Source organism: Staurois parvus, unplaced genomic scaffold, assembly GCF_062004578.1.
Source record: "Staurois parvus isolate SC_StPar_1 unplaced genomic scaffold, SC_StPar_1.0 ptg000299l, whole genome shotgun sequence".
Taxonomy (NCBI): domain Eukaryota; kingdom Metazoa; phylum Chordata; class Amphibia; order Anura; family Ranidae; genus Staurois; species Staurois parvus.
Window position 1 is genome coordinate 21,866,663 of NW_028318095.1, and position 72,089 is coordinate 21,938,751.

Sequence of the window (72,089 nt, forward strand, 5' to 3'; positions counted from 1 at the left end):
CCATTCCACCCTTGATACTACATATTTAGCAATAGGGCAGCACAGTGACTAAGTGGTCAGTTCTTCCACCTAGCAGCACTGGTAGGGACACTACCTATGTGGAGTTTGCATGCTCTCCCTGTGTCTGGGTGAGTTTCCTCCCACACTCAAGGTATGCTGGTACGTTAATTGGCTCCTTTCTAAATCTGCCTCGATATGTTTAGGTAGGTACCTTAGATTGTAAGCTCCTTGATGGAAGGGATTTATGTGACTGTAAAATACAGTATAAGCACTGCATAAATTGTTGGTGCTATATAAATACCTGTATTAAGCAAATATTTGACCAGTGCTATATCTGGTGCAATTATTAAAAAATTGTATCCTGTTAACACACAAAGTCTCATTGGCAAATACAATACATACGAGAATAGATATAAGATATAAGAGCATGATTTACCAAACCCCACAACTACTACATAAAATATATCCTCTGGTATCCTCTGTTGGCGAAGTCAAGCAACCAAGGGCATGTTTCTACACATTTTTTGGACTGCCCTAGACTATGGGAGTGGTTTGTGGTTAAAACCTCCATTAAAACCTTGACAGATGTGTCTCTTGCAAATAAACCTGCTGTGTACTTTATACCATGATACTCTGTTATCATTTAAACATTATAAGAACTCCCCTCTCAAACACCTTTTGAACTCAGCAAAGGCCTGCTTATCTCTCATTTGGAAAAAAAGAACCACACAGTATAGAACAATGGTAAGTCAGAATAACTCATTTACAACAAATAGAAAAACTCACCACTGAATTAAAAGAACAATCTGAAAAGCACTTTTAAATTTGGACACCTTGGTTCTTCTATAAGGACTCTCTACTCTAAGGTCACACTTTTTATTTCTTTCTCTCATTTATTATGTTGGTCTTGTTTTTATAAATAAGTTGCATTTTTTGTGGCTTTCAATACTAAAATGAGGGTCTGATTAATAGAAGAGTGGATGTTAAAGGTACTGGTGTTTGTGTCTAACCTATATTAACCACTTGATCTCCTGAGGATTTACCCCCCTTAATGACCAGGCTACTCGGCGCTGCACTAATTCAACTGATAATTGCGCGGTCATGCAATGCTGCACCCAAACGAAATTTACGTCCTTTTTTCACACAAATAGAGCTTTCTTTTGGTGGTATTTGATCATCTGTGTGCTTTTTATTTTTCATGCTATAAACATAAAAATGCCAAAAATTTTGAAGAAAAACAATATTTTTTACTTTCAGCTATAAAAAATATATAGTAAACTCAAAGTTGGTTATAAATTTAGGCCAAAATGTATTCTGCTACATGTGTTTGGTAAAAAAAAATCCCAATGAGTGTATATTGATTGCTTTGTGTGGACGTTATAGCGTTTACAAACTATGGTATAAATACTGCAACTTACGCCATTTTTCTGCTATACAGCGCTGCGCTAGTTTAACGGACAATTGCGCGGTCATGCAATATGGTACATAAATGAAATTTACATCCTTTTTTTCCCCACAAATTGAGCTTTCTTTTGGTGGTATTTGATCACCTGTGCGGTTTTTATTTTTTGCGCTATAAAAAAAAAGCTGACAATTTTGAGGAAAAAAAACAATATTTTGGACTTTTTGCTATAAAACGTGTCCAGTAAAAAAAAATGCAAAAATCAAATTTAGTCATAAATTTCTGCCAAAATGCAGACATGTCTTTGCTAAAAAAAAAACCCAATACGTGTAAATTAATTGGTTTACATGAAAGTTATAGCATTTACAAATGGCGGGAAAGATACTGGGATTTTTAGGTTTTTTTTATACTAATAATGGCGGCGATCAGCGAATTATGGCGGCGATCAGGGACTTATGGCAGCGACCAGCGACTTATGGTGAGACCTGCGGGACTGTGGCGGACATTCTGACATTGGGGGGTACTGACTTGGGGTCACTGACATCCCCAAAAACACTAATACAGTGATCAGTGCAAAAAAAAAAAAACTGACGCTGTACTAATGGCAATGGGGAGGAAGGGGTTAACTTTATTTTGCAGGGAAGGGTTATAGGAGTGAGGGGAGTGTTTTACTAGGGGGCGGGGGTGTGTACTGGGTGGGACAAGGCTGATTGAGAAAGAGAAACTCTTCTTTCTCGATCAGCTTATCCTCGAGCTGACAGGGAAGTGACAGACAGCACAGCTACTGCAGCTGTGCTGTCTGTCACTGTTTGCCGCCAATCGCCGGAACATAGCCACTAACGAGCGGCTGTGACCCGGCGACTGACATCTGCGGCGGTGATCCGCAGGACAGATAGGGCGGCGGCGCGCCTCGCGCGCACCCCCTATTTGTTTACAAAACACACGTCTTAAAACGTGGTTTTGCCTGTGAGTGCCGCCCTGCCGCCGTATATGTACAGTGGCTGGGCGGCATGTGGTTAAAGTGAAAAGAGTCTAATTTTTTAAATTTCCCTGCACATGACTGGATGTATCAAGTGAAAGTTTGCATCTTTTCAGCTCACTTCATATATTCCTTAGTTCGTCCCATTTTAGTTTACTCATTTGGATACTGGGGATTCTGACATTCTAAAAAAAATTATCCTAACTTCTGACAGATCTCTTATTTTAGTTTTGTGAGATTACTGGCAAGATTGCTGGTTTTTAAATTGCTCTGTTTTGTGAGGTATCCCTAGCAGAATTCACCACTCTCTGCAATGGCAGTTAAAGAGCTAAATGGCAGTGTCACGCTCCCCAAAACAATTTCCTTATATTTCTCAAAGATCCCAACAGCAAGGTAACTCCATTAAATGTCTCAGTACCATGCAATTGCTGTAGTGATTTCCGAATAATATCTTCCTTGATACCTTCTCCACAATAAAAAGATAAATAATTGTGTCAGGAAACTAGTGCAGCTAATGCTAATTCTTCTAATGCTAATTCCCATGAAGCTAATGCTCGTTCACATGTACCAGCACACAGACAAGCCCAGGTTAATATCCAGTGTGCACTGACATGCAGGTGCATTTCTATGCGCATCGGCGTGCACATCTTCCCACATTAATACCAAGCTGCCTATTTAAAGGAGACTGCTGTGTACTAATCTCTGGATATTCTTCAGCTTCCTGTGACCCGTGTTCCTGTGTTCCTGCTTGTACTGACTGATTTTCCGTTGCTGACCTGGCTTGCTCCTGACCTTGCTCTATGGATTCCGGATTCTGACCTCGGTTTGCCTTAGTCTACTCTCTGCCTGATCTCCTGGTGCTGACTTTGGCTTGCTACTGGACTTAGCTCTGCTTGCTAACCTAGTACTGACCCCAGCCTGCCTCCTGACTACGCTGATGTCTCACTGTGTATGACCCTGGCTCACCTTGACTACATCCCTGACTGTGGCAATCACCTGCTATCAAGCTATCGGCCTCTGTGCTTCATTGAGCCTTGTACATCTGTCACCACATTCAGACCAGAGCCACAAGGGAAGCCCTCTCATCAACTCGGCCTTCAGCCAAGGTACGTGAGAGTTAGGCTACCAAGACTAAAACCTTCATCGTGGCTTTGTAGGACAGGGTGGGAAAGTTCTTCACTGGCATCTTAGAAAGTTAAAAGAGGCCAGAAGGTGGTCCAGTCCATTAGTGCTCACAACAAAGTGGTGTGGGTCTGAAATTGTATCCAAAGTATTTGCAAAATGCTAATACTTTCTGAATGAAAGATTATTTACTCCAGTCTACAGTGCTCTTGGGGCCTGTAGCAGCTCCATTGTTAAAAGCATATGTTAAGGCAAACATTAAAAAAAAAACATATTTAGTTTATCTCTGGAATACCTGCAAATTTCCCCATGGTTTATCCATTTAAACATTCTGAAAGTACAGAAAAATAAAATGTGTCAGAAATATAGTGTGCTCCTACCTTCCTCTTTGGCATGACATCACAGCTTTGAAATCCTAAATGTGATGTCACCCCTGCCTATTTCATTTCTGATGGATTAACGAGAACACAGACCTCTCCTTGTCTCCTTCCCCCTCTTCACCTCCATGTGCCCAGATAAAGGGTACAGGATGTTATCAGCTCATAAGATTTCTGGCATAATCAACAGGTATTTTTTGCACCTACAGAACTGATAAGACAAACACTTTCAATGGTATTTTTAGCAGACCAAAAGAAAGCAAATAAGAGAAGTTCATTGTTAGAGATTACATATACTTTAAGATGTTCTAAGGTTTTATAAAACCTGTGCAAGCAAAAGCCAACAGACAGTATGTTTAATGACATTGTTTTTATTGCCTTTATCTGTAAAGGGTTTGACACACGTATTTGTGGTTCGGCAGAGCTGTAACTAGATGGACAATGCTTTGGAAAGGAACAGTGAACACTTTCATGCTGTGCATTCATTGGCTGAGGTTTAAGTGTAATAAAACAAGACTTGTTTCTCCCTGAGAAAGCTGACAGTGCCCATGTGTTCCCACCCTCAACAGAAGCATGTATATCTGAATTTCCTAACATTACTGGAAGGAGAGAGGGCTTTCCTGCTTAACAAGTGCCCTTGTTTGAGGTTTTCGATATAGACAGCATGAAACAGAATTCAGACTGAGCTTCATATTTAAATGCCTCCTCTTCTTCTTCCCCAAAAGTTTTATGGTTTTCTTATTGATATTCTTGCTATTGCTGGCACATTTTTCTTGTCACAAGCTGTGCCCGCAATAGCAAGACTACCCCTAGAGGTCCTTCCCACAGACAGAGTCTGATTACTATACATATTGCTGACACAATATTATAAAACTCTACTATTGCCCCACATGGGTTGTGATGGGCCAAGGTTTGGCAGAATAGTACTAGAATCATACAGTATTATTCTGCCTGTCTTGGGCCCATCACAACCCATGCGGGGCAATAGAATAGGTTTAAATTATAGTGACAAACAGTTTTTGAAAGACAATTCTAGACGGGGAGCCCTCTTTTAACTACATGAACTCATTGGAGCCAGCAAAATGGCTGAGTGTCCTTGTCTAAAAACTTGCAGTCCATGTTGTTTCCTAACCATGCCGTCTCAAATCATTCCTGCCTTTAACCTTCTAACCTGACTGCATATGGCTGGATCAGAGAGTTTAGTTACTTGCAAATAATTGCCTGTAGTAATTCCACTGGATAGGCTGTAGGTTCAACATGTACACATTTCCCTTTACAGATACAGCAAGGCTTAGCGGAGACACTGGACAAGCCTTCTGAGTGCCTGAGTTACTCCATAATAAATAACACCAGCAGCAAAGGAGCACTTGGGTAAATGTGATGTGAGTTGTAAACATTCTTATCCATTGACCATCTGGAAGCACCTAAACTCTTGCAAAGAAAAAGACCTCAATAAATAAATAATCTAGGACGCAAACAAGTAAAGCAGGGATTTTTCCAGTCATCTCTCCCACCAATAAACGCACAATGGTTTCAAGATTAAAAAGAAACAAGTCCCTTTATTTTGCCAGTAAAGTTCGGTGTCTTGTCCTTAATGCCTTTTTTAGTTCCCAACTTCAAAGTTTCCTCTCTTGTACCACTGCATGTCCTTCACTCTTCGGATAGACTGAATCTGGGGCTGGTTGGCTCCCCAGTTGTTCCAGTGCTTGTATGGTCCATACTCCATCAGGTATTGGTATCCTCTGTATCCAGGATATTGATATCCAACCCATCTGGAAGAAGAAATTCAACACGTCTACCATTAGTCTAATATACATTTTGGTAACATTTCAAATGTGTTAAATCTGTGTATTTTATTGAAAGGTTTGTAGCTACTAAGAAGTATACTTGTAATATTATATCTGCCTGCAAAAGTATGGATTTCCCTTACTTTTCTAATTCCCTTGCAAGGCTCAGCAGCACTAATATCCAATGACCCTTTTAGTGAACCTCCATCCAAATATGAAATCTGCTGTACAACAAACATGGTACTCGCTCCTATCTTCACAGCACTGCCTGTCACCCGATACTGGTGGAGCCTCTGAAAAATCCTATGTATCATTTGCTGCAGTTGACTAAACTACCTTTTCTCTGAGTGACATCATGGTTAGGCAAAACAGAAAAAGCCAATGGGCAAGGCAAGTTGCATTGGGTAAGTTTGAAATACATTTCCCACAGACAGATTCCCAGATCACTAGGGATAAAGACTGGTGCAACCCCTGAAAACTGTAAATATCATATATTGTTTTTTTATCATGTAGATACTTACTGTATATGATAACATATTGCAGACAGAAATAGTTTGATTCAAATTCATTACAATTCTTTTCACATTATGTTATGAAATAAGTAGTTTGTGAGTTTTAGTGCTATCCATTCACATAACCACAATAAGCAATCTTCCCTGTAGATGCATTAAAGAGTGTAGTAGCAACAGAAATACACTAATTAATAATAAATGTTTATTGTCCTCCTGCAATTCAGCAGATTCTCAACATTGCAGCATCAGCTTCTCATATAAAGCAACATTTTTCTTATTTCAATAAGTGCCTGACTTGCACATCGGGCAGCAACTATTTGTACAGCCAAAACTTTTTTTTTTTTTAGATAGAAAAGAAAAAGGGTTACAACCCATGCTGGTTTATTTTTTCAATGGTCTGTTTTGGACAGTTTGGTCTTGTTGTGGATATTTACTTTCCCTTCCCGTCTCGGGGATGCAACAGGAAATGTAACAGCAGAAATCTATATAAAGTGAAGGGAATCATCTCTTCTACATTTGTCACCTGAACAGGTGTCCCAGTCAGAAGGTTTCCTCTCACCTCTGGTGACAGCTGAAATTTTGGGTTTCCCATCACTTACTATTTTGGCTACTGTGGTCACCAGGACAATAGGGGAACAAGAGGGAAAATTGACCTCAAAAGGACACAGACAGCATGCAAAAAAAAAAAAAAATTGTGGGGGTCCTAATTTTTTCACACTATATCCAAAACTAAAAAAAAAATTAAAGGTTTGGCTATACATACACTTTAATAAACAAATGTTAAAATGAATGGCTGAGTAAAGTTTGCTTTTGTAGACATTAAAATGTTGTTAAAACTCAAGACCCTGCATTCCCTATATCTGGTCTCCCACAGTACACAGAACAGGGAAATGCAATTATTTTAGTAAATATAAACTGCTAAATACCTTTTCTCATCAGCAGTTAGAGTAGTCTTGTGACTTTCAGCAGAGCACTGGTTAAAGCTTGTAGGAGTTTTCTTTCTGCTCTAGGAGGATGCTGGACCCCTGACCCTCTGAACAGTGCTGATTAGCCCTGTGCTGATCACATGCACTCTCCCAAGAAAAGAAAAACCTCTCTAGCAATACACACTAAACCGAGCAAGTGCAAGGTTTGGTCTGTCTTAGCAGGTGGACATTTGAAGAAGAGGAGGGGCAGAGAAAACAGGATTGAACAACCTTTTTACACAATGCAGAGGATTAACCCCTTAGGTTCCACAGTGAGTATAACAAGCATGCTTTACTGCATATACAGACTGATTTTACTGTTGTGGGTTTAGTAACACTTTAGTAAATAATAATTTAAACTATGCGTAGTTCATGTAATTTTATGATCATTGCATTTGTGCTGTTTTTCTTTGTGTATTTGATTGTTATTTGTGTACTTTTGCTTTAAATAATTTAGTCCCGCCTCACTTCAGCTCACTTCACACTTTAGTGAACTAGATCCTACCTGTTTCTGGGTTTCCATGGCTTTAACAGTCACATGTATGTGAAAAAAATGAAACAAATAAGCCCCTTTGTGTTGATTTAGAACAGGGGTCTCCAAACTTGCTAAACAATGGGCAAGTATACTGTTCTGCAGACTGTGAGGGGTTGGGCTGAGGCCAGTGGGAATAGAAAATGACCTGGTGTCAGTAGGAGTCAGTAAGAGTAAACAATGCCCCATCATTGGTGTCAATGGTTGGAATAGTGCCCCATTGTTGGTGTCATTAGGAAGATTTTTTTTCTCATCATTGGTGTCAATGGGAGGGCATATGCCCAATTGTTGGTGTCAGTGGGAGGACTATTGTCCCATCATTGGTGTCAGGGGGAAGAATTGTACCCCTTTACTGGTGTCATTGGGAGGAATTGTGCCTCATCATTGGTGTCAGTGGGAAGAATTGTGCCCCATTGTTGGTGTCATTAGGAGGAATTGTGCCCCTTCATTAGTATCAGCGGCATATGCCAATTGTTGGTGTCAGTGTGAGGACTATTGCCCCATCGTTGGTGTCAGTGGTAAGAATTGTGCCCCATTGTTGGTGTCAATGGGAGTATACATGCCCAATTGTTGGTGTCAGTGGATGGAATAGGTCTCCAAGGGCCAGATAAAATCAAATAGATGGCCGCATCCAGCCCCTGGCCACAGTTTGGGGACCACTGATTTAGATGATTAACAAAAATTGCACACTAACCACACTTAACATTAAACACACAAAACTAAATTAAATTTGTAACAACAATCTTATTCTACCATTACATGATATCGAAGTAATTAGGTAGAAGTACTTCTTTTGAGTTGTGTCACTTGAGAAAACCCTGTAGCAACTAGAATAGTACATGTCAGAAAAATACAGCAATGTACTGTACATATTAAAAAAATACTTTGCTGTTCCAAATTGAGTACTTACGTTCCTCCAAGAACCTGAACACTAGCAACTCTATCCTGGAATCCATAGGACCATAAGCTGGGAATATCTTCATCACAGACCTCCATCTTCCTGCCCTCGAAGTTGGTACATTCATACAAGGAGATTTTGTAATCCTGAGTGTCCTGTAATTAGATGCACCATCAAACCACATTGGCTAAACTCTAACCTGATATGTAGAAACAATGGAAAGTTTGTGCTTTACAAAATATAATTTTAATCCTTTAGCTTCGTGGAATGTCAATGTGTCTTTGCTGATTGAACAGTAACTACTCTGAATACTCTCACTGTCTGAATGAAGGCAAAAATCAAATGATTCCCTACCATATGCTTTAATTCACATGTGCTAACTTAATTTCAAGCTCCTTATAACTAATATTTGATGTTGCTCTGTTCAAACATTTTCTTGCCACTGAGAACACTGAGAATAAAATTTTATTGCATGTGGTAAAATGGGTCACTGTTGTACCTGAAAACAAAGGCACAACACCATAAAGCACTCCTAGATGTCAGTAAAATTATATAAAGGATCAGTTTATAAAAAAAAGAGTAATAATATTGACCAAAAAAAGTAAAGTTTCCTTGTAAAGCGTAGGAATATCTCAAACCATTTATTTGTTTTGGATAGAAGGGTGGAAGGGTGGAAACTGCTGTCAGCTTATATTTGCTGTCTCTGTCCCACTGGGGAGACAACCTTTACCTTTATGTTGAAACCGCTGTCAGTTTGTATTTTGCTGTATTTTTCCCAGTGGGGAGATTAACCATTACTTTCCCCTTCTGGAGATGCCACAGGAAGTGAGAGTGAAATTCCCCTCTTAGTTATTTGTCACCAGAACAGGTTTCGCCATCGGAACACAAAATGCAATAAAAACTGGACAGTGGTTCTGATTTTCTCCCATCCTATCCAAAACTGTACAAATAAAAGGTTTGGCTATACATTCACTTGGACTATAAGCTGCTAGATGTAAATGTGTGTGAAATGTGGTCTGGCCCTTACCATACGGACTGGTCTCAGGGACATGATCCTGTCAGCACGGAAGCAGTTGGACCAGGCGTCCCAGCGAGGATATTCTCCTTTCTCCAGAATGAACATCTCACCAGTAAAGTCTTTCTGCTCAAAGGCGACCCAACTGTGAAATCAAACCATCTTACATCAGAATCAACTGTACTGTTTTTTTCCAATGATGAAACATGTTACATCAATTAATATGAACACCAGAAGACTATTAATGTGTATGTTCACTTAAAGTTGATATTTCAGGTTTTTGTTTTGCCTTTTGTAGAGCATACTTTGGCAACTTATATATTTTTCTGGAACACCAGTGCCAAAATTACTTATTACAGTTTTAAGCAAATGAGTTACATTCCTACTGAGGTCTCCATAATGTAAGACCAAAGGATAATCCAGAAAGACACACTCTTAAAAGCATAGAGAATGTTGGGAATTCAAAAGCAAAGCTGCTGGAGTCACTGAGAGATATTATGAGCCAGTGGGTGTTTCAATCCATCAATATCAACCTTGAAAGCAAATCCTGGTGCTGGGTAGTTTTACACTTCAAACATCCAGGGTCAGCATTTTGCTAGGCTTTCAATGTGACTAACAAAATAAGTTTTATCATGTCACAGGGTGAAACAAATGTACCTTTCTGGTCTGGATTACTGTGAAGCTCACTGTCAGCCATCAATCTGGAGCAGCAGAAGTGAGTGCTGGAAAGTTCGACTGAAAATCTTTAATAGCCAAAACTATTTATTATTACAATGTAGATGGTATTATAGTAATTCCAAAGTAGATTGGCTTTTCCTATCCAGCAACAAAATCTGAATTGCAACAGCTTAGGCCACTCATAGAGATGGTCAAGTATAACAGATAAGGATATCTGAGCTGAAGCTAATTGCTGATATCATTTGTAAAACAACTGGAGTGATCATTAGAGCCACATGCAAAAACAGATGTAGTTCTCTCATGATCACAAAAACAGATGTAGTTCTCTCATGATCACAAAAACAGATGTAGTTCTCTCATGATCACATCTTCTATTCTAGGTTTACTATATCTATATGGATATTTCTCACCTTTCAAAGCCTGGAGTCTCATACACAAGCAGAAAGAGAGAAGATCTATATATATATATTAAGACGTACATGCATGTGCAGATTACCTGCAAGGGAAAATTGTTTGAGATATACTCTCTCAATATTCTGCTTATATATATCTCACATTTCTGGTGGGTATTATCATTTGGTTCACAAAAAAAGTTGAAAAGGTTTTATTTGAAAATTGCAGAGAATAAATTAGCAGTCTATTACATATACGATTTTTTGAGGCTCACTTACGGGCCACATTCCACTCGAATGGACTTAACGTGGTCAAATCCCCGGTCACACAAGTTCCTGCATTCAGAGCTGAATTCTACCTTTCGACCTTGGAAATTTTCATACTCATAGCAAATCAACTGCAAGATAGATAAACCTGATCAGTACAGAGGCATGGTGTTTCAAAAAATCTTACATGAATATCATTTATTCATTCTACTCCTTCTGTAGCTTTAAGAGAGTGCATAGTACTTTCCATGGTATTATCTAACCCAGAGGTCTATATCTATCCAAAGGCATACATAAACAAACATCTAGATGTCAGGTAGCATAAAACATAATAATTTTTTTGGGGGGGGGGGGGTCAGTTACTGAAAGGTCCGCTGGGCTAATGAACTGTAAGCAGCCAATTTAAGTTAAAAGCAACCTATCAGGGTGTCCGTTATATATCTCACCCAAGGCAACTGCAGGACCTTAAAGGCTGTCGACTTCCTAACGCTGTACTAGTTTTCAGACAGAGCAGATCTATGCAGCATCATTCCCAAAGATCTGCCTGCTCTCTGGATCACCCACAAACTAATTTAGGCATGAGCTTGTTGGATGTCCTAAAGGCCCAAAACAAACTTCATGTTCTTGCAGTAAACCAGATAAACCAGTATCTAGTTAAAGCTGTGCCCAGCCTGTCACTTTACAAAGGTGGATGCACATGTAGGCTGTTGGTGACTTATGCCAGATAATACAAATGGGGAGGCTTCTGTTTCTTTTATAGTCCTTATCAAAGTCAATCGAAAAGATAGGGGTGGGAGACAAAACACCTACCTTGGCTAGGGGCCCAACTTGCCTTCCTCGGTCTCTGGAACAAGCACTGCTTACAGGAGCTGGGTACTGCCAGCTAAAGCATTATGTTGAAAGCTATGACAGGTCACAAGCGTCCTGATATTGTTTTTTAAATATGAATGTCATTTTACTTTGAATGGCTGAAGGATGCTCACGTTAGCTAACACTGGGAACCATTATGAGTCTATGGGATCGATTTATTATTATACAGGATAACATTTGCTTAATATTTATTTCTGAACACACTTTTTGCAGTCTCATAAAAAAACAACAAATGTAGCCAGTGGCTCAGAGACAATCTTGCCATTAAAATATATGGATTTATTTACTAGTGGGCAGCAGAGTGGCTAAATGGATAGCACTTCCACCTGGCAGTACTAGGGTTGTTGGTTCAAATCCCAACCATAGCACCACCTGCCTGGAGTTTGCATGCTCTCCCTGTGCCTGCGTGTGTTTCCTCCAGGTACTCCAGTTTCCTCATACAATCCAAACACATGCTGGTAGGTTAATTGGATCCTGCCTAAATTGGCCCTAGTATGTGTATGTATGAATGTAACTTAGGGACCTTAGATTGTACACTCCCTGAGGGTTAGGGACTGATGTGAATGTACAATATATATGTAAAGCACTGCATAAATTGACAGCGCTATATAAGTACCTGAAATAAATAAGGCAAACAGGCTGTTCACATTGCAAGGGAATTTGCCCCAGAGCTTACGAACAAGGTGAAATTCTGCTGATTTCCATCATCCTTTCACGTACAAACAAAAATGTTGATTTTTTTCTATTTTCCATTTATATGATTAAGTATTCTTTACCAAGTAAAACTCCACCACATTTACTAAGCTCTGGTCAAACTCCCTTGCAAAGTGCAACTTCCCCTGCAAAGTGATCAGCCTTTTTGCCTTTATTAAATCAATATCTATATTTTAATGGCAAGCCAATCTCTGAGCCACTGGCTACATTTTATGTTTTTTACGAGACTGCAAAAAGTGCATTCACAAATAAATATTAACCATGTGTTATATACAAGAAATAGATCAACAGGCAAAGATTCTGTTTGGCCTTATGTATTTTTGATATCCTCAGATATAAATTATCAGGATTATAATGACATAGATCATTTTAGCAGTATTTACCTTGTAGTTCTGCAATCCCAGAGCAGAGTGGCTGCCAATGCTTCCTTGTGCTCCACTGTGAGACATCTTGGCAAATCCTCAAGCAGTCTGCAAAAATGTATTGTCATTGTAACTAAAGCTATCTTTGCATTATATAGCATTCCCTAAATGTTAAAGCAATGAGAGTTAGAGAAACCCCCCTGTCAGGCACCAATTACATTTAAACTAGTAACTTATCCCCAAAGTGGTCTAAAATAGAGCAATCACACAGCTTAAGGCAATACAGTTGTAACTGTAAATTAGTTATTGGGGCTTCCATTGGTGACCTCAGAATATTAGCTGCCTAGTTTCAGTGCTTTTAAAGTTATTAGCCTGGAGCAAGCATGCAGAATCATGGTGAAGACAAAACTCCTGATCTACACACTTGTTCCAAGCCATTCCCTTAAAAATATTAAATAATTTGTTTGGTTTGAAAGCCAGAAAACCAGGGTCTTCAGGAGAAGTCAACTGTGATAAATCCCATATTCCTTCAGTACAGGTTCTTTTTAATAAAGAGTTCTGGATTTAAAAAAAAACCTTGACCACCAACCATAACCCTTCAAGGCATGGATGTCACCAGACCTCTGAAGGTATGCTGTGGTATCTGTCTCCAAGCCTTCAGTATCAGATCCTTTTAAGTCTTATAAGTTGTGAGGTGGGCCTCCATGTAATGGACCTGTTTTTCCAGCACATCTCACAGTGCTCAATTGTACTGAAATCTGGAGAATTAGGAGTCAGCGCCTCAGACTTGTTGTGTTCAAACCATCCTTGAATTCAGCAGACCAGGTCACCTTCATCCATTGCTCTGTGGTCCTGTTCTGATGCTAACATGCCCACTGTAGGCACTTTTGGCTGTGGACACGGTTTGGTATGGGCACTACGGCTATGCAGCCGCATGTGCATTAAACTGCGATGGACTACATGTTCTAAAATCTTTCTATTGGAACATTACTTGTTTCAGCAATTTCAGGTACTGTAGCTCTTCTATTGGATCTGACTACACGGGACAGCTGTCACTCTCCACATGCAAGTGCATAGGTTGCTATCTTTGCTTTAGCTGGATGTTGGCATAAGCCTGTGATTCCCTTGGAATTGGTTAAGAGCAAACTCAATTGGATCATAGTTAATGATAGGTTGTCAAGCATCCTGAACAATTCACAATCCAAATTTGAAGCAACTTGGGACTTTTGGATCTGATACATCTCTCTGACCTGATGTGTGATTTCCTTCACATTGGTCCCTCTCTATCCCCTACCTGTTTTCCTCCTTATCCTTTCTTCTTTTTAGAGTTTGTATCTACTCAGCTAAAATATTTTTATAGTTGTAAGTGATCAGAGAAATTTGTGAATGGATACAAGTGGAATATTAGTGCCTTCCATCTCGTGCATTGGCAAAGAAAAACCTATGTGCTTTGTAAAGTGTTGATGATCACTTTCATGTGTTTTCATACATGAAAAGTAGTTTGTTCAAAAAAGTATTGAAAAAGAAAGAACATCTATACTAAACCTATATACAAAGTGGTCCCCCAAAAATTAGATGTGTTGTCAAATAAGTGCATGATGCAATGTTTGTTAATGAATCTTATTTAGTGCACAAAGCAATGATAATGTGTAAAGTGAAGGTGCAGCTTCTCTATCATCTAACCACTTTGATTGGCAGTGGTCACAGAATCGGGAGCCTGTCCCACTGGCTCCTGATCAGAAGCCCTGATTAGAACCTGTAGGTGACAATTTGGTCAGTGTATTTAGAGCGTGCAGTGAGCATGCTCTCAGCACACAACCTCAGGTCACCGTGGACAAATATTTGCTGTGGCTGGGCATTAAAGCACACTTTTTTGTCAATATATACTGTGCATCTGTAATTCTTCTCCTAAACCTGTTTGAATAAAAAGTTAATGACTAAAAAAAAGTACACTTTTCTGCTGCCACACAATCAGAAAGAGGTTAAAACAGCTTGACTGTGTTGTAGAGAGCAAAAATTCACTAGAAAGAAACCAAAGAGAAAACTTGACAATCATACTAAATAAAAGTGTAACTCACTTATAGGGAAACTATACAAAAATAATAATCATCTCAACAAAATAGCCTTTCTATGAATTTGAGGCTAGATTTACCACCATAAATTGCAAAAGTCATCTTATATAAGGTCATTTACACCTTATCACAATATTCTAAGCCAGGTTAGGTACAAAAAATGAGTAAATATCCAGAGTAAAATAGATGATCCAAGTAGAGGGGGTTAGGGGGCCCAAAGTTGTGTATCTACAGACTCCAGGGACTGAATTCCAAATCTGGGATAAACATAGGATGCCTAGTATGACTACTTGCTGTATAACATATTTTTTGCACATAAGCTTGGATGCTCATCCCAATCTTCTCAACACAAATATTACAAAGAAGAAGAAAATTTAAAAATGCACAATTCACAATGAAAGCCCAGGCAACTGTCTAAAAACTAAAGATTTACAAAATCCAGGAATACATAACTAATGTAACGAATGTGGCCAGTTGTTCTGTGTATATCAATAGTTAAACTTCCAACTTTCATATTTATACTATATATATATAAAATGTGTACATATATAAAATATATATATATATATATATAGATATATATATAGTAGTATTGGTATATGCATGTATATACACACTTTAATGAAACAAATACAGATCATAAACATAAATTGACATACTTCTTTATAGATGTATATAGGAAAAGGGGACATGCAGAGTGTTACTCACAGTATCGCTGTGACTGAGCCACTGAAAGATGGTTGATGTTGGTGTTGAGCCAGGCCCCCTCCCCACTAATATATACGCCATGAATTTGCTTGCACCAAACTTTCTTTGTAACTTTTCAAAGGAGTGGTCTAAGTTGAATGAAAAGATACCTATGAACTCTAAGCCCATATTACGGACAAAGGCGAATGAGAAGTGAGCTGTGGTCTTTCAGCCGAAGGGGTAAACTTAGCCAATATTGTTCATTATTTTGTGCTAGCACAGGGGATCAGCAGAAAACAAAGAGTTCAATAAAAGACACAGTTTTGTGATGGTGTCATTGGGCAAAACTGCTGACTCCGCTGGCTTTGCACTGTGCAGCTTCATTACCTCGCTTGTTTCAGGAGATTTAGGAGCTAAGTAAACTAAAGCTGTACATAGACATTAGAGGGCTGTTGGATGTGAAGGCAAGATATGGCTGTCAGAAGATTTGTATTATACAGATATCCCTATTAACCATTAGCATGCATTGTTAAATTACCTTGATCATGAAAGTTAATGGTTATGGAGCAGGTAGGGACACCTCCAGTGCTGGCATATCTTGGAGAAATTAATACCAATTAGCCATCAATATCCAGCATGGCACCTAGCTTTTTGCCCTGAGATGTCTGGAGCCCACGGACATTATTATTAAACACAGAGCACATGAACAAGATTATTAGCAATATATAGTATGTTTTTACTGTACGTACATGCAGTATATCATAGTTTACAAGGCTAAACTATGAGCTATAGCAATAAATATTAACATTCTCTGTTCCAGACAGGGCCGGTGCTAGACTATTTTGCACCCTAGGCAAGACCAGCTACTTGCACCCCCCCCCCAAACAAAAATAAAAAAATTTAAAAAACAGAAAATATTAAATCAACAAAACATCAAACTGCTAAATTTCTTTTAATTTGCATCACGGACGGACTGTGTCTGTGGCTGGCAGTGACAGGGTGACAGTTGCAGCGAGTGGAGGATGATGGCTCCACACTCTGACAGATCCCAGGCTGGATTTCACCAGGCAATGGGGAGAGATAAGGCAGCTGAACTGAGCAATCCCACACAGGGACAGATCCGACACAACACACCACCACCAACACTGACACAGATCAGCAGGATGTGGGATCGTGGTGATGTCATTACTCACTGACATATTGCACATGTGATGGATGGCCAGCCGGGTCACAATCATACAAACACGAGACATCAGAATCAGACATTACCTTCCTCCTCAGGCACAACTCCACCTCCGCTGGTGGATGGGAAGAGAAGGGCTGGAACTCCACAGTGATCAGCAGCCACCAGCTGACTTGCAGTAAGGGACTGAGTCTGAGAGGAACACTGGAAGGAATGGCAGCTCAGCTGCTGCACTGGCCCCAGACACCCGACATCTTCCTCTGTCCTTTCTTCCTCCCCTTTGCCACCCCTCCCTTCAGCTGGAGGATCATTCATGAAGTGCCGGCCTGAGATGCACCCAGGCACCCCTAGGTGGCAGTGCGCCCTAGGTGGCTGTCTAGTTTGCCTAGTGGAAGCACTGGCCCTGGTTCCAGAGCTTGATGGGCTTTCATCCTCAGTTGCTTTCATTATCAAGGACCTAAAGTTAAATGGTAATATTTCAGTTCTTAGTCAATGCTGGAGGGGTAAAACACATATCAATTTCTATTGGTGGCACCTTCATGCTTATTATTAAGAACCTAAAGGTAAAAGGTGACATTTCAGTTCTTGGTCAATGCTGGAGACGCAAACCACCTGACAAATTCTCTTGGTGGCACCTCCATGCTTTGGTTTGAATCTGACCATCACAAGGAGGTCCTACAGTCCTTGTTGTACTTGATGCTTGGTCTTGAATAGTACTGATGGGACTGATGGGATCAGCTGAACATTCAGGGGACTAGTATTTTCCTCATTACAGGTTTTCTTTAATAAAATCCTAAAAAAGGGATGGAAAAACATAGAGAGATGGAAAATAGATGTGTTTTTTATAGCAACTAACAAGATTTCAGCTGTCATTTATTTAACACATTGGTAGGATAATACATGCTAGTTCCTAACTGGTTGTGCTGGAGTATCCAAAACACATTAGAAACCAGGAGCTAACTCAACCCACCAAGTTCCACACAAAAGATTTTTAAGCTAGCCATAGATGGATCAAATCTACTCAGCAGGGACTGGCCGAGATTCGATTCATCTATGGGCAGGTTGATTGTACTGCAGTCAATCCTTTAATCAACTTCAGTACACCTAGCCTGCCATATTTTTGTAAGCGATTACTGCCAGTGGCTATATCTGCCTGCAGTAATCATTGTGTTCTGCGGGCAGGGAAGGCTTTCCACCAACAGAAGACAATAGCTCCATGGAAGTAAGTGATTTTCTTAATTTACATCCTTAGTGGAAGGAAAGAAAATCAAATCATCTATGGATAAGGGGCTCCCATGGTTCCTGTGTGTTAATGGTTAGACAGAGCAGGGATTATCATAATCACTGCCAGCACTGAATTCTCCCAACATACTGTTTAATATTTACCGCTGGGATTTTGACAAATTAATATAGAAAACTTATAGCAGGAGTTGATTCAAGTTATGGAGCAGATGTCTGGCCCATGTTAGTGGAAACTCTCGACCACTACCACTATCTTTGTTTTTTTTAACAAAAACAGATTTTATGAATATGTAATACTGTAGATGTTTTTTAGAAAAATGTTTGGTTGCCTTCAAAATCCCCATTAAAGGTAAATATGAAAAAGTATGTGGACATATTAGGGATGGTGGCAACCATAGGTGGGAGTGGGTACCTTGTTTTGAAAGGTACCTGCTCCTACTTCCATCTTAGTTCACCACTGCGAACTGAGACGGAAGTTGCCCACCCCCGCAGCCTTCTGCTAAACTTCATAGGTCCCAAATGACTGCGGCCCATTCATGATGCGCAGCACATTTCGTGCATGCGCAGTAGGAAACTGGCTGTGAAGCTGCAAGGCTTTACTCCAGTGTCCCTTAGTCAAGATGGTGGCACCAGCACCCAACAGCCAGTTGAAGAATCGGCTTGTGGTGAGGACACTGCTGGATCCCTGAACAGGTAAGTGCCCTAATATTAAACATCAGCAGCTACAGTATTTGTACCTGCTGACTTTAAATTTTTTTTGGGCAGGGGCCGGAACTCCGCATTACATGAATTCTCCCATCCTATCTTGTATTTATTACAGTGGTAATAGCTGTTCCAGTAAATGGCAAATGATGAATAAAAGCCTGTCTGATGGTAAGTGATGATTAGAATTCAGAAATAGCTAACTAAAAGGAGATTTCCAGTTGATTGAACAGTATATATTTTAAAGAGGAGCATTTGAAATCACTAAACATGACCAGCTATCCTTATTATCTCATTCCTTTGTAATAAATGCTGGTTGGCAGAATATGTTCTGACAACCTGAGCGTGTTCCAGGCAACTAACTAAGCTTCTTGTACCTTCATAATGGTGCAGGAAACTCTCCATAGTGGTGTGCACTACATTTACTAAGCAGATGGACCTGTTTCAGATCTATCTTCACCACTTGAGATCCCAGCTTTGTGTGACTTGGTGTACAGGATGTGAGGGAGCACAACTCACATCCCTCCCTCTACCTATGCAGTGATTATATTACACAAGCAGGGACTGCAGGGTTAACAACCCTCCTCCTCCCTCCAAACCTGAGGTGGGCACAGAGACCAGCAGAGAGATTGGAGCATGCAGCTCCAGCTCTCCAGTTCTCTGTGCTGTGTCTGTAACAGCCTAAGTGCAAAAGAGAACTGATAACACCTAATTAACAAAAGGGCTTTACAGGACTATCAGGTGAAAGTAAAGGATGAAAAATTCTAACAAAAATGCAGCCATCACATCTAAGGACTGGTAAGCTGCATTTTCATAGGTTTTCGCTGAATTTGGATAACCTTTAACCACTTCCCGTCCGGCCCATGTATATAAACAGCCGGAAGGTGGCAGTGCAGGGGCGAGTTGCCGTTCATAAACGGTGCCTGCCATTTTGGACTGCACACTCTCTGGGAGCACACGGCACTGCGACACAGCAGAACACCGATCGCTGTACGGGACCTCTGTGTGAGGTCCCGATCATGTAATCACTGATTGGCCAATTAGTGATCACATGAATAGGAGTAAGCAAGATGTCACTTCTGACATCATTGCTTACTACGTGTGAAATCTGTGAATGATTTCAGAGATCACATGGTACAAGGCTATTCACAACAGCCTTGTACCATGTGACAAGCTGTGACCAATCACAGTTCACACAGTATTTCTCAATGGCTGCAAGAATGCAGCCAGAGATAAGGAGAAATTATTGCTTTTACAGCCTTTATGGGTGTAAAAGCCATACACCCAGCCCCAAACACCTTGAAAGGTCGGGAGGCGACAGCGCCAAGGGGTTAAAATGGTAAAAGATGTTTACTTCTTTTTTGTGCACATTACATTTAAAAGTGTTACATAGCTGCAAGAGTAAACAAAATGAAGGACCATTACAAAGACAATTATCTGAGTGGAAGGACAAGATTATCAGATTTTAAAGACTCTTATTGAATAAAAGAGGAGGGAGCTTGTGTTCAATTAGATTGTGATGTTGAAGAATTAGAAGTGAATGAAGCAGTTTATATGCCTAATGAAACAAGTGATTTATTTTAATGAATCTAAAAATGTTACTCCCATGCAGACTAATACTATTGTGGAGCTATTTATAGAAGTTTTGAAAGATCAGAATAAAGGTCAGCTGGGTTGCAATAATATAATATTGCAATAAAAACTTTGGAAAAGTAATCATAATCCTAGATAAAGATCAACATGTGAATATATATGAAAATAATCATCATTGATTTGGCCTTAGAAAGTCAATTGCTCTGTAAACAAACTTTTGATATTTTTGAAAATGATTTGCTTTATTACTGCAACATTTTTTGACCACTTTCAGTCCAGTGACGTATCGGTACAATGCCAGATTGGAAGGACTGACCATTTGGAAACTTTTGCATAGGCTTTTTTAAGTTTGGGCAAGGACACAGGGGCCCCATGATCCCCTGTTGCCTGGGGGCCCCATGAGTTATCAGTCAGCCCCTGCACCACATGTATGAGGTATCACCGTGAATGTCAGAACGAGAGCACCACACCTCCTGTGTAAATTTAAAGTGGTAACCTCTAAAGCATTGCCTATGGATAATTTAATGTACTGTAGCTTGTTGTAGTGTTTGCGTGCACTAAAGTTTATTAAAGTGTATTTTTTCCCAAAATTTGCGTTTGCAAAACCGCTGCGTGACATAAACAATTGCAACACCCACCATTTTATTTTTTAGGGCCTCTGCTTAACAAATATATAATGTTTGGGGGTTCTGAGTTATTTTCTAGGAAAAAAAATATTTTACATGTATGACAGAAATGTCATAATTTGCCAGGGGGTCGTGGTTAGGAGGATAATGTTTTATTCTTTTATCATATCAAAGTACAGAAAAAAAAGGAGAAAAATCATACAAGTCCACAAAACGTTGCCATTAGAATGAACAGATGCATCTGATTCAAAGTACTGTACATAAGAATATGTCAATAAGAAGAGAGTTGCTTAATATTATCTGGAGGTAACAATATATTGTGCATAACAGTCCTCATGCACATTGGACGTTTTGATAACGCTGGTAGCGTTAGCTGTGTAAAGTCACGTTAAAAACGTGAGTTTTTCAGCTTTTTTTAGAGTTTTTGCATTAGTGCTTAGCTGTATTTTGCTGCGTTTAGTGGTGTTTTCCCACGTTTGCGGTTTTTAGCATTTTTTGGACAAAAAAACATCCAAAAATGCCAGTTTGCACCGCTTTACCACGTTTTCCAGTGTTAGAGCGTTTTTGCAGCTAAAAAACTCCTCTAGAAACCCTCTAGTCCTGGGGGTTTTTTTTCCAGCCAAAAACCGTCCCAGCCAAAAAACATTGATTACAGTCTATGTGTGCATGGACACATAGTATAACATGCTGGGGGGGGGGGGGTGTTACTAGCTGTAGAAAAAAACATCAAAATCCAAAAACAGGCGCTGTAAAAACGTCAAGTGTACTTAAAAGAACAGGTCAAAAAGACCAGAGTTCAGTCTGTCACCAAGATCATTCAGTGAGTCTTGGAGTGTGAATGATATAGGAAACATATCAAAGTATCTTTTGTCAGATGTGAGGGTCGCTGTAGAGAGCAGAGCTCTGGGATTCGTTTGTTACCAATGTGGGAAGTGAGATGGACTAGGGAGTGAATTGAAATGTAGAGTGTGGTGAAGAAAAGGGGAGGAGCACAGGAGAAAGAAGAAAAACAAGGGGTGGTGGGGGGGAGACAGCAGTGGTTGTTGGGGGGGGGTATACCTCAACAGCATTACTGCTGGATCCACATGTAATATAATTTTAAAGTGAGGGGAATCCAAAAAAGAATATCCAGACACGCCAGGTAGCCATGCATGTTGAAAATGCTTTATTGTGATGTTGTACCAATGCTTATAAATTCCATAAACCAGTAAGCAATTATGGGGGGAGCCACCAGTCTCCAATACCTGGAAATCACATTTATGCCAGCAATTAAGAAGAAACATTGTAGACCTATGTTACTCCAGCATTTTACGCTTTACCAAAAAGAACTCAAAATCCACCCGTCAGACTTATTATCTCCGGAGTACGCTGTCTTACTTATAATACTACTAAAGTGGTAGATGACTATCTTCGTCTTCATGTGGAAAGATTACCATCCTATTTAAAAGATGGTATTCAATTACTGACTACTTTGGATGGGCTAAGCATACCCCATGACATCTTGTTAGTATCTATTGATGTTGAGACTGTGGGGTTGATTCACTAAAACTGGAGTGCAAACTCTGGTGCAACTCTGCACAGAAACCAATCCGCTTCCAGGTTTTTGTCAAAGCTTAATTGAACAAGCTGAAGTTAGAAGCTGATTGGTTACCAAGCACAGATACACCAGTTTTTGCACTCTCCAGTTTTAGTAAATCCACCCTATTATGTCCAAGTATTCCACATCAAAAAGGCTTTGCAATAGTAGATCTGTTTTTAGAGGGATTAGGGACTGAGTGGCATGACTATCGAGAGTTCATTTTGCAACTTTCAGAGTTTATTTTGACACACAATGTTTATACATTTAATGGTTCCCACTTCCTCCAGGTACAGGGAGTTGCAGTAGGGATTATCTGTGCCCCATTATACGTAAACCAAAACCTGAGGTGATGTGTGTAGTATTTTTTTTATGTTAATAAGTGTCAGTCTACCATGGCACAGGTATCTTAGTGATATTTTTTATTCTTTGGTCTTTAACAAATTATTGCATGCATTTTGTAATGCAATGCATTCAATCTGTTATATTGAGTGCCCATCAAACCTAATTTTTGGATCTTTTGATTTTAAAAATGATGATGATACAGACTTGCTGGCAATACCATTTCACATGCCTACGGTTCTAAGCATAGACAATTGTTTCAGGGTATGCCTATAGGATCATATGTGTTGTTTAAGCATAATCTTACATGAGATAGAGTATTTGAGTTGGAGGCTAAAAAAAAAAAAATACTTGTTTAATTAAAAGGGGTGAGAGCACATCCTAAAGCAAGCATACAATGTGCTAAAAGTAGACCCAAAATCTTTTCTCTTATCAAGACAAGCAATCATGTCAAGTAACTTTGAAAAAACTTGGATTATAACACAGTTACTGTAAATTCAGAGAGTAAGCTTTTTTTTTTTCTATCTTGAATAAGCACTGGCACATCTTACAGAATGACAAGACAGTTCAAACTCTAGGATATATAACTTGGGCTATGTCAGTGTTTATCGTTTTGGACTCTTTATCCTAAAGTGTGTGCATAGAGCCGGGACAGGGTATCTCTACACTTGCGCCCATGAATGCTAGTCACCGGAGTCTGAGATGGTAACCTGAAGTAGTATCCTAGGCTTTACATGGTCACAAAGATAGTTTAAAGTTATAGATAATGCTCCAGATATTACTTTATTAAAGGGTTTATTATTATGGAACTAATTGGTGCCTAGCGATTATTCACCAGATATCAGAGGAGACCCTTGTGAGCACCATCCTCATGGTACATTTATGTGACATAAGTTCTTATTGTAAGTATTTTTGCACTGCAATGAGATTCAGGTTGCTATGATGCAAATTATACAATCCTACACACTTTGTTAACTGTCAAACAATTGGATTTGTATACTTATTCATGTGCAAATGTAAATCTCCAATCTTCAAGAGGGAGCCATTTTTCACAGTGCCACAATTACCAGACTGGCTTATCCTTTATTGCTTTGAAAATAATCAACTTCTAATCCTAGAGGTGGCAATTTTGACAAACAAACCCTGCAAAGTGAAACCAAATGGATTTATGGCCTTAGAACCACTATGCCCCTTGGTTTGAATACACAAATCAGTTTTGTTTCCTTTTCATAGCTTCATTGTGGATAATTTTATTTCCCCGTGTTGGTCCCTAACTATACATTTTATATATATATATACAGTAAATATATATATATATATATATATATATATATACAGTAAATATTCATATGCTAGTCTTGTACTCTCAAGATTGTTTTGATATTCATTGTATATATACAACATAGCTCTTCCCTCTCAATTGTAGATTATAGTATTAATCTACTATGTATGCTAACATGATTACAATACAGAGTGTGAGCTCTTTCCTGTTATAATTGGATTTGGTTTGTTTAATCTCATTTATGTTATTCTATCTTGGTCCTTTTATTTTGTGTTGTTTTTGTTTTTATGTTTGGGGTCCATTCTTTTCTTTGTATCTGTTTATAGGCAAATTTATATTTATTCAGTTTCAGAAAAAATAATAATATAAATAAATGGTAATCAGGTACCGAATAACAGAAAGTGATCACAGGTCAGGAGACATAAGTAATATTATAACTTTACAGAGTAGCATTATCTCAGTAAAGGATTAAAGGAAAAATACTATCTCTATGACATAGCACCTCCAGAAGTATGACACAGCAGGGGAGAGGCATGATATGCCAGAAAAAAGGGCACTGTCATAAACGATGTTACCAAAACCCCCTATACAATTGGTTTGTCAATTTCAAAGAGGGTAACGTAAAGAGTATCTCCACTTTTGTTGAGAAAAAAAAAATTCTCTCTAGGTGATCTATGTCAGAATTTTAATAAACTTTGTTGCAGATTCCTACCTTTTGTTATTCTGAAGGAATAGCTGTTTGTTTGTCTGTGTCCATGTGCAGATTGTTTCTATATGGGTGGTTTGCTAATTATCAGTCACCTGCTGCACCTGCAGGGCTCTAATGAGGAAATTTGAAGGGTCTGCATCCATTTAGACATGATTTCTCTTTGGGAGTAGCTCACCAAAAACAAAAATTACATTTTTGTTGCAGGGGATGCCAAAATCGTACTTGTATCTTAGTGCAGCCTTCTGGGAAAATCAGCAAGCCAATCACACAAGCAGGAAATTACATTTTCAGGGGGCAATCTGTACACATTCTGTGTACAGAACACCTCCAGGTAGCCATATTGCATGGTATTTCACAGAAAATTACAGTGCTGCAGATTGAAAAGGAAAGATAGTTTTTAATAGCATTCAATATAACTTGAGTCGCAATTGAATATGCTACATATATATTTTTTATTTGCCATGAAAGTGGAGTTACCTTTTAAACATAGCGAACATAAAGTAGGCTCAAAAACCTGGGACAGCAATAGAAGAGAAAGAAGAGGAAAAAAATAGGAAGAAGGCATAAAGATTAGGTCAAAACAAGGGATGGGGATACTAACCACTGGATCTGGTTGTGTATAGCAGTAATATTAGGTACTGGCAGTAAAGGAGTATATGACTCAGCAAACTGAATCCTTGGCATGGCTATCAATCAATTGCAGAGAAACTGGGTCAACGGGATGGTGGCGGTGGTTCATAAGCAGAAATCATCATCTTTAGAGCATCTGAAGAGGCAAAATGCATCCATATATACCAAAGTGTTTGAAATGTATCAAATGTATCAGTATCTAAGGCTATTTACGTTTATAGGCAAATATGTATTATGTCTGTTTTTTTATTATTTTAACCCTTCTTCCCTCTCTTTTCAGGCATACTAGCCATTGTAGTTTGTAGACATCCCACCAGGATACTAGGCCCACTCAGGAGGATGTTTCGTGTTTCATTAACCTTGGAGTTCCTGAGCTACATCATAGGTATGCAACTTGCAGGCATTTTTGTGTGCACTCCAGTATGGTTTGTGGGGCAGTAAACCATTAATTGCACGTCCAGAGTAGGGATCAGTGGAGATTGACAGGTAGTGTGACAAGGTCGAAGATGGTGTCTGGCTGCAATGTAGTGTGTGGTTGTGTGTTTGGCTATATGTGCTGCATCTAAGGAAAGATCCACCACCCTTTTTCCCGGCTTAGCACTCTGTTTTCTATCCTAGGGAACGCACTTGCCACTCTAGATTCAAAAAGGAAAATAAAACATTTGTATCATAAATGTGTTGAAATCCTATAGTCTTTCATAAACATTTATTGGAATGGAATGAGAAAAAAAAGAAGACAAAAAAGGAAAGTTAAGGGATTGTGGAATAATTATCATGAGTTAAAAAAAAATTCAAACATGTAACGTTCAAGCTGATTTATACTTAAGCCAAGGATTCCAGACCTTCCAGAAATAATCTATTTTATCTTATTATCCAGTTCAAGTTTGAAAAAGACCAATCAAAAATATTTGACTATTGACCATTTTCACAATCTGTATGTCCAAGTTAAGGCTCATAGTTTGTGAATCTTTAATTTGACCCCCATGTTGGTAGAAAAAAATATTTAATAATTTCAGTAAGTTTGATATAGATATCATTGGGAAAGCAAGGAGCATCAAAATGTCATGTGCAAATAATGCATTGTATGTGACATACTGTATGTTCACAACCTCCTGTGGAAATACTTTTAATGCTGGAATTTTCATGATGTTTCACTATAGCCAATGGTTCAATGATTATAAAAAGGATTGGAGACAGAGGACATGTTTGATGAGTATGGGCACAAATTATTTCAGATTTATAACCTCTCATTGATAGAATAGCCTCAGCATTATTGTAAAGAGATTTTACAATTGTAGTATTTTGGGTCCAAATCCAAATTTGTCTAATGTGAAAAAGAGGTAGTCCCACAATATAGAATCTAGTGCTTTTAGTAAGTTGATAAAAGCATATTATGTCTGTTGGTTTCATTGTCCCAATTTGATTGAGCGAAATGAGGTCGTGTACATGCCTAGTTTCATGGGATGTTTGGGGACCAGGAACAAAACCAACCTGACCTGGATGTATATAACATGATATGAAAGTATTTATGAATAATTAATTGTTATTAATTAATAATTAGCTAACATTTAAGTTAACAAGTCAAAATCAGCATTGGTAACGGAATTAGGCAAATAATTTGAACAATTTGATAGATTTGATTTTTCCTTTGAGAGAACATTAAAGAGGGGCACAACACTGCGGCCGCTATCTTACACTCTTTTTTACCTCTTTGAACTGTTTAAATAAAATATTTTCATGCAGTATTTTGGTGTTATGGACCTTTAGGAATTTGGAATGTACACCCCTGAGGTAAATCCAGGCAATGGGAATTCTTGGAAACTTAAACTTGGGATGATTAATAAAAGGATGGAATGCGATTCACACATTGGGCCAGCCATCGCAAAAGAGCCCCCATTCCTCCCACCGTTGTAGGTAATTTATGTGGTTCTCTGTAACCCTGGATTCTGGGGGGACATTTTGTTTTAAATTCGGTTGAATTCTGCTTGAGTTCTAATAACTGAGCAAAAAATGGTTTATGGATTTTGATGTATTGCTCAATATTTCTTGGTATTATTTGTGTATTTATTGTAAACCAATAAAGTGCCACAGCCATTTCTATGGCATTAATGTTGTTTGGTCTTTATTATATTTGTTGGGTACTTGGTCTATGGGAGCCTTTGCTGCCTGCAGTCCCATGTTTATATAAGCCAAATTTTCTGTTTGAAGAAATTTACCATTTGCCAAGAATTAGTATTTTCCGTTCCAACCTTCTGTGCCCTTCACATTCAATCTCTCCACAGATTCATTTCACCCATTGAAGTGTGTGTGACAATTAGGGAGTCTCTAATGTTTGATGTTACTGGAAGTTGACAGCTTGAATAAGTGTTGTTATTGGATACAGTTTGTAAGTATATGGGTCTCTGGAAATAGATTCTACACTATACTAAAAGCAGAGTTATTATATGTTTAATGACCTTTCAATGTTACATATACAGTATATACTGTATATCTTTTTCAGATATATATATATATATATATATATATATATATATACACACACAGCATATTAAAAAAAAAATTAAAGGAACAATTTTTAATCAGAGTATAGCATCAAGTCAACTCAAATTACACTCCTGGAATATTGATCTGATCAGCAAACTAGCAGAAGGGGTTGTTAATCAGCTTCAGCTGCTTTGGTGTTAATTAAATAAATAACAGGTGCACTAGATAGGCAACAATGAGACGACCCCCAAAACAGGAATGGTTTTACAGGTGGAGGCCACTGACATTTGTTTCCCTACTAATCTTTTCCGACTGTTTTTCACTAGTTTTGCATTTGGCTAGGGTCAGTATCAGTACTGGTAGCATGAGGAGATACCTGGACCCTATAGAGGTTGCACAGGGAGTCCAACTTCTCCAGGATGGCACATCAATATGTACCATTGTCAGAAAGTTTGTTGTGTTTCCTAGCACAGTCTCTAGAGCATGGAGGAGATTCCAGGAGACAGGCAGTTACTCTAGGAGAGTTGTACAGGGCCATAGAAGGTCCTTAACCTATCAGCAGTACCGGTATCTACTCCTTTGTGCAAGGAGGAACAGGATGAGCACTGCCAGAGCTCTGCAAAATGACCTCCAGCAGGCCACTGGTGTGAATGTCTCTGACCAAACAATCAGAAACAGACTTCATGAGGGTGACCTGAGGGCCTGATGTCCTCTAGTGGGCCCTGTACTCACTGCCCGGCACCATAGAGCTTGATTGGCATGTGCCACTGAACACCAGAATTGGCAGGTCTGCCACTGGCGCCCTGTGCTTTTCACAGATGAGAGCAGGTTCACCCTGAGTACATGTGACAGACGTGAAAGGGTCTGGAGAAGCCATGGAGAACATTATGCTGCCTGTAAAATCATTCAGCATGACAGTTTTGGTGGTGGGTCAGTGATGGTCTGGGGAAGCATATCCATGGAGGGATGCACAGACCTCTAAAGGCCCGACAATGGCACCCTGACTGCCATTAGGTATCCAGATGAAATCCTTGGACCCATTGTCAGACCCTACACTGGTGCGGTGAGTCTTGGGTTCTTCCTGGTGCATGACAATGCCTGGCCTCATGTGGCAAGAGTATGCAGGCAGTTCCTGGAGGATGAAGGAATTGATACCATTGAATGACCCCCACACTTGCCTGACCTAAATCCAATAGAATACCTTTGAGATATCATGTTTCAGTCAATCAGGTGCCACCAGGTTGCACCTCAGACTGTCCAGGAACTCAGTGATGCCCTAGTCCTGATCTGGGAGGAAATAATCCAGGACACCATCTGTCCTCTCATTAGGAGCATGCCCCGACGTTGCCAGGCATGCATACAAACACCTGGGGGCTATACAAAATACTGAGTACTATTTTGAGTTGCTGCAATGAAATTTCAGCAAAATGGACCAGCCACTGCTGCATAATTATTTCACTTTGATTTTCGGGGTGTCTTTAAATTCAGTCCTCTGTGGGTTGATAATTTTAATTTCCATGAAACGATGGGGCATCCTTACGTTCCTAACACATTACCCAGTCCATATCAGTATAGATATCCAGCATGATATCATTTCCCATTGAGATCTGATGTGTTTTCAAAGTGTTCCTTTAATTCTTTTGAGCAGTATATATATATATATATAGTGTCAAAAGTATTGGGACGCCTGCTTTTACACACGCATGAACTTTAATGGCATCCCAGTCTTACTCCGTAGGGTTCAATATTGAGTTGGCCCACCCTTTGACGCTATAACAGCTTCAACTCTTCTTGGAAGGCTGTCCACAAGGTTTAAGAATGTTTGACCATTCACCCAGAAGCGCATTTGTAAGGTCAGGCACTGATGTTGGAACAGTAGGCCTGGCTCTCAGGTTGAGGTCAGGACCCTGTGCAAGCCAGTCAATTTCCTCCACCCCAAACTCACTCATCCATGTCTTTATGGACCTTGCTTTGTGCACTGGTGCACAGTCATGTTGGAACAGTAAGGGGCCATCCTCAAACTGTTCCCACAAAGTTGGGAGCATGAAATTGTCCAAAATGTCTTGGTATGCTGATGCCTTAAGAGTTCCCTTTACTGATACTAAGGGGCCAAGCCCAACTCCTGAAAAACAACCCCACACCATAATTTCCCCTCCATCAAACTTTACACTTGGCACAATGCAGTCAGGCAAGTACCATTCTCCAAGCAACCTCCAAACCCAGACATGCTCATTGGATTGCCAGACAGAAAAGCAAGATTTGTCACTCCAGAGAACACATCGCCACTGCTCTAGAGTCCAGTGGCAGCGTGCTGTACACCACTGCATCCGACGCTTTGCATTGCACTTGGAGATGTAAGGCCTGGATGCAGCTGCTTGGCCATGGAAACCCATTCCATGAAGCTCTCTATGCACTGTTATTGTGCACATGAAGTTTGGAGGTCTTTAGCTATTGACTCTGCAGACTGTTGGCGACTTCTGCGCACTGTGCTCTTCATGCGCTTACCCTGCTTTGTCTTTTTACATGGCCTACCACTTCATGGCTGAGTTTCTGTTGTTCCTAGTTGGTTCCACTTTGTTATATAACCACTAACAGATGACCGTGGAATATTTAGTAGCAAGGAAATGTCACAGATGGACTTATTGCACAGGTGGCAACCTATCACAATACCACGCTTGGATTCACTGAGCTCCTAAGAGCGACCCATTCTTTCAAAAATGTTTGTAGAAGCAGTCTGCATGCCTAGGTGCTTGCATTGTGGTATAAAAGTGTACAAAAACAGGTGACTAGTTTTCATTACAATATCTTTACTGTAACATGTTGGTCAGTTGAAGCACCACTCTACTGCACCACAGTATAGCTCTATTATAAAAAGAACAAAAAAAATCATTTCCATTAAACCAAGGTATAAGAATACCACTGTAAATCACCAGTCACACCACTGCAAATTTAAAATCACGTGATTTGTGTGCAATTTCAATGCAATTTCAGGTGCCATTTCTGAAGACTTTATTCTTATTGTGAAGATTGTCAACTATTTCCTGCAATTTGCAGTGCGATTTCCATTATATTCTATCTATGTGAAATTGCAACAAAACTGCAGAAAAAGTAATGCAAGAACTATTTTGGAAATTGCGCTGCAGCAAATCGCACAGGTTAAGACACTGACATTTACATTCATTAGATGCGATTTCAACTGCGATTTCAATTCCCAAATCGCACCTGAAATCGCAGCAGTGTGACCGGGCACTAAGTAAAGCTTTCTTGACAATGCTGAAGTCATCAAATATAAGGAGTAAAAGGCAAATGACAGTGAACATTAGCATTTTGGAAGAATTAAAAGTTTTATGTAGCGTCAGGAAGGCTACTAGTGTATTATTTTAGCAGCTAACAGTGTCACCTATAAGAGTACACGTTCATACTATCACTGGTATAACCTTTGCTTCCTTTTTTTTTTGTTCATTTTGTCACACTGACCTCAGTTTGCCCCTTAGACCTTATATTCCCTATTCTCTAATCCACACCTTTATGCTTCCAAACAATTCATATCCACATCAGTCCCTTTTGTTAAAGGTCAGTGAGCACCATTAGCAGGAAGTAGAGCATTGTTACAGTGAATTGCTATGTTGGTAACACAGGCTGCTTTAGCTGTATGCATGTGACGAGTTCATCATTATCGATTTCATTTATCAGTCTAGGACAGCAAAAGCACCTAAGACCATACATCTAGAGATGGTCCTAGGCATTTGGCAGTGGTCAAATCAGTATAGGGATCTAACTGCCTAATACTAGCAGCTATGTCTATGTAGTCTTCACACATTCATGACACGGCCAAGGAACAATATTTATTACCCTGGATTCCAAGGTAGCCAGTAAACTTTGTCCTGACATCTATCAAGGGGAGTTTAGAAAATTGCCATCCATCTTGGAGTTTGGCCAGAAAAAAAAAAAGGAAAACAAGAAAAGAAAGTGAAAACTATCCAACAAGATAACTATAATGTTATTGTTATGAGTGTAACCTTAAAATGGCCTAGTTAATAAGGTTGAGCTGCTCCTTCAGCTTTGGTCCAAAGGCAAGCAAACATTGCCAATGTTGCCCTAGAGCAGGAGTCTCCAAACTTTCTAAACAAAGGACCAGTTGACTGTTCTCCAGACTTTTGGGCAGCGGAACTGTGGCCAGTGGGAGAAGAAAATGTCCTGGCATCAGTGGGAGGAGCAGTGTCCCATCTTTGATATTAGGGGAAGGAATAGTGCCTCATTGTTGGTGTCAATGGAAGGAAGAGTGCCCCATGAATGATGTCATCAGTAGGATTAGTATCCAATCGTTGGCCTCATTGGCAGTGATAGCGCCTCATTGTTGGTATCAGTGTGATGAATAATGCCCCATCACTGATGTCACTGGCAGGAATTATTGGTTTCAGTGGAACAAATAGTGGGAATGTCAGGAATAATACCCTATTGTTGGTATCAGTGGGAGGAATAGTGCCACATCGTTAGTGGCAGTGGCAGGAATTATTGGTGTCAGTGAAAGAAATAGTGGGAATGGGAAGAATAGTGCTCTATTGTGGGTGTCAGTGGAAGGAATAGTGACCCATTGTTAGTGTCATTGGAAGGAATAGTTCCCCAATGGCCAGATAAAGGCAGGCAAGGGCCGCATCTGGCCCCTTGGCTGCAGATTGGAGACCACTGCCCTAGGTGGCAAAAAATATCTTTCATGACCCCCAAGGTCAGTTGGTCCAATACCCTGGATCAGAATATTTCTCTCTAAGCCATTAGTAATTAGAATTTTGGATATTGTTACAAGGCACAAAACTATTTTTGGTAATCTATAAATTAGACATGTAGAGATTGTTAAAAACCCTATCAGCAGACAGATGTGGATTAACTGGAGCCTCCAATTATAACAGTAATGGGGATATTAGTCCGTATGAATTAAATAATGGATGTACTATACATATTGGAAGTCTAAGTATTTGCAAATTAATTTCTGACCAATGAAATCTAAGTAGGTATGGTCTGTTTTAGAAGCAGTTAAACAAGTCATTGACAATCATCATCACTCTATCTGTGAAGGAAAAAGCAACCACAATTATTTCACAGGCTAGTGAGGCATGCTGAGACTCATAGTTGCTACAGTTGGAGGCACCTACAGTAGGTTGTCCAAATCTGAACAATATTTTCCCCTCTTGAGCTGTACCAAGCTGTTCCACTGTCTGCTGACTCATAAGAATAGACTCAATACTGCTAGAAGAACAAGAAGTAAATCCCAGAGTTTATATGTGATTTATGTACAGGGTAAATCAAGTTATATAAATGATTTGTGGCTGTTCAGAACAAAGTGACTGCACAGGCTCTGCGTTTGGAAAGACCTGAGAAGATCCCAGCCTAATAGAAAATATTGTGTTATCCTTCTGTGAAATCAGATCAGGACATTCTGTTCCTACATGAAACTTTGATTTCTATTTACAAGTTAAACATTTTATTGCCCCATGGAATGCTTATAATGCAATACTTAACTGCTGCTTGCTACTAAGATCTCTCCACACCAAATACATTATACAGAAACAGTGGTTTGTATGTATGTGTGTGTATATATATATAAATATATATACAGTATTTCACAGAAGTGAGTACACCCCTCACATTTTTGTAAATATTTTATTCAATCTTTTCATGTGACAACACTGAAGAAATGTCACTTTGCTACAATGTAAAGTAGTGAGTGTACAGCTTGTATAACCGTGTACATTTACTGTCCCCTCAAAATAACAACACACAGCCATTAACCTCCCTGGCGGTATGATTATGTCAGGAATTTTGTACCTAAAGCGGTACCATTTTTTTGCATGGAAATTTGGTGTTATGTATTGTAGGCCTGCAATTCTTAGTAATTACTTACTTAATAAATACTCATAAAAAATAATAATATAATAATAATAAATTTAATTCAATAATATAATCAAACCAAAAACACTGAAATTTGAAATATAGCGCCAAGTTCGCACATCACTGAGCAAAGTCGCAAAATCGTTTTCAGTGTCTGATGACGAATTTCCCCACGAATCATTATCACTCAATTCTTCAAGTAGTTCTGATTTACTATCGCTGTTCTCTAGCCGGTCTAAAACCGATTTTGACCTAAAGGGACGCTTTTTGGACGCCATGGACTTTTCTACGTCTCCAGGCAGAAAGAACAGTCAAATGGAAGGCAGGGCACAGGACAAAGCAGTAGGGAAAAAATATATGTGAAATGCATTGAAACAGCAATGTTTTATTATATAATAATAATTTTTAAAAAAATGACATTTTTTAAAAATTTCAAATTTGCCGCCGGTTCCGGCGCCCGTATGTCCCGACGTCACAGGGACCGGAACACGGAAGCCGGATGCAAGGTAAGCGCTGCAGGGACTCCCTGAGCAACGCCGCATGGTAAGCCCGAGTGTAGCTCTGGGTTACCGCTCTTGGTACTGAAATTTTACCCCAAGCTACACTCGGGAATACCGCCAAGGAGGTTAATGTCTCAACCGCTGGCAACAAAAGTGAGTACACCCCTAAGTGGAAATGTCCAAATTGGGGCCAATTAGCCATTTTCCCTCCCTGGTGTCATGTGACTCTTTAGTGTTACAAGGTCTCAGGTGTGAATGGGGAGCAGGTGTGTTAAAATTGGTGTTATCGCTCTCACTCTCTCATACTGATCACTGGAAGTTCAACATGGCACCTCATGGCAAAGAACTCTCTGAGGATCTGAAAAAAAAGAATTGTTGCTCTATATAAAGATGGCCTAGGCTATAAGAAAGTTGCCAAGATCCTGAAACTGAGCTGCAGCACTTTCTTACAGTCTTCAGTAGTCCACTGCCGTTGCTTCATGGCCCAGGCAAACCACTTTTTCTTACTTTGCCATCCTAGCAATGGTTTTCTTATAGCCACTTGACCTGGTAGACCTGCAGCTTAAAGTCTTCTCTTCACAGTTGAAATTAGGACTTGCTTCCTTCGATCAGTGTTAAAATGATATTAAAGGCAGATATGTTTCTTTAAAAAAATAAAAAACATGTAATACTTAGCTGCTCTGTGCAATGGTTTTGCACAAATCAGCCCCGATTCTCCTTTTCTTGGTTCCCCCGCCATCGTTCCTGGCCCCTCCCTCCTGCCAAGTGCCTGCATAGCAAGCAGCTTGCAATGGGGGCACCCAAGCAGGCTCTCTCCTGAGTCTCTGCTCTGTGTGTTTATTCACAAACTAGTGCAGTTCAGCCCCACCCCTGCTCTCTCCTCATTGGCTCTGATTGACAGTAGCAGGGTCCAATGTATCCTGCTGCTGTCTCAGGAATTGAGGAGGAAGAGTCCCCAGAGAGCCAATGCTCTCATGCACATTGCTGAATCAAGAGGGGGCTGCAACCACATAAAGCTGTGCTTGAAGCTGTTGCCCTGTGAGCCACCTTTCATGCAAGCTGATGACTCTCAGAAACTTGTCTTCTGATTTTGTTGTGGTTTGGGGTCTGCCAGAACGCCTCCTGTCAGTGTTTCCTCCAGTTTCCAAATACTTTTTGATAGTGTAGGAAATGGTACACACTGACACCTTGGCTTTCTTTTTCTAAAGGAAAGGCCTGCACTTTCAAGAGCTATAATGGTCTGTCTGTCTTTCTTTGTTAATTGCCCTTTTCTCCATTTTGACACTACAGGGACACTAGTAATTGTTAGCTTAAACTTTCAAGGCTTAATTCACTTACATTTCAGCAAAACTGTAAGTTGTTAATCCATCACTTCTTCCCTAAAAAAGGCATTTGTTGTATAACTTTGATATGTACTGTACATTACTTTTCAGTTTTATTAATTTAAACTTTTTTTTTCACCTCTAGCAATTTGCTGCTTACCTTTGTAAAACTAGGGTGTTCTAAAACTTTTCACCGGTAGTTTATAGACTATATATAAATATATCTCTAACCCTTAGGGATTGCTGATGAATTTGGGTCCCCCTATAGTCCTGCACAACCAGTCAGCATTTTACACCCAAACTTTCATCCACAGACAGAAATCAGTCCCTGAGCATTTGTTTTGTTATTTTATTGAGGGAATTAAAACTTGGATGGAGTAAGTGGTGTATAGGATGCCCATGGGAACCGAAATCTGAGGACAACCTCCTGAACTATTCACAGCTTCTCTTCTCTGACACAGTCTCTGCTGGAGTGCTAGCCAGCAGCTCCAGTTGTACTACCCTAGACCCTAGAAAAACTCCTCTTCACCCAGTAATCTGGAAACTTTCTTCCAGAGCAGGGGATCGAGCTCCTTTTCTATTATGTGGGTAGCAGTCACTAGCAGGTTTCCCACCAGAGTGCCCCTTCTCCTATCTGCCCAGGGGGTGCAAGGGGTGATCCTCTCTTGTACCGCGTGCGGAATGGCTGCTGCTACCAGTCCTATCAGCTGGGCTGCTTCTTCCCTAACATACAGGTGGTCCTCTCTCAGGGGGCCAGTAAGTCCCAAGTTTTCCTCCTTTCCAGCTCCAGGCTCGCAGGCAGGCCGCATCCCACTAGACCTCCTGGCAGTCTTCTACCTCCAGCTTCTTATCTTCCTCTCTCCTTTTTCCACCTGACTCTCTCCACTTCTCCTATTGAGCAAGCTTCAACACTATACAAGGAAGCCCAGCTGTTTGCCAAGCCTTCTGTTGAGGATTGTCTGGGGTCCCTCAAACGTGCAGCCAAACACTCCTCAAATCCAGTCAAGGCCCTCCTCTGAAAACCTCAGAGCAGGAGGAAATTCCAGAGGGGCTGGCCTGCAGAGTCTCTCAGTCCTGACCAGAATTTGACCCCTCTGGCTATCTCACCTGCGCTGCTAACCATTAGGGTCTAGCTCCCCCTAGCTAAACCAGGAGGGTGCTACACTCCCCCCCCCCCCCACACACACACACACACACTAAAACAGCCATGTCCTCATTGACTGGGGGCAAGAAAAAACAAATAGGCCCCTGGGGCATCCTATACAAAAAAAATGGGAAGAGAAAAGGTTACAACAACGGAGAGGAGGAAAGAAATATGTTCACAAAATATAAATAAATAATGAGTACAAAAATAAAAATTTGGCATATGTACACTTTACATAAATTACATATTTACATTTCCTGACTGATGCTCACTCTCTAGCAGCAGGACAATAAAAGCAGTACCATGATCAAATTGATCAAATGGGTAAACCAACCAGTGCTAACATAGGGATGAAGCACATACCCCTAGAAGGAGGCCTTCATCAGAAATTGTATTCTTTGTTCTTCACGTGCAGGGAAGAGAGCTGTCCTGTAACCGGTAAACAGTAAAGAGAACAACACAAATATAACCAATTGCCAAATAACACAATCCTTTCTCTGACTGTCTAAATAGGTAATAAGGCACAATAACAAAGATCTTAGAACCAAATTTGTTTCTTTTTTTCCCCTTTTTGAGTCCTTGTTTAAGGAGGAGCTCCTCCGAAGCAAACAAAGTGAATGCCGCTAGTCTGTCTGTAAAAAAAAACAAACCCAGACCAGCCTATCTGGGAAAAACATAAAGAGTCCGGCATTATCGGAATACAATGGCAGTCCACTGGACCAGAATCTCAATAATATTTCCACGGACTGGGTTGGCAGACTATGGAATTGTCGGGTCTTTGGATGGCCACAGAATAGCTCCAGCTTGGCTGTCCTTCTCTTACAAGCACCACCCGATCTTCATGAATGGCCAGGCCCTTACTCCACTCTTTCTTGATGTCCTGGAAGAGGGCCCAGGCTCATTCCAAATAGGGCCCTCTCAGGTGTCTGCATGTGGTCCCAGAACACGTCCTCCTCCCTTTGTGTCCGGGACTCTTGCACTAGATCCATAGGGGTAGTCCAGGTCCCATTCAATTGCCACCTTTTATTGTATCTCCCTTTGCAGCTGGGAGAAGCTGGGCAACTTCCTCTTGTCCCCCAACCCAGGCTGCACACAGGACTGTGGTGAAAAAAATGACCCACTCCTGCACCTCAGTGTCTCTAACCCTGGTCCTGGGCCACGGTGAAGCAGCAGACTTAAATGACGGGGCGTGGGATGAGATCCTAACTGGCTCAAACCAGCAGGATCGTCCAGCAGAATCTGCAGTGTACGTGGGTTCCGACGATCCCATCTGCAAGTCCAGCTCAGTTGTAATGTCCTCCAGTCCTATTCCACCTCTGTCTCCTCAGAAGTCCACTCATCCTGTTCTATCTCTAGTGGCCCGAACCTCGCCAGTAGTCAGGGCGATTCCCCTTCTACCTCCCCTCCCCGCCACTAATGCTCTCCATCGGCTCACCTGAGGACTGGTCATCCCCGCAACTAGGCTCCTACTGAGTAGAGAGGTCAGGGAAGGGGAACAAGGCTGGCTGTTCTGATATGTTATAGGAAGAAGGGTCAGCCGCACACAGGAGGATAGATTAATATAGTTTGTATTTATTGATCCATAGGACACACAAAACACCAGGACTTGAATACAGGACCTTCCTATTGCATTGTGTGTGGTGGCGAGCCAGAGCTTGCACCTGTTGTGGATTGATCTGGATTGTTTGCCTGAGCGGTATACCTTTTGTTCTTTGTTCTGTTATGTTGACTGATTCCTGCTGTACAGTAGCAGTAGACTCCGGCCCTCCGGCATCTTTCAGCAAGAGGAGAATGGCAATGATATCTGGGGAGTCGCGGTCTAGGACTCAACACCGCTTGGTGTAGCAGACTCTGGACCAACTCCGGTCTTCTGACTTTCAGGTCTCAGTGCAGAGTCCTGTCTGTAGATCCATGACATAGCTGCGAGGTGCCAGATCGCTGGGGAGCAGGCGGTTAAGAGGCACTCCGAATGTCCGCACCTGGCCCAGCTCCAACCAGTGCAGTTGGCATCCTGCATTTAGGAGAAACAGGGCATAATCTTTTGGTGCCCTTGATCACCCACAGAGCAAAGCAGCCACGATGCTCAAGGTGTCAGCTCTGGACAGTAAATTTTTTAATAGACTGGCAAAATGCCCTCCAACTGTCTCCACTCACGCTCTCCCTCCACGTAGTGTATGTAGTGGGCTGTTTTAACCACTTCCCGCCCGGTCTATAGCCAGATGGCGGCCAGGCAAGCAGCTCGTCCCTCCGGGTGGACGTCATATGGCATCCTTTCAGGCATGCGCAGTTTGCCTCCCCGCAGATCCGCGCAGCAGCGCGATCTGTCACTGGCCATGTACCTCGGACACGGCCGATGACAGATCTGTGTACCGGCCCCGTTGCCAGTACTATGTGACCTGCTGTGACCAATCACAGTAGGTCACATAACAGTTGTATACAATGGATGGCTTCCTTTCATGCCATCCATTGTAATCAAGTGTGGCTAACTGTGAATGGTCACAGCGATCATATGCACAAGCTGGGCCAATCATAGCCCAGCTGTGTCATGTGATTAGCTGTGACCAAATCACCATTAAGCACAAAAAAAAAAACCCTGAATGAATCGATTTCATTCAGGTAAATGCTTGCTTATAGGAAAGTAATTCTTTGCTATAGGCAAATTGTGTAAAAAAAAAAAAATACTGATCACTTCCCCAAAGTAGTACAATGTTACTATGGTAACATTATACTACTTTGGTCATAGTGAAATATGAAAAATAAATCTTAAAAATCTTAAAAAAAGAGAAATAAATGTAATAAAAAATAATGAAAGATTTTTGAAAAAAATCAAATTTTTTTTTTCGTACTCTCACCAGTCATTGCCCCTAATCACCACCATGCCAGTTATATGATGACGCTGTACTGCACTGGTGACAGTATGTAAAAAAAAAATAGTGAAAATCATATTTTTTATTTCTTCATTTCCGAAGAATTAAGATAAAAAAATTACAACTTCAAAAAACTCGCCATGCCTGTTATGAAATACGTTGGACTGTCTACTTTGCAAAAAGGGGTCATTTGGGGGATATCTGTACTGTTCTGACATTCTTGGACCTCAAGAAATTAGATTGGCTGTCAGTACTTCAGGATTGATCAATATTCAGATATATACCATAGTTTGTGAACTCTATAACTTTCCTACAGACTAAATAATACATCCTATTTTGGGTTATTTTCACCAAAGACATGTAGCAGAATACATCTTGGCCTAAATTTATGAAGAACAATTATTTATTTGCAAACTTTTATAATAGAAAGAGAAATAGAAAGAAAAACTTTTTTTTTCCAAAATTTCTGGTCTTTTTTTGTTAATTTAGCAAAAACTAAAAACCCCAGCGGTGATTAAATACCACCAAAAGAAAGCTCTAGTTGTGTGAAGAAAATGATAAAATTTTAGTTTGGGTACAATGTTGTATGACCGTGCAATTGTCATTCAAAGTGTGAGAGCTCTGAAACCTGAAAATTGGCCTGGGCAGGAAGGGGTAAAAGTGCCCTGTATGGAAGAGGTTAAGTACAGGCGTTTGGGCCTTCTCGTGATCTCTTGGCGCAGGCCAGACTGCCGTGCTCAGACTTTTCCACCAAGGAATCAACCCCCGATGTGCTGACTTGGGCCAAGCTGCAATCATGATAATTGCTGTATCCTGATGGCAGGGCACTAACAGTTTGCTGGCTAGCACTGAGCATTGGTTTCCAGCCATCACTGAATAGCTGGGTTGCACATGCACAGTAAAAGTTGGGAGTGATGCTGTCCCACAGTGGTTGCCACAGGCATCGGCGGGGTACCCCCCACTGAATGCAAGATCACAATCAGAATTGCCAAGTTCAATCCTCACGAGGCAATAAAATATTTGTAATCCATTGATCATAGCAAAGAGGCAGGTTTGAGCAGAGTCACTTGTTGTCACCACTTGTACAGCAGAGTACACACTGATTTGCAGCAATGAGGTGTCCCTGCTGCTCTGGGCAATGGCAAGAACATATACATGGTGAGCACATTACTGTCCTTTGCAGTCACATACCTCTGTTGGTGGCCACCTAGGGAGCAACTGAAGGACATCTGTGCACTAATGAGCCGCCCTGGTTGCTCCAGGCGATGGCGGGCTCGACAGGAAGTATATCAGATATTTCACAAAGGATCAGCAACACATACGAAGCAAAGTCTTTGTTAGGAGCCACCTGTGGAGCAGCATAAAAACTTTTTGATAGGCATGGTTTACTGAGTTCCGTGACACTTTTTTTTTCAGGCTCGTTCGTTGCTGGGGTGATGGCAGCAGGTTGCTATAGGCAAATCCCGGATGGTCTCCCACATGTAGCACTACCCCCTCAGGGATTGCTGATGAATTTGGGTCCCCCATAGTTCTGTACATCCAGTCAGTTAGCATTTTCCATACAAGCTTTCATCCATAGACAGAAATCAGTCCTTGAGCATTTGTTTTGTTAAAACTTGGATGGGGTAAGTGGTGTATAGGATGCCCAAGGGAACCAAAATCTGAGGACAACTTTCTGAACTATTCACAGCTTCTCTTCTCTGACACAGTCTCTGCTGGGGTGCTAGCCAGAAGCTCCAGTTGTACTACCCTAGACCCTAGATGAACTCCTATTCACCCAGCAGTCTGGAAACTTTCTTCCTGAGCAGGGGATCTGGCTCCTGTTCCTTTAAATGGGCAACAGTCACTAGCAGAGAGCTAATCTGGTTTCCCACCTGAGTGCTCCTTCCCCTATTTGCCCTGGGGGTGCAGGTGTACTCATTCAGATCCTCTCCTGTACTGCTTGCGGAATAACTGCTGCTACCAGTCCTATCAGCTGGGCTGCTCCTTCCCTGCCATACAAGCGGTCCTCCTTTCCAGCTCCAGAATCGCAGGCAGGCCCCATCCCACTAGGCCTCCTGACAGTCTTCCATCACCAGCTTCACATCTTCCTCTCTCCTTCTTCCACCTGACTCTCTCCACTCCTCCTACTGAGCAGGCTCAACCACTTTTAAAGGGATTCCATTCCCTTGCCAAGCCTCCTGTTGGGGATTGGCTGGGGTTCCTCAAACATGCAGCTAACCACTCCTCAGATCTATCCACTGCCTCCAAGGCCCTCCTCTGGAAGCCTCAGAGCTTCAGAGCAAACTCTAATCTGGCCTTCCTGTTTTTGAGGCTCACAATGGTTACATCTTGTGGTGAACCCTCTGTATGCACTCTGGTGAAGTCTTCTCTTGATTGTTGACTTTGACACACATACACCTACCTCCTGGAGAGTGTTCTTGATCTGGCCAACTGTTGTGAAGGGTGTTTTCTTCACCAGGGAAAGAATTCTTCGGTCATCCACCACAGTTGTTTTCCGTGGTCTTCCGGGTCTTTTGGTGTTGCTGAGCTCATCGGTGTGTTCCTTCTTTTTAAGAATGTTCCAAACAGTTGTTTTGGCCACGCCTATTGTTTTTGCTATCTCTCTGATGGGTTTGTTTTGTTTTTTCAGCCTAATGATGGCTTGCTTCACTGATAGTGACAGCTCTTTGGATCTCATCTTGAGAGTTGACAGCAACAGATTCCAAATGCAAATAGCACACTTGAAATGAACTCTGGACCTTTTATCTGCTCATTGTAATTGGGATAATGAGGGAATAACACACACCTGGCCTTGGAACAGCTGAGAAGCCAATTGTCCCATTACTTTTGGTCCCTTAACAAGTGGGAGGCGCATTTGCAAACTGTTGTAATTCCTACACCGTTCACCTGATTTGGATGTAAATACCCTCAAATTAAAGCTCACAGTCTGCAGTTAAAGCACATCTTGTTCGTTTTATTTCAAATCCATTGTGGTGGTGTATAGAGCCAAACATGTTAGAATTGTGTCAATGTCCCAATATTTATGGACCTGACTGTACATATATATATTGTACATAATTATCATCACTAGAAGGAAAGAAAATATTTGCACACTATGAGGTCTACAGAGAGTCTTGAGACCTCCTTCTCAAAATCCTATCAGTCTCTATCACTACAGTTTTTTTTTTATTTAAACATTTATTGAATCCATCCACGGCATCATAAAATACAGGTTAATAACCTATAGATTATTATTTATTTATGACAGGTACTTATAAAGAGCTGTCAATTTACACAGAGCTTTACATATATGTTGTATATTCCATAACCCTCAAGGAGGATACAACCTAAGGTCCCTAACTCACATTTATATATACACTTGGTAGGGCCAATTTAGATAGGAGCCAATTAAACTACCAGCATGTCTCTGGTGTGTGGAAGGAAATCCATGCAGGCAGAGGGAGAACATGTAAACTCCACACAGGTAGTACCATGGTTGGGATTCAAACCAATAAACCTAATGCTGCTAGATGGAAGTGATAACCATTTAGCCACTGTGACATTTGTGTAGATCACCAGTGAATGCAAAAACAAAGAAAAAAAGTAAACATAAATTGTACTTTTGCTTTGGGACTCCTTCTTTTCCTACTTCCTTAGAAGCCATCCATCTCACAGGACAATTTTGTTTTTGACAATGCATCAGGGCCAGATCTAGGGGGCTCCTGTGGTGGATTGTGCCCCCACAGATTTCAGGGGGCAACCAGGATGCCCAGTGTCTTTTGTTCCTTAGGTGCTGGTGGCTGGCCCATCTTTACTGAAACAGATGACATTGATTCAGAGTGGGGATTCTTATGAGGATGGAAGTCCTGCTTTTGTCTAAATCTGCTCCATCCCCTGCCCCCTGCAATAATGCTGCAGCTTCCATGATAGTGGGTCTCTAAAGTGAAAGGGGAGCGCTGATGTAATGGGGGAACCCTAATGTTAAGGGAGAGAGTCTAATAAGAAGGGGGATGATATGAAGCAGGACTCTGATGTGAAGAGGCTGACTCTGTTGTGGTGGCGGGACTGTGATATGAAGGGGGAACTTTGATCGTGCCCAATGTGGCACCAAAGAGAGGATGACATCATCATCCAATGCAAATGTCAGTGTCCTTCAGCACAATAAATACCGTTTGGGACTGTGGTGCCTTGTGATTTTCATACCTTGATAAGGTGCCGTGACTGAAAATGAGAAACACTGGACTAATACATACAGTTTTCATTGCAGCCATGTAGAGACTCGGGGAACTAGCATTTTCTGATCACTCCAGCACTGCCTCTGCACCACCCATAAGTAATGGCAGGTGGTACTATCTTACAGTATGACAGACTGTCAGTGACTCATACACAGCCAATGATAACAAACGGGTGGAGCTAGGTAGAGGGGATAAAACAAAGTTGTATTAACAGTATGCTCCCCTTTCTTTTATTACTGCACCCCAGATCATCCAGACTACATCCACACAAGAATCAACAACAATCTATATTAAGCAATGCAGTGGCTTTCTTGCTGCCCGTACCAGTTATATGATGCTCTAATCCTGCTCCCATGTCAGCTACTGTGTTTTATTGTGTTTTAAGCAGCAAAAGTGACTTCCACTAGTTATTAACCACTTGACCTCCAGAGGATTTACCCCCCTTAATGACCAGGCCTCTTTTTGCTACTCGGCGCTGCACTAATTCAATTGATAATTGCGTGGTCATGCAATGCTGCACCCAAATGAAATTTACGTCCTTTTTTTCACACAAATACAACTTTCTTTTGGTGGTATTTGATCACCTGTGCGCTCTTTATTTTTCAGGCTGTAAACAAAAAAAGGCCACAAATTTTGAAGAAAAACGATATTTTTTACTTTCAGCTATATAAAATATATAGTAAACTCAAAGTTGGTTATAAATTTAGGCCAAAATGTATTCTGCTACATGTTTTTGGTAAAGAAAATCCCAATAAGTGTATATTGATTGCTTTGTGTGAAAGTTATAGCATCTACAAACTATGGTATAGATACTGCAATTTACGCCATTTTTTTACTATACAGTGCTGTGCTAGTTTAACGGACAATTGCGCGGTCATGCAAAATGGTACATAAATGAAATTTACATCCTTTTTTTTCCCACAAATTGAGCTTTCTTTCAGTGGTATTTGATCGCCTGTGCGGTTTTTATTTTTTGTGCTATAAAAAAAAAGGCTGACAATTTTGAAGAAAAAAAACAATATTTTGGACTTTTTGCTATAAAACATGTCCAGTAAAAAAAAATTTTGTCATAAATTTCTGCCAAAATGCATTCTGCGACATGTCTTTGCTAAAAAAAAACCCAATACGTGTAAATTAATTGGTTTACATGAAAGTTATAGCATTTACAAATGGCGGGAAAGATACTGGGATTTTTAATTTTTTTTTATACTAAAAATGGCGGCGATCAGCGACTTATGGCGGCGATCAGCAACTTATGGCGGGACTGCGGGACTGCAGCGGACATTCTGACATTGGGGGATACTGACTTGGGGTCACTGACATCCCCAGTGACACCAATACAGTGATCAGTGCAAAAAAAAAAAAACACTGACACTGTACTAATGGCACTGGGGAGGAAGGGGTTAAGTTTATTATTCAGGGAAAGGGTTAACTGTGTGAGGGAAGTTTTTTACTAGGGGGCGGGGGTGTGTACTGCAGGGAACACCGCTGATCGGGAGAGAGAAACTCTTCTGTCCCGATCAGTGTGTCCTGGAGCTGTCAGGGAACTGACAGAAAGCACAGCTACTGCAGCTGTGCTCTCTGTCAGCGATTGCCGCCAATCGCCGGGACATAGCCGGTAACGACCGGCTGTGACCCGGCGACTGACATCTGCGGCTGTGATCAGCGGGACAGGTAGGGCGGCGGCGCACCTCACACGCGCCCCCTACCTGTTTTCCAAACACACATTTTAAAACGTGTTTTTGCCCAGCCGTGCCACCCTGCCGCCGTATTTCTACAGTGGCTGGGCGGCATGTGGTTAAAGCAATTAAAGCAAGAGTGTTCCTGATTCTAATGCTGGTAAAGTGCCACCAGAGTGAATATGACATGGCTCTTAAGCATTAGCCCTTAAACACTTTATGGTACATATGACCTGGGTGGACCTGACTCTGACAAATGATTCATGGCCTATCTTTATAGATTTCAACATGTAATAAACATGCTGTAAGGAATTACAGAATAACCTCACACTATTTGTGTAAAACCATAGGCACAATCCCTCTTGATTCAACAATTTCAAAAACATCTACTGATTCAATGAAATGCATATTGTGTAATGTCCATCTATGACAATCCTGTGTTCTTAAAGTGAAAGTTTACTCTTTCAGTCAAGATGAACTATTTATATTTCTTATTATGCTAGATTTGGCAATGTTTTTTATTTACATTTCTTCAGTTGCTTCCTAGTTTCTAGTGTAGACCAAATTGATGTCTATCACGTCCCAGGAGTCTTCATGGCAATTTTTTCTTTCATCTGGAGGAGGGGAGGAGGGGCTATCCCTGCTAGGCACACCTTCCTCCCTGCATGCCTGAGCTAAAGGCATATGGATTCTAGTAAATAAATACTACATGAATCTGCCCTTTTCACAGCTAGAATTGTTAGGAGGGTGTTTTTCAAAGTGATTTCTCAATAAAATAAAACAAAGACATGGATGGATGGGTGAGTTTGCTCTGAATATTAACAATTAATTAAATTGTGTTTTCCATTTGCTCAGATAAAGATACTCACTGCTTTAATTATTACTACATGAACTGCATAGAGTAACATAGTTTCTGTGACTGATTTATTTATGCTGTCCCCATTTTTAACATATCTGCCAATACACAGCCCACAGACTACCCTGGAAACTTGTGCCAGCATCCTCCACTACATATGCAGTAAATGTCTGTAATTCATGCACATTTCCCCACAATTACACTTTTAAAACACTAAAAGTACATAAAAATACCTAATACTGCCAGACAGCCAGTGTGCCACTAACATCCTATTTGAGTTAATAACACATGCCTCTGTGGTACCGAAATCCTGCCTGCTGGACTACAGATTTATGGCCTTATGTGGAGGTAACCTCTTTGTGTGACCTCTATTCTCAGTGGGGGTCAATTTTTTAAAATTAATTTTATATATATATATTCATAAATGAATAAATGTGGTATGTCCCAACTTTTTATATATACAAAATGTATACAAAAGTGGTAAAATGTGGACAGAGAAATGAAGTCATAGACAGTAACTCAGTCATGCAGATAGCAATATACAGGAGGCCTGGGATCAGCGGGGGACAATAGCACAGACCGCATTGTGCTGACACGAGGTGAAAAGCTGGCATTAAGACCTGTGGCTCATCTCCCTATATAAACCCCGTGAATGGATGGATGGAATAGGCGAGTGCCAGATGGAGATCCCAGCAGTTCAGACTGAGCGAGGTGAGTGCACAGCTCCACCAAGGACCCAGTTCTACAAATTAAGATGCATTGTCTACAGGATCTAGTACAATATACAGAATAGGGGGTCTCTCTCAAAAAAGAATCTACAAACAAAGAATGTATGTATGTTTCTCTGTTAAAAGCAGACATAGAAATACATAGTCATAAATAGATAGGTCGAAGAAATATTAGATGGAAGGAACATAAGGCGAAGCTAAACATTTACAGATTACATACATAAATATAATTGCTAATCTTAGGGACACTCTTGGTCTTGTAGCTACTGATTTTCTAATTAAGTAAATGCCTGATGATCAACCTGGACTATCTGTATTGTGACATTGGAAGCAAAGATTACTACATGCTATGATACCTTTAAAAATCATACATTCTATTGGCAAAAGCAGCTAGTATAAGTACCTAAATCCGTATTGATATCAGGCTCATGCTATCCCTTGTACAGTAGACTGAGAGAAAAAGGGTCAGCACCATGAGCCGATCAGGTGTGCTACATGTAAGTTAGATGCTGAAGGCTATTTAGGCTTTTGTCTAGAATTTGACTTTATTTAAATGTGGCCATTTAATGACAAAATTTTAATTATATATATTTTTTTTTTGGGGGGGGGGGGTATTGACTATTCCGTGAAAGGGTGGTGAAGGAAAGTTAAAGAATGGTTTAGCCAAGTACCTGACAAATGCCGTAAATGTTGGTAGAAATAGAAACCCATACATCACTTTATTTCCCTGACATGCTTCTTCTATATATAAGGGAGCCATGCACCCTTTTCATTATCCAGAGAGCAATCAGAAATGATTGACGCTAAAGGAGAATGCATGTCTCTCCATTATAACTAATGAAATTTGTTTGAAAGATTGCAGTACACTGTCTTCATCATCCATTTGTAAGTACAGTAGCTGTGTCATAGTTCACAAAGTTAAGCTGGAAGAACCTCAAATCCTTTAATATTTGTCTTCCTTATTAATTTCTGCTATGGAGACAGATGGCTGCCTGTTTTTCAGCTCAGCACTAATATTTCACATCCTTAGGCATAGCATTAAGACCAATTTACAGATGTGACAGCAAAGTAAATACAGGCATTCTTTTGCTGCTGCTACTAAAAGAAGGATTATTTTTATTAAAAGGAAACACTATGTGCTTATAAGAAAACAATAATAGAAATAATGGCGCTAACATGTGTTGGGCTTGTTCTAGTGTCTAGGGTCCCAAAACCCATTTAAGGAAACATAAAGTATATGTAAAGGCAAGGTAAAGAAAAAAAAATCAGTACATGTATTTTTCTCTATGTAATATTTCTTCAAAATGCAAGTACAAAAAAATACCTGTTGATCTGCCAGAGGGCTCCTAACGTTCTAGTTGGGCTGACGACACAATACACTTGCTGCAGTAAAATCCCAATCAGAATTATCAGCCTGCTGGACTAAAAAACGTTCCCTATCTTTCTCTCTCTTTTTGCACGTACATACATACATTTATTTCTTTCCCAGTAAAACAATGCTGCTTTTTTTTACTTTCAAGAACCTGCCCACACACTGTGTGTAGTGAAAAAGAGAAGTAGTTCTGGGGACATACCTACATCAGTAGGACCTGAACTTCCAGCTGCTGCCCCTGGAAGAATTTACAAGCCTGGTGATGATATCACAGTGAATAATGTTTGAAGCTGTTTCTCACTACAATAACAAAACATTATTATTATATGTAGTGTTTCAATAGGATGGTATGGTTTATTACAGTATAGTGATGATTTACGGGAGGTCTTCAAAAAGTTTCTGCACTTTTTATATATATATATATATATATATATATATATATATATATATATATATATTTATATATTGAAGTTAACACACTTTTTTATATATATATGTGTGTGTGTTAAAAAAAAAGTGCAGAAACATTTTGAAGAACCCTTGTAGTTTTACTTAATTTAATTTATGGTTATTGTATATATTAATTTTCTGTTATTGCTAATTTTATGGCTGTTATGGCTGTTACAGGGGCGGACTGACAACTCATGGGGCCCCCGGGCAATAAGGGATCATGGGGCCCCTGTGTCCTTGATCAAACTCAAAAAAGCCTATGAAAAAGGTACCAGGGGCATCTCATGGAGCCCCCTACTGATCCCGGGCCCTTGGGCAGTGCCCGAGTTTCCAAATGGTCAGTCCGCCCCTGGGCTGTTATGGTGTCTTCTTTTCATTTGTTATTGTGATTTTGTGTTGTCTTTGTTGAATGTAACTCTATTTTGGGATTAATAAAGTATTTTAAAAAAATAATGCGGGGACATGCTTTAAAGGGAGAAAGGGAAGTTTGGGGGGAAATCTGGGTAAAGTCTGGACATCCACTTTAATTTGTTTTTTTGTTGAATACAGTTTTGGACATAGGATAGTACAATATAAATGACGGGTGAGGTGGTCATAGGATAACAACATCCCATTTTGTGAAAGAGTGATATAAATGTTTTCTTTTTTTTTTTTTTTGCAGAAGACATCACCTCTGAAAAAATGGCCCAGACCAACCCACTTCCTGTTCCTCTGGGACCCTGGAAGGTATCCAGATATTGCACATGAGGGGGAGCTGATGTGAATAATAACACAGTTATTTAAAATGAAAGAAGAACACTGAGACTTCATGTAGATTAGATGTTCTGTATCTGAGTTTTATCCTGAACACAATCCAATAAAGAGATCATGTTATAAGAGAGTATTACCAAAAATGACTAAAAGGAGCCACTTGTGTTTACTTTATTGTATTTCTTGTTGGCTGCTCAAAATAGTCTCTTTTGTTTGGCACCAAGAACAAGAAACCATGGGACCAGTAAAATAAAAATATCTATTCATCATCCTTATCTGAATTTGTTTTAAGCAGAAAAAAGCCACAAAAACAGCACCCTTAGGATCCTGCAGAGGATGATGTGCTCAACTGCTACACCAAACACTAACCATGACAGTTAGGATATCTAAAGTCAGCAAATGCATGCTAAACAATGGACTTAACAGCTACAAAGAAACTGCAGCCATCCAACTAACAGAGGAACTGTAAGTTCCAGCATAGCAGTGTAACAAGGTGGTACGAATATAGTCTGCAGACACCAGTGGAAGATAGGTATCATCTGATCCAGCTACAGGGAAATCAAGGATGCCTAATTCTTACCCACACTATATTGATTCCTGTACTATCTTGTCCCTTTTATTGACATCCCACACATTTAATCTTTGCATGGCTTTCAAATGCTGCTTTTTAATTTGTAAATCCTGCCACAGGAATGATTACAAAGTCATGCAACAGTAAAATGATGACTCTTTTCCCTACCAGATTACAGTGTATGACCAAGAGAACTTCCAAGGAAAGAGAATGGAATTCACCTCCTCCTGTGCAAACATCATGGAGTGCGGCTTTGATAACATTAGGTCTCTGAAAGTGGAATGTGGAGCGTAAGTATGGCTTCTTGGTGACTTTTAAGACTTCTTGGGTCATTTATGTAGCCAAACACAACTTTATTAGTTTATTTCTAGATGTAGTTTATTAGTGCAGTTTGTTTTGAATAAAAACTGTAGATCACATGGGCAACTGTGATAAATATTTGAGAGTGCAAAAACAAATACTAGTTCAGGTATCTGTGCTCATTTATCCATTCAATCCATTAGCTTCCTAATCTTTGCTAAAACTACCCATGTTGTCAGAAAAGCAAAGATCATTTATTAATTATGATAGTTAATATTGTATCATTTCATAAGTAAAGTTTATTTTAAAGTCTTATTGGAAAAACATATTTCGACAAAGTAGATTCGACTACCTCTAGGAATCCTTTCTATGGCTAACAGTCTGTGTTCTACTATGCAGCCTGCAAACATGCCAAATTGTCCTCAATAAAATTAAAGCTTAACTCCAGCAATTTTTTTTATAGAACACAGCTTCACCATTTCCACTTTGCTAGGTAAATCGTCTCTATTCTTTAGTGGATCAACCCCATTGCCCATCAAAGAAACACAACACATCCAATAATTACATTGTGTACTGTGTGGGTCAAGGCACAGAGAATGCTTCTGTTGGGCGCAAGAGAGGTTAGGAAGTGCTCATTAGGTTATAGGTAGGCTTATTTTGAAATGGTATTCTATCTCCTTGAAAGCAAAAAATAATAGTTCCCTTTATTAATGATTTGAACACCATCCTTAAAAATGAATGTGGGAGGCCCTGTTCAAATGATGTACTCCATGGCAATCACTTGGACCTTTAGACAAGGTAGTCATTGCTTACATACCACATTGCCCATTTTACCTCCTGTTTGCTTCCACAGATGGATTGGATATGAACACACAAGCTTTTGCGGTCAGCAGTTTGTCCTGGAAAGAGGAGAGTACCCCCGTTGGGATGCTTGGAGTGGCAGCAATGCCTATCACATTGAGCGCCTGATGTCTTTCCGCCCAATCTGTTCTGCTGTGAGTGTGCAAAGGGGATTGTAGGTGCTTTGGGTGGATGTCAAAACATTTCAAACATGAAACAACTAGACATCTTCAAATATAACTGTACTATTCATCCACAGATTCTGTCAGTGTTAGATGTTACCTTTCGGAGCGCAATTACTCTCAGGTTCAATCAGCTGAATATATTTCAGATTCATCAAACTAAAATATGTGCTATGTGAAAGTGGAGGTCTCCCTACATAGCCCCTGCTGAGTCAAAGCTAAAACTCCTCAGTCAGAAAAGCTCATGCCCCATGCTGACTGGAGCTCTGACTGCTGAACTCCTGCACAGAGACCACTGCTTCCACACAAGGAGCTAGAGCCTTCTACAGCATAATGACAGGGGACAGGCTTTTCTACTTAGGTTGTGGCTGCTTTACAAGGAAACAAACTGCAAGATTTTGAATAGCTTTTTATGTACCTGGAATGTATTTTAGCAGGTTTAAACTGAATGGACTTTAGAACAAAATCGTTCCATAATTCTTTGTTTTAAATGTCCACATTTCAGTGGTATAGTTGAGTGTACTGTAAACTAGGTTCTTGATCTGTTATTAGACTCTGAGCCATCATCTACTATGTATAGCTTTTTAATATTTACAGGTGCATTGAGCCCTCATAGTGGAGCATGTGACAATTTAGCTATGCTTTGGCAATTTCTTTCTTTTATTTTTGAGAATGATCAGTTGAAATGTAGTCTGTAAATAGAGATCACTCATAATGACTTCTTGCCTTTTATTTAATTACTTTCTAAGAACATTTAAAACACCCTAAATCTAGTATTATACATGGTGTAATCCTTTGTGGTTGCTTTAATTGGGTATTTAGTTAATTTTGCCATTTTTATCAGTCCTTTTGCTATATTTCTGCCAAACTGTGTAAACGTTACCATTTTTAATTTTGCATTGATACTGCAACTTCCCATGTCAGAATTTTTTTTTAATTAAAGATAAATCTGGGGAGATTTGCAGACAAGATCAGGCGAATTGCAATGAAGCAAAAAAATCAATTACTTAGACAGTGATTATACACAGGGTTTACATATTGTTCGCCAAATTCATTCTATTGTAGAGATTACGGCTTTAGACTAGTAACCATGAATGATACTCTAATAATATTGGACATATCTTTTTTTGTTCTGTATTTTTACACACTATTCTCACTGATCTATTAATAAACCTGTTTTATTTCCCTCTATACAGAACCATAAAGAATCCAAGCTGGTCATCTTTGAAAAAGAGAATTTCATTGGGCGCCAGTGGGAGATGTGTGATGACTACCCTTCTCTACAGGCTATGGGCTGGGGGAACAATGAAGTCGGATCCATGAAAGTTCAATGTGGAGCGTAAGTACTAAACACTAAGAAGAAAGCTGGTTAGAGCTAGAGAAAGAGATATCATTTCTGAAGCACTAAGCATGGTCATACTTTGGTTTAATAGCACTTCTAAAAAAGTAAGAAAGTTGGACAACTTACATATTAAAAAAAAGAACAAAAGGGGCTGATCATGAATGAGCTCAGTCCTGATGCAATAATAGCTTTGTTTTTGCAAATGCAACCACCATTAAGTTACATTTCAGTGCCCAGCTATATGTTTTACGGATTCCGTTACTCCACAACATGGCTTATGTCACAGTTCTTAAAGAAATGAGTGTCATTGAAGAAAAATCACTTTAATAGTTTTGGAGTTAATGACTGGGAATGAGCATGCAGGTTAGGAAAATCAGGGAAAAGTCAGAACTCTTTATCTGCATACAACTTCCAGGTTATTTAAGTATGAAAGCAAGAAGGTCCACATGCCAGATGGGAACCTAGTTTTTCAGGAGATGTTAGCCTCCATATTCCTGCTACAAAAGAGTTTTCGTTAAATTTCCTTGTTGGGAAGAACAGTTCTTTGTTATTTGAGTTAGAGCCAATGCCCACATGTACAAATATTTTGAAAGTGCTTCATGAAGGAATTCTGTGTGCAGATAAGGAGGACTACTTTTTGGTATTAATGCATTATACTCATTTTCTCACAGCTGGGTGTGTTACCAGTATCCCGGTTACCGTGGCTACCAGTACATCCTGGAATGTGACCATCATGGAGGTGAATATAAGCACTGGAGAGAGTGGGGATCCCACGCCCAGACTTTCCAAATCCAGTCTATCCGACGCATCCAGCAGTAAAAGGCCAAGACGCTCCTGTCACCTACCAATGCTGTGCTAGTGAGAAGTCACTGTTCACAGGCTTTCTGTGGTGCTACCATTCTCTTTTAACGATAATTTAGAGGAAACAGAATTCTTTTGTTGTACTGTGAATGCATGTTGGGAAAATTACTTCTTAATTGTACCAACTGCGAAAATGAAAAATAAATGTAATTAAAAAAAATAATTCTATTGAAGATTTTCTTTCATTAATTGCTCTTGTGAAATCCCTAGAGACAAAGTCATTTTGTTCTTGAGAAATGTGTGTTATAAACACTGCAGCACCTGCTGGGCTGTATCAGACTTGGTTTTCCTTATCATAGATGGAATTAAGAAGAAAAATAATGACAGGTATGACTTTATGCTACTGCAGTCACCTTGGGTAATTCTAAAATGTTATTGTGCTGATATAACCTTTCAAGAGTACTTGGAGCCCAGAACTGGTGTGCTATAAAAGTATTGTGCTTGAACTTTGCACATTAAAAAGGTCAGGGGACAAATACTCACTGATAGGATCAATTTCATGTCTGTAGCCCAAAATGTCCTTGAATATTTTCCCCACCAGGCCTGGGAGAAATAAAGCTCCAGACACCGAAGTGTGCAAGCTAAATATCTGAAAGTTTAATGCATGACAAGAACTGTTATACAAAACTCAGCAGGCATTGCTTAATCTTAGGATGACCAATGAAACATTCCACTCTTATCAATATAGTTACGTGAAGAACAGAAACTGCAAATATCTGAGGGATACCATATAATGTAGATCCGTTTAATCAGAATAGAAATTCAAATCATGAAACTAGAGAATTTACAAAGTGAAACTCAAAAACGAAACAAAATTGTTCACACATCTAAAATAAAGGCATTATACAAAATGGATGCCAGTTAATAAGACCTTCCTTTCCTTACAATTCCTTCCATTTGTCAAGTAGTGACAACATATCAAATTTCACAGTTGTTGTTTCCAATATGCATCTCGGTTCTCCAAAAGCTTGTTAAAAATTCACATGCAAAATTTAGCAACAACATAGAACATAACTATTAGTAGAAAACGTAACAAAATCAGCATTCCTACTTTCTTAAAGCATCCAAACAAATCTCCAAAAGTTCCCAACCCTTTAAAAGGGTTCCAGCCATCTTTGGCTATGGATCGAGCTCAAGCTTGTAAAGCATTTACCTGAGCTCTATGATTCTCAATGACTTCATAGTAGACTCACACAGCCCATTCAATGCTGCACACATTTCTTCTATTTTCATTTCATTCATGAACACCTGTTTCCTCAATACAACATTCAAATTCAAGAATCAAAAAACCACCTGAAGTTTTGTTTCCTATGTATTTTTTTTTATCTATTCTTAGTGATATTTACTTGCACAAAGTTACCATCCTCAGGTACCTTCCCAGTGACATTAAGTTTAGAGTTACTACAAAATTCTTTAGTTCATCTGATTTGTTGCCTAAATAAAAACACCATTCAGATTCCATCAAAACTCCCAACACTTCAAATTTAGGCCTTGTAGTAACATTTGTAAAGATAATACTCAGATTACCAATAAACAATGATGTCACATTTTTTGGTGCAGCATACAAAGGAATATTCATGGTTTCAGGGTGCAAACCCAACAACTCTCGATTCCTGAGAGCTTGGCATACCTTTATTTAAATTTCAACAGTGACATATTTTCAATCAATGATCTTTTCTACTCTTATTTTATTAGTTCAGTGTCATTCACAGTCTTACTGTTATGGCCACAGATTGGTGGCCATTCTTCTAAATGATAGTAGCAGTGGCTAGCCAAGTAAACCACTGAAAAAGTTATCACTGAGATAACCCAATCAAAAGAAAGTTCTTCCAAGTCGGCTCTGGATGAAGCAGCATCCTGAAGATTGGAGGGTGTTCATAGGTCTATCTCCTTTTCTTTTTCCGTCTGTTGCTCCTGGTTCTTTGGTGGTTCCGGGATCCTCTTTACTCTAGAAGCATGTATCCAGATGTTGGAATCAGCAGTTAGAACTGCGGTTCTCGTCACAGCCGTCACTATGGTAGGTTCCCTGTATGGCGGATCTATGGGCTTGTGTCTGTGAAGCTCCTTAACCACTATCTGATCTCCTGGCTTGTACGGGTGGGTTGGATCATATGTGGGAAAAAAGGAAATGAAAGAGAGACATCACCGTATGCACCATTCGACACCCTAATCAATTCCTGAATATATCTTTCCTTGATTAGTTTTAAATCACTTGGCATAACTACCAAAAGGACCTTTGTTCAGGGGGTGGGGAATGGCCTGCCCATAAAGATTTCAAAATGGAAAATTTGGTGACTTTATTAGGTGTCATTCTCATCTCTGCCAGAACAGCTGGCAAATACAACTCCCATCCCTAAATGTCCCACCTGTTACCTTCCTTAGTTTTCCTTCAGGGTCCTATTTACCCGTTCTACCTGAGCAAAACTCTGTGGATGGTAGGGTATGTGGAACTTCCAGTCAATACTCATCAGTTTGGCTACCTGTTATGTAACCTTTGAGGTAAATGTGGGTCCTATGTCTAAGTCTATACTTACCAGACATCCCCATCAAAGGATGATTTCCTTTGCAAAAAAATATTTTCTTTTTTTAATCTCTCACTACCTACCAACACTGATGTCCTATGCCATAGAACTGTGCAATGTGACGTGGGAGTCATGTTATACCTCCCTTTGACATTAGACCATTTGCATCTAATGTCAACTCTTTTTGTTGCATGTCTATTCTAGGAGTGTTGTCTTCATGTATTACCTGAACACAGGCATGTTCCTCGGGTGGATTATCAGTTCCACCCTTTATCCCTAGCAAACAATTTAGCATAGCTAAGGGTTAGAACCTGCATATTTCACTTCCAAATTAGCAGTTGATGTCAAAATCACTTCATAACCACTTGCCCTTTATACTGTCATGTGCTGTGTAGTGAGGTTCTTAAGGACATGCAGTACGTGATGAACAGTGTGAAGGATGGTTTTATGTTTCAGAGTCACACTCATTGAATCTTCCACCACCATTCCACAAACGACCAGGGCTCTCAGACATGTCAGCATGCCCTGTACCGGACTTGGCACTACCTTTGAAAATAGGCTACTGGCCTCATGTGTCCTCCATGATCCTGAGCGACCACAGCCACCATGGTTTTACAATTGCCACGAGCATACACATGAAAATCAACAATGTAATTCACTAATTCCAGAGCAGGAGAAAAAACTAGTGAGGACCTCAAGGTTTGGTAGGCATTGATGGATACTTGGTTCCACTTAATGAGGTCTGAAGCCTCAGTTTTAGTGTTCTGCTTGAGTATGTTGTTATAATGGGAGCAGTCAGGTATCCATTGGTTACAATAGTTGACCATACCAAGGAAGGAGAGCATTTCCTTTTTAGTTTTAGGGCGGGGCAGACCTGTAATGGCTTGGATCCCAGACTGGCTCACCATTCTGGTGCCTTGTGACAGATTGAAACCCAAGTAATCCACGAAGTTTGGCAACATTGTACTTTATGCCTTGCCACCTTGTGTCCCTCTGTACCCAAAAAATTTAACAGAGATATACTGTCCTGCCTACAAGCCTCCCTGTTGGGTGAACAAAGTAATAAGTCATCCACGTACTTGAGCAACTTGCAACCATGGCAGGGTGCCCAACCCTTCCAGGATTCTCGGAGAGCCATGGCATATACAGCCAGAGAACACATGTAGCCTTAGGGCAATCTGGCCCAGGTTAACTGTTTGTTGTCCAGAGTAAAACTTAACAGTAGTTGTGTCTCTTCGTCAACTTGGATGTAATAAAAAAGCATTACTTAAATCGATCACAGTATAACACTATGTATCGTGTAGAATGGAGGTAATCAATGAGGGCACATCTGGGACAATGGGTGCAATTGGCATAATGAAATTGTTAATGGCCCTGAGATCTTGCACTAAATGGTAAGTACCCTCAAGCTTTCTTCATTGGATTAACCGGGGTGTTGTATGGGGAAACCACAGGTTTCAAAACACCTTCCTTAAGGAGCTTCTCTACTATAGGCATGATACCATCAATCTTTTCTTGTGACAAAGGATACTGCTTTTGGTATACTGGACCAAATCCAGGTTTAAGTCTGGCCTTGTAAAGTGTACAGGGAATATACCCTACATCTAGCTTACTGTTGGCCCAGACTTCAGGCTTCACTTTGCCTAAAACGTCCATGCTCACAAAACAGTGAGATGACTCCATGTGCACTCCTCCCTTCTCACTTACTTTGATTGTGGCCTTGAATTTTCCCAACAGATCTCTGCCTAGCAAATTCACAGGGCATCCTGATATAATTTCGAAAGAATGTTTCACTACGGGACCTTTCACGTGAGAGTCTGAAACACTCAAAGGTGGCGTTTCCCAGGTTTTGGCACATGTCCCAGTGATACCCTCTGAAGGTTCACATTCTACTCTTGTCCCCTATTTCTGTTGCTACTTCTTTCTCTAGGATTATAACTATGTTGTCAGCAGCCCCTGAAAATGTGGTTTGTTGGTAGATTTGGCGGCCTCAAAACATCCAGAGTCATCTTTCTCCATCACTTGGTTTTTCAAACGTACCTGCATCCATTGCTGTCCAGTTTGAGATAAGCTGTCTTATAAACAGCAAAATTTAAGGTCTATATCCTGCCATCAAGGTTTGGATATATATAGTGCCCATTTCTGCACTAGCCATATCCATCCCAGCTTCTTCCTTCCAAACTTTTCTAAATCTTTTCACATACTCTGTCATTGTTTCATTTGTTCCTTGTTTACAAGCAACAGAAGTTGCTAACGATTTCCTACTCTTCCATATTCTCTCCATCTCAGCTGTCACCTCCTCCCACACCTTTCTCCGAGTGTCTTCCTTCAGCCATACATGAGTGGCTCCAAGATCAACTAGAACATATATTTTAAGCCTTCCTGGGGCTGAGACAAGAGACTGCAGTCTGAGCCTGAGCAGCCATTTTTAAATCCTGGTCTGGAGAACAATCTTTTTGTCTCCGTCACTTAGGATCTACCTGTAGATTCTGGGTGGCAGACAGCTCCTGGGACACTGTGAGTAAAGGCCTTGCTGGGGACAAGTAGATGTGCAAGTGTCAGAGGTTGCTATATGGGCTGCTACTTTAGAACTCTAGATATGCTGATCATTCCCTCCAGAAAAGCAGCTACTGGGAGATTGGAGAGAAGTTTGTCCTTCTATTGTTGCTACTGATTGGTTTGGAGCAACCTGTGACCCTAAACCCCTCTCCTGTTAAAGTCCTTCATCAATGAATACTAAAAAAGCATCTCCTAGACTGAGCCTGAATTGTCAGTGTGTGTAGGAATGAGCTTGTGTGACCACTACATTAGTTAAAACCTTAGCATCATGAAGTTTATATGTTATTGGCTGTTTGTGTGGGCTTCCTCTGACTTTTGTTCCCCCCCCCCCCCCCCCAGAAAAAGACCTAGAGATTTGACCAAACTAGCTGTATAGTGTGTTTGTCTAACCTAAATGAAATGATAGATGTTAAGGTTGCCATGAGTAACCACTGTTGTATTTGGTTCTGTATAGGTTGTACCTTTCTTAAAGTCTTGCTGAATCACTCCAGGATGGCTTTTTTTTTCTTCAGGTATAGCTATGTAAAACTTTAAAAATTAGTGCCTAACTGTTTAAAATTGAGGGGAGTCTCACCCTGCCCCACTCAGTTGCTCTGTATTTTTAGACACTGTGGCAAATTTGTAGAGGCCGATCTGCTGACAGCCTGAAGATTTAATACTGCTCAGGGGCTCTGGGCTTTAACAAAATGGCAACAGAGAAGAAGAAGCAACAGGAACAGTGCTGGAGGCAATTTACAGCACACACTCGTTTTGGTAATATAATTATGGAATGTATGTTTCCTGCTAAAGAACATTATTTTTTAGCAAGTAGTTATGGGTAAAGTTTCACTTTAATCAATAAGACAGTACTTCCCAATCTTTAGATAAATGTGTTCTGCCATAACAACCATTGCAGTACTCTTGTGCCAATTACTGTGTTACAGTTACAGGATGTGTATACATCCAAATTTACTGACACCTTCACAATCATCTCCAACAGTTTAAAAGCCACAGCCTACGTAGACTAAACTATGATGTTACTGATTTGCAACTGTTTACTTTTTAGCAAAAGTCTAAATCTTAGTTTCCATTTCCATCTCTAACCACTTGTCCTGAATGATCATATACTGTATGCAGAAAGCAGTGACACATTACAAGGAAAGAGGTGTCTTTGACAAGCATTTTGTTATTTACAGCCTGGCTTTATCTTCTCTGCGCTGTTCAACAGACACAACAGGGATTAACTTGTTCTTTGAGGAAAGACTTGTGCAGGTTTTTTCTTTTGTTGGCAGAGATTCCTGTAAACATTGGCAATAGAAAACAATAAAAATTAAAGGTTATTTGTTAGGAAGGACAATATTGGACATTATATTAAAAGAACAAATTAAAAGAATACAAATATGTGCAGTATCATTATTGCACATGTTGTCTTAGGTCCTGCAAAAAATTAATACACTCATATTGTACAGATTAATTTTTATATTGCTAGAACTTGGTGCCCTCAGATTCCTATGTAGCTCCCGTCTCTGGAGGGGCTGCTGGAAATAGACAGGTTCCCCCACAATAGGACAGAGGTTGCCAGTTACAAGCACAGTTCCATACACACAAAAAATATAGGCTCAGTGTGGGGAATGTCTTATTATTTATTGCTGATTAACTTGAAACAGAAAAGGGGTTCAGGATACTCCAAAATGAAAAATAGGAGAACTTCTAGCACAAATCTTTATAGCTGCAGGCACGCATGAAAGTCTCAATCACAGGTCTTACAATGTCCAAGGAACTGTCTGCCACCCAGCTTCCACAGAGAGATCCTCAGTGAGAAAAAAAAGAAGAAAAAGATCCTTCCTCAGCACCTGTTGAGACCCAGACTGCAATCCTTGATTCAGTATAGCTGCTCCCAGGGGCAGCATCCTCAGGAGAACTGAAACTCTCCCTGAAGAGGAAAGAACACTCTGGAAGAGCCTCCTAAAAATGTATCACCTCCCCAGCCACCTTCTAAAAGTCTTCTTCCAGAGATTGGCCAGGGCATGTTAAATATTTATACTAAACATTTGACTCTCCCTGGCCTATATTCTGGAAGCTTCTCCCAGGAGCAGGCAGGAGAAATCAAATACCCAACTTAGGAAGCCCCGACCAGACAAAAATAACAGACCACTGACTGCGGAGAAGCCAAAAACTAAATTTAGCCTAACAACCTAACTAAAGGAGGGCAGTGCACCTATAATGAATGTAATGCCCTCCAGGTTAGCTACATACAGTCAGGTCCATAAATATTGGGACCTGGGAGGCACATATGCAAACTGTTGTAATTCCTACACCGTTCACCTGATTTGGATGTAAACACCCTCAAATTAAAGCTGACAGTCTGCAGTTAAAGCACATCTTGTTTGTTTCATTTCAAATCCATTGTGGTGGTGTATAGAGCCAAAAATGTTAGAATTGTGTCAATGTCCCAATATATATGGACCTGACTGTAGTCTGTTTGTTTGTTTGTTTTTTCTCTTTTTTTAGACAAAGGCTGAGTAGTAGCCAGGGATGAGTCAGCCTGTGAGTGAGGCAGGAGTTCACCCCAGGACAAGCTGGAAGGCTATACCAGGTCAGGGCTTCTGGAGACCTCCCACCTTTCCATAAACTTAGAGAACTTTCTGGAAGAGGGTTGGAGGAGGGAAGGATGCTCAGGACTGCGTGTTTGAGGGACCATGGCCAATCCCTTAGCAGGAACCTGGGCATGGTGTCCAGGGTAACCCTCAAATGTGGCAGAGGATGGGAAGCAGTGTGGAATGTTGGGTAGAAGATGGACTGAGACAAAGGCTGGAGTGAGGAGCTGGGAGAGGGCCCCAGGGAGGGAAGCCCACCTGCAGGCAGAATTCTGGAAGAGTGGATCTCCTCTGTCCCATCGTCTCCTTGGGAAGACAGCCTGCAGTGCAGGGAAGAAGCCAGACCAGCATAAGGCCGAAAACGCGGCCACCAACCCACCAAGCAAGCAGGAAAAGACAGTGTACTCTCACACCCCCTGAGCCAGATAAGGGGAGAGGGTGGTCAGCTGCAATACGCAGCTAGTCTTCATTTTGGGACTGCTTAACTGCAAGCTATTGGGAACCCCTTGCTCAGGGATACCCTCAGTACAGCTGGTTGGAGAGAGTGATTCATCTGGGGTCTGAGGAGGTACATCAAAGAGCTTGTAATGCTCTTAAAGAAGAGACTGTTGCTATCTAGGTTTCTCTACATAGTTGCTAAGGAGTTGTCCTCAAGTTTTACAGTTCCTTGGGCATCCCATATACCCCTAGACCTCATCCAAGTTTAACCCCCTAATAAAAAAACATATAACCAAGCTCAAGGACTGTTTACTGACTCTGAATGAAAAGTGTAGAAAAATGTGTGTTGCCTGGCTGTGCAGAGCTTTAGGGGACCCAAAATTCAGTGATTCCTAAGGGGGTAGTGCTACATGAAAAAAATAAACTATTGGCAAGCAAGAGGGTACATAACTAAAATGTCCCTGAAGATAATCCTGGTTTACAGTATATACAGTAACATATACATCAATTGTACCATACTATCCTTCTTGTTCTTTATACTGTATCTATTCATTGTTGCCTTTCAATTATAATAATTATTACCATACATTTAAAGTTTCTAAAAATCATTTACTTATTGAATTAACAAACTGTAGCGTACAATGTTCCACAGTCTCCAGAACACTAGTGTAGAAGATGCATTCAGTGCAAACTTTCACTTGACATAGTTTTAAAATGCTGGCAACTCTACATGATGTAGAGCAACACATTCCGGTATTCTAGAACTGGCAACTTAAAGTTTTGTGGGTACACAAAGTTCAGCTTCATTCCTTCATTCCTTTACTTCTTAGAGTGCTAGCATTCAGTCTGGCCACAGGTATTTCTATAAATGGTGATTGAAGCTCAAAACCTCAAGAATTTCCAGCATGTTATTTTTCATTGCTTCCAACTTCTGCTATGGTGGCACACAGGTCCCTACTGATGCAGAAGCCCAGTGCTAGAGACCCTTGTGTCTAGGACCCATAAGATACATGCAATGGAACTAATTAAAGATGGCCACCAGTCAGGGGCGTACATACGGGGGTCACACCTGGGCCAATGCTCCAGAGGGCCCATGCAGCTCCCATGTACACCTGAATAGGAGGGGTGGCAGAGATGGCATATAAAGGAGCCGATGCCTTTCATCAGCTGCAGGAGGAAAATGGAGGGGATCAGTTCTTCTACATACCGCCTCACCGCACCTTCTTTCCACCTCCTGCTGTGATCGGGCCCCTGTGTGATCCCCTGCCCTCCCTCCTCCCTTGGGTTCCCCCCTCTCCTCTCCTGCCAGCTGCTGCGTGGGATGTGTCAGGATGGAGAGTGGGGAAGGGGCTGGTAAATGTGTAATTGACTTGCCCCTTCCTTGTATTAATGAATAGAGTCATAACTGAAGCACAGTAGACTGTGTTTACTATGACTCAGTTTGTGAATGAATGAATGAATGAATGAGAAGCTCTGTACAGAGCTATTCTTGTCCATTCATTCTGTGCAGCTGAGGCTGCAGAAATGGAGATTGAGGGCTGTGTCATCAATCTCCTTTTTTCTGTCTTAAAGGTGAAACATCAGAGGTCTGTTTAGACCCCTGATATCTCACCAAAGCCCCCCCCCCCCAATATTAAAAAATCATATTGTAATTAATAAATGAAATGGTAAAAAAAATTAAAAAAGTAAAATAACAAAAATAAAAACTAACACCAGTGGCAGAACTACCAGGGTCACAAAGGTCACACTTGTGACTGGGCCCTAGATTCCTGCCACTGTGGGGGGACCCCACAGTAAAGGGATTCACTGCAGAACATGTGAAAGGGTCCCAGTGCGAGACCATAATAGAGGGCCCCGAGAGAGAAGTAAAGGGCCCCAGGATCAGTGGGAAGGGCCACAGCCAGGGTTCAGGGGGGCCCTTTATGGGTTCTTGGATAAAAGGCAAGTGAAACATGTACTCATACAACACACAAATAAATTGTTAGGTGGGCCATATTACATTCTGTATATTTAGACCATGTTGACCAAAGTTTTCATGCTCAACACATATAATTTGTTGTAACCCTTTTGAGAAGATCCTTTTAAATATTACATTTTTCATAGCTAGTATCACATATGTCATAGTATGAAACATTTCTATGCTTTAGGGTTGTAGGAAACGGGTATTGAAATGGGAAAAAGCCAAACAAAGAAGTGGCCAGCACCAATAAACCAAGGCTTTTTTCCTCAAGTCACTGGTGTCCTAGATTCTTCTTCATTTTTTCTGTATCTGTGGTGCCTCTGCTGTTGTACACCAACCTTTAGCCAGAGGGATGACTTTGTTTTATGTTGTAATGGCAATAGTCACATATAGAGATGAGCACAATGGAAAAATTAGTTTTGTTTTGGATTCGTTCGTTAAGTTAATAATTTTGTTTTGTCATATTCATTATGTTAGAATGATTCATTTTTGGAATTAATTTCCTATATTCGGATTTATTTTGTATATTTGGTATTTTTAAATCAGTTTGAAATTTGAATTAGGAAAAACAGCTATATTCTATTTTATTCTGTTCTATTCTATTTGAAATTTGAATTTTTAAAGATGGCTATATTCTATTTTATTCTATTCGAAATATGAATTTTGGAAGACGGCTATATTCTTTCTATTCTATTCAATTCAAAATCAAAATTTTGAAATTCGAAATTCAAATTTCAGAAGAAGGCTATATTCTTTCTATTTCATTCTATTCTATTCAAAATTAAAAATTTGAAATTTGAATTTTGGAAGACAGTTATATTCTTTCTATCTTTTCTATTATATTCAAAATTTGAATTTTGGAAGATGGCTATATTCTTTCTATTCTATTTTTTCTATTCTATTCCAATATTTTCTATTCTATTTTATTTCCAAATTCAAAATCAGATATTCAAACTTTGGAAGGCTATATTCTTTCTAGTTTATACAAAATTGAAATTTTGGAAGACAGCCGTTTTCTATTTTATTGTCTTCAGATTTCATATTTCTGAAGATGGCTATATTCTTTCAATTTTATTCTATTCAAATTTAAAATTTTTGAAGACGGCAATATTCTATATTTTTTTCTATTACAGTCTTATATTTTATTTTGTTTTATTCAAATCTATTCTGTTCTATTCTATTTTATTATTCTGTTTTATTCTATTCTATTATTTTATTTTCTATTCTTTAGTCTATTCTATAAAGCAGCCTAAGTAGGAATCATCATCTTATTTCATTTTAATACCTTACTGTATTTATCGCAATATGTTTCTATTTTGAATTCAAATTCATTTTTGAATTCAAATACGAATTAGTTTTCAAATTCATATGCAAATAATTTGGTTTGTTATAACTTTTACTGGGTTTGTTGAAAGTCGTCACTATTGTTATTCGCTAATTCGGATATATTTGAATCTCCAAAAAACGAACATTTCTTCTAAATTTTGTTTCATGATGAAACGAATTGCTCATGTCTAATCGCATATACTAACTGATCATATGAACTGGTGAGAAGATGTCAAGGTTGCCTTAATAAAGAAGCTGAAAATCTTCACACCATAAATTGTGTAAATATTCACTTTAGTTATCCAGCTATGTGAAATGCAAATTCCTGTTTATGTATTTGATTTGCACATAATTGGGTAACTGAAGTTAATAATTACACCCTTCTTTGTGTGTAAATTGTCAATGTCTTAAGAAAACCATCCCAATCTTGTCTATAGAAGAATGGACGGTACAATTAACCTGTTGGTTATCCCATATTCACAATCAGAATGCAGAATTATCCCATATTAACAATCAGAATGCATCTTTTAGGGCTTGTTCACTTCATGTCCTTTGTTGTGTATTTTTGTATATTCCACTGCTTGCTGAAAATTATATTTTGTCATCAAGTAGAATAACATTTCTCTTGACGCTGTCACTGGGGTTAGATTTGTGTTCAGTTTGCTACAAAATATTCAAATAATACTTCAAAATGTATTTGCTAATTGTAGATATTATATATACAGTATATGTAGGGCTATCCCTGAAGGAGCTGCTGTAGTTAACAGGTTCTTTCCCCACACAGAGCACAGGCAGCCAGGCACACAGAAACAGTTCACTTACTCCAGTTTAATAATCAGTTTAGGGAATGTTTTTTTTTATTTATTGACGAAAACTTGTAACTGGAGCGTACAATGGGGTATGGAATACTCTACAATGTCAAAGCACAGATTTTGCAGAGGAGAGTTTCTCTAGGTGATAGCAATGCAGCCTTTCACTCCCATCTGTGGACCAGGAGAATACTAGGCACTGAATTAGCAGAGGCACCTCTCCACTAGGTAGTAGCAACACATAGGGGGAGATTTACTAAAGCTGGTGCACTCAGAATCTGGTGCAGCTGTGAACAGTAGCCAATCATCTTCTAATTTCAGACTTTGACGAAAAAAAAAAGTTGAGTAAAAAAACATTTTGCAAAAAAGTAAAGTTACACCCAATCACACACACACACATATATGCATGAAACGCACCCATCAGGGGCGCCTATGTATGAAAACATTGATTGCGATACACATGTTACATATCGTGGCACTAGCCAGAGTGAGAGCAATAATTCTAGCAACAGAGCTCCTCCATAAGACTAAACTGGTGACCTGTAGGGGTAAATTTCACCTATAGAAAATATAGGGTACTGAAGTTTGTCGCCATTTCACGGGCGCACGCAAATTTAAGGTTTTCATTTTGGGTATCTTGGCCTTTTATATTTGACCAAACAATTTGGGTAATTTCTTACATTTGTTTGCCCTAGGGTTTCCTAGACCTTTGTGATAATATCATTTGACATACAAAATTGAAACTACCACTATTTTATTCTCTAGGGTGTCTGCTTTCAGAAAATATATATGTGTGGGGGGGGGGGGGGTTGTGTAATCATCAGGTCTAAAGTGATTTTTTTAAACATAAACAAATATGCAACAAACATATGGTTCTGGCAGCGAAAGAGTTAATACATCAATAAATGCATTTTTAATAAATGTAAGCAGTGTAGGTCCGAAAATGTGACCTAGTATAAGCCTCTTGTAGTTCCTGTACAGCAGAGCTGGATTATACAAGGAGCCAGTCAGTTCATGTGCTGACAAGAATCATGTGGATTTCTGCAACGTATAGACTTCTGCTAGCTCTGGGTAAATGCTGCTCTCATCGCCACCTTAATCTGTAATTTCTACAACGCATAGATTTTTTGCAAAACTCAGAACAATTAGTGTATATCTATTGGCCTGTTTGTGGTGATTGATTCTCAAATGCTGGAGTGTGAAGATGCAGTTGAACACAGCAGTTGAACTAAAGCAGGATAACTCAAGCAGCAGGAAGATACAACAACAAACTCTACTGCACGCTGAATGGACCGCAAGCAAACACCCTGGGAAACATCTCCTACAAGTCTGAGCCCCACTCCATGTACCTTTTAATATGCCCCATCTACTCCTCCTATAAAAAATATTACTATCCTGTGTTCCCAAAATCTCACTTCTTTACCCCTCTGCTCCACCCCAAAGTTTATACATCTCATCCTCACTGCTAGCATCTCCCTACTACTGCTCTCATCACCTCCTGCTGATACTTTACTCACCTGCTGACCCAAACACCAGGACAGTGTCAGAAATCCGGATATGACCAGAGATATGTGGACTGACACAGGGATTATCAGGCTTCAGGAGTGATGTAATAATATAATTTATTTGTCAGCTACACCAGTATACAAGACGCACACTGCAAACAAAAAACCAAACCTTCACTCTATATATATATATATATATATATATATATATATATATATAAAAGCGTAGTCAGGGCTGGAGAGGTAGAATGGTCAGGCAGGCCAGATCAGGATCAATTGGCCGAATCAGGTATAGAGGAGTAGGCAAACGGATAGTCAAAAGGAGAGCTGGGTCGGTGCAGGCAGAGTTCAATCATAGTCAGAATCAAGCAGGCAGATGACAGGATACAGATACAGGACAACAAAGGCTCATGGGAAACAAACACCAAGGCACTGATTACAGGCCTGGTTACTGTTTAAGTACACCTCCTGCAATCAGCCTCAGGTGATGGCTTGATTGCAGGAGGTGAGATCCTGGCTGCTGAAAGGCACCTGCTGGTAAGTCCCAGTACTGCAGCCCACAGAGCAGGTGAGCCACAGCACCACCAGCAGTGAGCCCTTTCCTGACAGACAGGAAGGCATGTGCACTCATATACATCAGGATCCCACCTTACTTTCCTCACCCTCCTTCTTCTACTAACCTCTGGGGATATCTCCCCAAACCCTGGTCCTCCAATATCTCACCCTCACACCAGGCACCTTCTTTCCTCCGGGAATAGCCGCAATCCACTTAATTTAATATCAATCCCCATGCTCCTAAAAACCACCCTTCCTTTTTCATGTGCACTCTGGAATGCCCGCTCTGTCTGTAATAAGCTCACCTCTGTCCATGACCATTTTGTCTCTCGCTCCCTTAACCTACTAGCAGTTATGTGAGATGGGGAAACAGCTCTCATTGTTTGAATACTGCTTGTGAGGAGTAAATTAAATGTTTTGACTGACATTCTGCAGTTTAGCCACAAGATGTCACTGTTTTTCTAACAGCCTCAGACTGCATAGATATTTCTATATTCAATAAGAGGTGGGGTTTTACACACGGAGTTTAGTGAACAGGAAGAGGAGACTGCAGCCATGTTTTGGACGATGCTGAATGAAGGGGCCGTGTGAGCTGAGAATCCGATGACATCCAGGTGTGAGTGCATCCCTCAGTAACCAGAGTGTCAGGAATGGACTGGCCAGCTATGGTGGGACTCACCTGCCTTTTGATCTGCAGTACCAGGGCTGGCCAGCGGGTGTTCCCAGCAATCAGAGACTCAACTTTGCAGCCAGCTAACACCTGTAACTGATTATGCTGGGGTATTTAAGGGATGGCCAGACCCACAGACTCTGCCTTGGTGTGTGTTTGTCCTGGGCACTGCATCCTGTTTCTGTCCTGCATCCTGTTTCTGTCCTGCATCCTGTTTCTGAACCGCTGCTGACTTCTCCTGCTCTGATCCCGGCTCGCTCCTGACCATCCCTCTGTCTGACCCTCTGTACCACGCTGCTTGCTACCTGTTCTGATCCCTGGCTTGTGACCCTGACCAATCTCCACTTGCTCCCCCTGTACCTACCTGCCCTATTGATATTGACCCGGCCTGCCTGACGACGCTTGCTTGTATGTACTGTTATCTGTGGGTGGTTTGGTTTGTTTGCACTGTATTATGTTTTAGTATTGCACTGCGTTTATGTTTGTATTGTTAGTGTTAATAAATTATATTGTTTATAACATATCTGAGGTCTGCGTTTCCCTGCGTCAGTCACACACCTCTGGTCATACCTGGGAGCCCTGACATTACACCAAGGCCAATCCTGACCAGAAGTGGCTGCACAGGGAAGCCATCTTGGCTTGTTGATGGGAAGGATGGATCTGGATGAGGTTGAGTATTTATCTCTGCTAGTGCTTGATGACAGAGAGTATGCTTATCAGACTCTGAAGGAGTATCCCCGGGATGAACTGCTAGAATGTATACGGCTCGCTCATGTTCTAGTAGATCAGGGCACAGATTTCTCTATGGTGCAGCCATTGATTCAGGTTTGTGTTGAGTTGGTTTCATCTGGTTCCCCCGAATGCAGGGATGAATTTTTGCCACCATTTAGTGCAGACCAGGTTGAGTCCCTGGTGTGGTTATTAGAGGATGATGTGGGTTACTTTCTGGAGCGTTATTCCACATGTTCACCACAGACACTAAGAGATTGTATAAACGCAGTGCAGTCATTGACCAGACAGGCTTTGTGTAAGCTCAGCTTTGTTCAACCCCTACTGCAGACATGGACAGACTTGTTGCACCCAGCCTCAGTCAGCTTACAAAAACCCAGTCCTGCTTCTAACTCTACTCCTGTATTCCCACCAGCTCCTCCAGTTACAGCCCAGTATACTTGGCTATCTACCGCATGTCAGTACCCTGTTCCCACTCGCTGCACCTATCCTGCCTTTAACCCTGTAAAAAAGCCCTCTGTAGCAACTGCTCCCTCTCCTGTTCCATCCTCCAGTTTTTCTCTGTCTCCAGCTGCTCCATTCGTTTGCAGACCTGCGTTTACTTGCAGTGCTCCAGTAGTTAAAACCAGAAAAAAGCGAAAATTCTTTCCAACCAATACCATCCTGCCAGTATCCAAACCGGTGAACCTGCCTTCCGTGACTCAGCCTGAAGCCTCTACTCAGCCGGATGCCTCTCCTCAGCCGGATGCCTCTCCTCAGCCGGATGCCTCTCCTCAGCCTGAAGCCTCTCCTCAGCCTGAAGCCTCTCCTCAGCCTGAAGCCTCTCCTCAGCCTGATGCCTCTCCTCAGCCTGAAGCCTCTCCTCAGCCTGAAGCCTCTACTCAGCCTGATGCCTGCATTCAGCCTGATGCCGCTACTCAGCATGATGAACTGATCCAGCCCGACGATCCTATTAGGCCAGTTGACTCGATGCCCGCTGTTGATACAGATGATCCGGTACCTGATCCAGTGCCCGCTGTCGTGCCAATTGACTCAGAGCCCGCTGTCATACCTGGTGACCCGGTGCCCACTGCCTTGCCAGATGACGCGGTGCCCGCTGGCAAGCCAAATGACCTGATGCCTGGTGACCCAGTGCCCGCTGTCATACCTGGTGACCCGATGCCCGCTGTCGAGCCAGACAATCCGATACCTGATGACCCGGTGCCCACTGTCGTGCCTGTTGACTCGGAGCCCGCTGTCTTGCCAGACGACTCGGTGCCCGCTGTTCCGCCAGTCGACTCGGTGCCCACAGTCTTGCCAGACGACTCTGTGCCCGCAGTCTTGCCAGACGACTCTGTGCCCGCAGTCTTGCCAGACGACTCTGTGCCCGCAGTCTTGCCAGTTGACTCGATGCCCGCAGTCTTGCCAGTTGACTCGATGCCCGCAGTCTTGCCAGTTGACTCGATGCCCGCAGTCTTGCCAGACGACTCGGTGCCCGCAGTCTTGCCAGACGACTCGGTGCCCGCAGTCTTGCCAGACGACTCGGTGCCCGCAGTCTTGCCAGACGACTCGGTGCCCGCAGTCTTGCCAGACGACTCGGTGCCCGCAGTCTTGCCAGACGACTCGGTGCCTGCTGTTCCGCCAGTTGACTCGATGCCCGCTGTTCCGCCAGTTGACTCGGTGCCCGCAGTCTTGCCAGACGACTCGGTGCCCGCAGTCTTGCCAGACGACTCGGTGCCCGCAGTCTTGCCAGACGACTCGGTGCCCGCAGTCTTGCCAGACGACTCGGTGCCCGCAGTCTTGCCAGACGACTCGGTGCCCGCTGTTCCGCCAGTTGACTCGATGCCCGCTGTTCCGCCAGTTGACTCGGTGCCCGCAGTCTTGCCAGACGACTCGGTGCCCGCAGTCTTGCCAGACGACTCGGTGCCCGCAGTCTTGCCAGACGACTCGGTGCCCGCAGTCTTGCCAGACAACTCGGTGCCCGCAGTCTTGCCAGACGACTCAGTGCCTGCAGTCTTGCCAGACGACTCGGTGCCCGCTGTTCCGCCAGTTGACTCGATGCCCGCTGTTCCGCCAGTTGACTCGGTGCCCGCAGTCTTGCCAGACGACTCGGTGCTTGCAGTCTTGCCAGACGACTCGGTGCCCGCAGTCTTGCCAGACGACTCGGTGCCCGCAGCCTTGCCAGACGACTCGGTGCCCGCAGTCCCGCCAGTTGACTCGGTGCCCGCAGTCCCGCCAGTTGACTCGGTGCCCGCAGTCTTGCCAGACGACTCGGTGCCCGCTGTTCCGCCAGACGACTCGGTGCCCGCAGTCTTGCCAGACGACTCGGTGCCCGCAGTCTTGCCAGACGACTCGGTGCCCGCAGTCTTGCCAGACGACTCGGTGCCCGCAGTCTTGCCAGACGACTCGGTGCCCGCAGTCTTGCCAGACGACTCGGTGCCCGCAGTCTTGCCAGACGACTCGGTGCCCGCTGTTCCGCCAGTTGACTCGATGCCCGCTGTTCCGCCAGTTGACTCGGTGCCCGCAGTCTTGCCAGACGACTCGGTGCCCACTGTCGTGCCTGGTGACTCGGTGCCCGCCACTTCGTCTGGGGG

At 41.0% G+C, this 72,089-nt stretch overlaps 2 protein-coding genes across 3 annotated transcripts; one reads left to right on the forward strand and one right to left on the reverse strand.

Moving 5' to 3' along the window:
- Nucleotides 1–4,235: 4,235 nt before the first annotated feature.
- On the reverse strand, nt 4,236–15,687 carry LOC149457957 (beta-crystallin B1-like). Its single transcript, XM_089683017.1, has 6 exons — nt 15,653–15,687; nt 12,894–12,980; nt 10,939–11,057; nt 9,602–9,734; nt 8,587–8,729; nt 4,236–5,652 (listed from the first exon to the last, which is right to left on the reverse strand). Exons 2-6 carry the CDS (start codon nt 12,957–12,959, stop codon nt 5,484–5,486), a joined length of 630 nt encoding a protein of 209 aa, XP_089539143.1. The 5' UTR covers nt 12,960–12,980; nt 15,653–15,687; the 3' UTR covers nt 4,236–5,483.
- A 31,440-nt stretch (nt 15,688–47,127) lies between these two features.
- On the forward strand, nt 47,128–54,030 carry CRYBA1 (crystallin beta A1). Of its 2 annotated transcripts, XM_089682878.1 has the most exons (7): nt 47,128–47,182; nt 48,720–48,830; nt 49,683–49,747; nt 50,514–50,632; nt 51,496–51,637; nt 52,861–53,003; nt 53,678–54,030. In XM_089682878.1, the coding sequence occupies exons 1-7, from the start codon at nt 47,128–47,130 to the stop codon at nt 53,823–53,825; spliced, it is 783 nt and encodes a 260-aa protein (XP_089539004.1). In that variant the 3' UTR covers nt 53,826–54,030. The 2 variants fall into 2 exon arrangements, with proteins under 2 accessions (XP_089539004.1, XP_089539005.1); XM_089682879.1 differs by lacking the exon at nt 48,720–48,830.
- The last annotated feature ends 18,059 nt before the right edge of the window (nt 54,031–72,089 follow it).

Bases quoted from the DNA above. Each gene is read 5' to 3' on its own strand.
- LOC149457957 (XM_089683017.1), bottom strand. From the start codon at position 12,959: ATGTCTCACAGTGGAGCACAAGGAAGCATTGGCAGCCACTCTGCTCTG. The intron at 8,730-9,601 runs GTAAGGGCCAGA...ATCTAATTACAG, and splicing joins CCCTGAGACCAGTCCGTATG to GACACTCAGGATTACAAAAT. The intron at 5,653-8,586 runs GTAAGTACTCAA...TTCTTCTTCCAG, and splicing joins GTTCAGGTTCTTGGAGGAAC to ATGGGTTGGATATCAATATC.
- CRYBA1 (XM_089682878.1), top strand. From the start codon at position 47,128: ATGGATGGAATAGGCGAGTGCCAGATGGAGATCCCAGCAGTTCAGACT. The intron at 47,183-48,719 runs GTGAGTGCACAG...TTTACTTTCAAG, and splicing joins AGCAGTTCAGACTGAGCGAG to AACCTGCCCACACACTGTGT. The intron at 49,748-50,513 runs GTATCCAGATAT...TTTCCCTACCAG, and splicing joins TTCCTCTGGGACCCTGGAAG to ATTACAGTGTATGACCAAGA.